Raw genomic sequence first — 72,089 nt, forward strand, 5'->3', positions numbered from 1 at the left:
CGTTATCTGGAAGCTCGTCATTTCAGCCACGTTGTACCTTTTCTAGCTTTCCAAATACTGAATAATATAACTATTTGAAAGCCTTTACTCCAATTTTGATTTCCCCCCTCCATTCCAAATTCAAAGGGTTAGGGCCTTACTGGGCAGGACTTTACTTACTCATGTCAGCATTCCTTTTATTTGGGTGAGGAGATTCAAGCAAGGCAGGCAGCTGGGATTATCGCATGAACGAACGTGTTCGGACAAGACAGTAGAACCTTTCGTGTTTCAAGCCCAGTTTGAATACAGACAGTCGAACGGACCTTTCTTACTAAGCTTCTTCCCGGGATGGAAATGCATGCCTAAACACTTAGTCATTTATATACGTAATTCTTATATTTATGAATAACAATAGTTTAGGTCCCGGGCTTACCCGGATAAGATGAACCACCTATGCTAATCCAATTACTCACCGATACAGTCATTTATATACGTAATATCTTTATAAAAGTGAGATCTTTAGAACCTTTATTTGGGGAGAGTCTCCGTTCCGTCCTCACCTTTAGGATGAGATTTTGGGGACCCGGAATCTGGCGAGTTATTTAGGTCGACTCGTCAGGCATGATTTATGATGCTCTTGGGTCATCAAACATCCTCTTCGTCACTGAGACCCATGCAAGTCTTGTCCGGCCACTCTTACTCTTGGACATTGCAGGTTACCACTAGTTTTCAGTTTGCAGACAGGAGACTAGGTGCTCAGACGGTGTCAAAGGTTCAGGTGGGGTAGCATTTCTTTTTGACTTGGGATTCCCTTCAGAGTAGGGTCACTATGGTAGCCTCAGACAAGTCCGTCAGGTTCATGTGGATTTGGGTTAGAGGTTTGGATCCTCTCCCCAAAGACATCTTCATCGCAATATGCTACTTCCCCCCAGCCTCATCTTCATTTGCTATTCATAGCAACTCCATTGGGGATCCCTACTTAGACTTGTATGCTGCCATCACTTAGTATTCATCGATTTTGGAGGTAATCCTTCTAGGCAACCTCAACGCCTACACCAGAGCTCTCCAGATCCCTTTCCATGACCGATCCGAGGATGCGTTTTGTATTTCGGAATGAAATACAAAGTCAATGGGACTCCATCGAGTGTCTAACAATGCTTTGGGGCCCATTACAGCTTATGGCGGGCACCTCTTACAGCTTGGGGAATCTCACGAGTTGTTGATCCTGAATGGCCTCTCCTGCTTCCTAGACTCCCGTTACTTCACATGCTTCCCTCATAGTGGGGGAGCTAGTGTAGTGGATTACGTAATGTCCAGCTAGGACCTACTCCCTTTTGTGTTCCATTTATCGATAACTCCCATCCCCCTACCCCGACTATAGTTGAGTTGAGTTTAGAGTTTGGCCCTACCCTAATATAATAGTAGGGGCTATAGTGGGGGTTTTTTTCTTAGGAGTTTATTAGTATTGAAGCTTAGGAACTCTCTTACTATGGCACCTTGACATGATTCCGGAATCGATTTAGTTTAAAGGGAGATAAAAGCAACTCATTCATGGAGCGTGAATGAAAAGTGAAGCGATTCATGCACGGATCTACAATAAGGTGGTTCCCTGGGAGTTACTTGGGTAGGCTTTCTCGCCGGTGTAATTGGGAATGGGTAAAGCTAGGCGGCGTATTGGGTAATCTGTGGAATGGGAATAATCTACCAGACCAGGAGTTGTTAGTGCCGGATACATTTGGATGTGCTGGGAGAGGGGATGAAATTGATGAATGAAGGGGTGGTTAGGTGAGGGAGAGCTTTCCAAATTGCATTATATCATATATATATATGCATGTCAGAAGGATTGACCTTACCAGAAATGCTATTGATTTTCGAGTTAATCAGGACTGGATTGACCAGTTACCACCTGCCTTTCAGGACCTTACCTGAACTAGATAAAGGAGAACCTGACCTTCTAGCGATTTGAGGGGAAAAAGGGTCAAGTTCGAGGTAGAGGTTCGAGGTAGAGGTTCGAGGTAGATGAGTTGTCCGATAGAAGCCGTTCACCCACTATGCATAGAAGCCACTCACAGAATCCAAAGCTGTTCACAACAAATATAATCCAGAATGCCTCCCTTTCCCTTCCTTCCGGTTGAACTAATAAACAACGGTTGGATGGTCCCCGAGCTGAACTCCTTAATCCGAGCATCATTCTCATTTCATTCTTATTATACAATCTTTCATTAGTAATTTCAGATTACCTATAGACCATGTACCACCAGTTTGCTTCAACTAGAAGAGAACCTAATAAAGATACTTACTATTTCATACCAGGTTCCACAAATTGTACACCAGACTGGTAGCATCATACGCTTTAACAGAAGAAGCAGCCATCCAGATGTATCTTAGAGCCTTAGATCCCTTGACCTCTATGTTGGTAAGAAGAGCTCCCGATATTCCTTGCCACTAGCATATAATGAGGCCTTAACAGTAGAGCAACAATTGATGCCGGTTCTGGTTTCGGACAACTACCTCCATTAGGACCATCGGGGGCCCGGATCCCCATACTAAATAAAGCTTTGATACAACCAATGCCTATGAGAAGTAAAGCACCTAATGCCTTGTACCCTAGCCACAGCAAACCTTACACTCCCACACCTTTGAATAAAATACTGCCTAATGCCCACAACCCACCTCACACCTCACTGGGGCAGCTGATGGGGGAGGCCTCTTTCCCTTCCACTTTAGTTTGGGTGGGGTGACCGGAACTCCACGACCAGAGGAGAGAGGGGGAGCTGAGTTCTGAGTCACTTAGGAAGAAATGAATGGGCGTGTCCAATGCAATTCGTCTTATATACATATATATATATATATATATAGATATAGATCCCTAATACTCCTAATATGTGTTCATCCTTCGGTGAATCGGCCCAACACAGTTCCTGCTTTTCACTGGACCAAAGGTTCAATGATCCGTAGTTGTGGTCATGGAGTTGTAGGAGTTTAGGGATGACCAGGAAGTTGCTAACTAATATGTGAGCATGACCAATTGGTGGTTCCGCACCTATAACTCGGGATAATGAAGAATATTTATCTCATCAAATGGATTAAGTTAGGTCCGGAGAAGAGGACATTTATAACTACTTTAACGGCGGTCACATGACTTACCGAAGCTACTAGGAAACCGGGCCGTCGTGGTGGAGAAAGCACTTTATTAGGAATGTTGGGAAATTGGCTGTAGTCACTGATAGAATTGGGGATGTCCTTCTCGTTAGCCGCTTCTCATTATTCCCGAAAAAACTAGTGCTCAGCATTCTAAGGAGATTCCGCATGCTCCTAAATAATGCACCAAAAAGCGACTGCAGAATAATCCTCTCCCGGTGGTCGAGCGTGCTTTCGCATCCTCAATGAATCCAGTCAGTAGTACGACTGAACTTGAACCGGCGAACTACTCGCCCAAAACTCTTCATTTGATGCTATATCCGAATATCCTTTCCCAATCCTAAGGGCTCAGCAGAACCCCCCTTAACTCTAGCCATCTTATCCTCCATCTACTCCATTGCGGGCTCATGATCTGCTCATTCTACTCATTCATGGAGTTGCGCCAACCACTAGGCTTTAGGAAATGTTGGGTTCGGGTTCGGAGTCCAAAGGAACCTGATAGTGGCCGCGTGGACATGCAAGATAGCATGGAAGTGACAGCGGGCGGCATTGCTAGATACGGAGAAGAGCACTCGTCGAAGTGCCTGGTCGTGTAGGGCAAATAGCAGCCGCCCATGAGTCTTCATCACCCGGGCGGCATACTGAATCTTCTGGAAGACAGCGATAGCTCGGGAGTACAATGATACAATGAACGGATGTTGCGGTGAGACCTACTGATTCTAAGCTAAAGTCGTGTTGCTTCTCCATTTCTACTCGTGGTCGAGACATTCATAGTGATGATGTTGAATAGCAGATTTGAAACGCTTCTTATAGTACCGCATTTCGCTATTTCTGAATGATGGCAGCATTTTCCTTCCAGGATTGATTCATTCGATTGGTGAAGTAAAGCATATTGCACCTCTATCTTGCATGACCAATGCATTTCACACTAGCACTTTCGGGATGGATATTCCGGATTCCTTCTCGGTAGAGCACTTAATATTGCATTCATGTTGGGATTTATCACTAGATCGCACCGAATCTACATTATTAGATAACTCAGATTGAGAACGAGTAATTCCAGTCAGTTGGGCCATGGAAATTACGTACTTTTTACTGGGCAAACCCAGAGAAGTAAGCAAGTTGGTAAATTGCATTTACGCAAATTAGCTGCACTGGTCCCTCCGCGTCACCCAATGAATCTAACCGCTCACCACCAGCCAATCGTAACGGGATATGTGACCAGCATTACACCTCTAGCACGGATCGATTTGGTTCTCAAAGGTGGGCCCCTAAGTGCAGAAATAGCAATCCCCCAATCGAATGACTATTGATTTGCTCTCCCGTAAATCATTCTCAACGGTAAGCTGGTCGGTAAGTTGGGCAGTCAGAGTTCAATGTCTAGAGTTGTGCTTACCATGTCTAGAGGATGCGGTGCGCAGCGTCATTATGAAACCACCTCAGGCAACGGCACACATCGATCGATAAGAGTTGGACACCTTTCTGAGCTACTCGAAACATCTCGTTCCAGCAAATATGAAGCATGATGACAGCTATCGAGTTAGTTCAAGGTTGAAATGTTTATAATCATTTTGATGTCTCCTCGGTACTGAAACAGAAGGTATCACTCCAGCTATTACATACATAAGACTGACTGCTACTCAGTAATCTTTCCCGCCAAAACCAAGTCTTATTTCGTGGTTCAATTCAATGAGTAATACTTCTATGGTACTCGGGTGAAACCACCTGTCCGCTTGGACTGTAAAACTGCTTCACATTGTATAGCTAAACTTCACCTTGTATGTTCCATCCGATCCACCGCACAAAACCAACACCTCTATTCCTTGCCCCCGGAGGGACAAGCGGCTTCGCACCTTCTAGTTTATCGTATAAAAGTAATACTATTTACCCACCCACCCCAATCCCCGCAGGTTTTACTCTATGAGCGGATTTCCCCTGTTCCCTTTGGGAAGAATGCTGCTGCAGAACACGATTCGAGAAAGGCTCTCAACTATGCTATGGTTCCTTAAATAAAGTGGCGAGGCGTGGGAAGAGTGAAACAGATAGATAAAAAAAATCTCTGGACCAATCGATCTGCTTGGTGCACCTTTACCGACTGGACCAATCGATCTGCTTGGTGCACCTTTACCGAGTTGTCTCTGGGTTTGCTCCCTCCGAATAGCGGCCCGATACTGATAATCCCTTAGGCGATTCGCTATAACTAAGATTGGCTTCGGTAGGCATAGCCATGAATTTCTAACTACTCAAAAAGTTCCGTTACCAACTGTAAGACAGGTGGATAGAGAGCAGTTATTACTTATATAATACTTTCAATATATAATACTTGAAATTAGCTATCATAGGTGGGCATCTCTATATAAAGTATCCAGTTTCATTTTACTTTATGGATTAGGGTTGAAAGGCATTAGTGGTTCTCAGGTTCGAAGCAGATGAGGGGCTAAGGTACCGCCGAACACTTCTGAAAAGGGATTCGACTCGGTATTTACCCACTCTGATTCTGATGGGTTTTTATCCACTCCGATTCTGATAGGTGCTATCGCCCACTACCGTTGATCTGATGAATAGTGAATGGATGATTAGAGTTATCCCCAAATTATTCAGATTGTGATGGCTTCTTGCCTGTCTGTAACCGGTAGATTTCTTATTATTTTACGTTTGGGAACTAATAGAAGAGGATGGATTCTTTGCCTCTATGTTTGTTGTTATCCCACGTCCCCCATTTTAGCACATAACCAACGAAGAATAGAATGCCCCCATTTGCCCAACAGATGAAGGAGAAGAAGAAGATGAAGAAGTACCCGTTCAATCATGTCCAGAATAAGAAGAGTCCTTCTTTTATACCTTCACCCCCATATATGAAACACACGGTCCTACCCGCGCAGTCCGCCAAGTTCTCACCAAATGACAGAAGAGAAGGCCTTACCACGGATGATGAGAAGAGAAAGTCCCCTTCACCACATGCCGAGAAAGAGAGGATATGTTCCCCATGTGCCATACGAGAGGAGAGAATGGCTAAATGTGTTGCTAGAGGGAGTTGTTTAGCTCGTGGGTGGACTGCTGTGATACCGCCACACCAAAAGCGAGTTATTACTGCGCATTATATACAGTTCACCCATTTTAGTTCATACGCCATACACATAGAATAGACACATTAAGATAGATATGGTCAGGTAGGTTCATTCACGCTAGTCAGGGAATGCCAGTCAGGGAGGTAGGTGATGCCAAATATATATTGATTACCCACATCTACATAGAGGGGTGGAAAAGTGGTCCAACGGACGGACAAAGCCGGGAGTCATCGCTAGAAGCTCATTGCTAGAATCTCATTGCCGCTCATAGCCTGTTCTCAATGCCGATAGCCGCTGTCGGTCGATACCAGGAGTCTTTGCCAGGTTTCAATGCCAGGTGTCGATCCAAGTGGCTGGTAGGTGCGATCCAGGTGTCGATCCAGGAGTATTAGACGATATATACAGATGTTCAGTTCATATACGTGAAAATCTATTATATACGTTCAATCATTACCCCATCTCGACAGAGTGAGTGAGGTAGGTAGGTGCACCGATGAGGAGTGAGAGACTAGAAGAGGTTGTGATTATGCATGGTGGGATATTCACGTATATAACGCAATCATGGCGAAGTGCAGTGGGAGTGAACGGCTTCAATGAATGGCGTGAATGAATGGCTTCTGTTTGTTAACGGATTCTTTGGTTGAAAACAGACAAGAAAAAAGGACCACATCACTAGCCAACAGGAGATGGCCCCCATCACTGGATACCCAAGAGAGAAGAGATAGGTCCCCTATTGAGTCACCATATCCAATAAAGGATTAGGCCTCCATCGATCCACTGAATAAGATTTCTTTTCATTCCATCTCTGTGTGTGCCGCTCGTCACGTGCCCCAGGAGCGCAGCCCAGGCCTAATTTTGCCTCGACGATTATCCCAACGCGCAACATTTCGGGATGGATAGTTTGTTTTTATCCATATTTTTTTCCGTGGGCCCGAAGCGATCAAATCTCCACCCACAGTGAGAAAAGTAACTTAGAGCAAGTGATTCTTGTCTCTCTTCCAGAATCTATGTTAGTCAGTTATGTCAGTCGGATCAGTCAGATCAATAGGTCGAAGTGAGTAAGTCGGTCATTACACCATCATGAACGTCAGAAATTGAACGTTATTACATCCATAATAGACAGGGACAATGAGACAAGTTTTGGAGGAAAAAGAATCGTATACATGTAATAGCTGTGGTATATCATAGATATGCCCAGGGGGCGGGTACAGAAATGAACCAGGTACATAGAGAGTCAGGTCTCCGAGCCTGAATCCCGAGGCACCGCTGGTGGTGGCATGTCTCCCCGGCTCTGAGTAACTCCCCTAGATGAGGTTATATTAATGTTCAGGACCCACTTATAGATAGAACCTGTCTCTCCGCGGGACTCCTACTGGTCCGGTGGAACTGCTGCATGATACCTATTCCTGTAGAACCCAGCTCCTATAGCCTGACGACTGGCCTCTCTGATCATATCCCCCATTCCAAGAAATCTCGTCTGGCAGTATTGAAGGGCTAGCTGTGAACACGACTGGTGGTTCCTTTCTGTAGCATTTCAAGTCATAAAATAGGGATCAAAAGTGAATACAAATGTTCTTAAGTACCAACCCGCCCACTAAGTATTCCTGGCTGAATCAATGGGTTGGGGCAGGCAGATATATTGAAGTTGAAACAATCCATGATCAATCTTCTAGCAAGCCGAGGTTTATTCTCCCATCACGTTTCTTGTCCCAGCCAGTAATCTAATCATAAAGTACCGAAGCAAGTAACTTAAGCAGTACTAATTTCATTATTTATTATTATAAACGTAATTATCCGGTTGGCCGTGCATAATAAACTTCTAGCTTTTAAGGCCGCCATCGAAATCTGTTCAAACCTCCGCCTCCTCTCCTTATCAGTCGAGCCCCCTAAAGGGTCCTGAAAATGCTATAATAGGAGGGTGAGGGTGAGCCTGTCGAACTCTCGACCTCTGGGAGAGGCAATGAACGCTCGACCACCGGGCCGCCATCGAAATCTGTTCAAACCTCCGCCACCCCCCCACCCAATAAGTAAATTCAAGAAATTCTTAGGATTATATTCAGGGACAAGGCTTGGGCGTTTCAAGTAGCCTTAAAACGCACGCAAATGGCCTTTCAGACTGGATTCCACGTCTGATTCATGCATCTGGAAAACTACCGCAACATAGACTGGTCCTAACTCAAATTCTGTATCTGAATCGAGTTGGTTCATTTGGATTATGACATGAATCGGCTTTGGGTGTGATAGATGGAAACGAAGTGTTCGTTGGGCCTAAGTAGTATTCTTTGTTTATGCGGGCGGTGATCTCCGTCCCAACCACCACTATGCTGGCTATCGACCCGGCACTATTATCTAGCGTTGAAACGGATCATTCCACTTAAAAAGAAAGAGAATACCTCCACCCTCGACGGAACCACAGCCCTAGATACACCCCTCGACCTAGACCCTAGACCGCACCCTTGAAACTTCAACGACTACTCGACGCTTGACCTCCTACTCCAACGACTACTCCAACGATTACTCCAACGACTATGAAAACTTCGACCCTCCCCACCTTGACCCTTACCCCCTACAGAACAGGAGTGACTCAACTTGGCTTGGTTACTCGGACTGTGCTACTCGACTTGGCTCTTGGTTACCGGGATACTCAACTGGGATACTACGCTTTGATACTAGGCTTGGATACTGGGCTTTGAACGGATAGGCTTTTCAGAAGAGCTTTTCATACACGGATAGGCGTGTCAATACATCTCTGGGCAGTGCTTTGCTTTGATAGGCATTGAAGGAAAGGCCTTTCAAGACTCTCTCTCTAGGCAGTATAAGTCTTATGATAGGCTTTTCAGAAGATATGATAGGCTAGCTTTCATTGGCGGCATTCCAATGTCTTAATAAGGTTAGCTATCATAAACAAGGGCACTAACTGAAGCTCCCTCCCCCACCCAGGTTCCAAGCGTGAACTTGTGGCCTGCTGTTGCCGTCCCTAACAGGCCTTCCTTCCTTTCCAGCCGTAGCCGCCTATATCTCTGCCCCAGGTTCCCTGCGCTACCCTACAACCAGCCGTAGCCTATCTATATCCCCCATGCCACCCACAGTAAGCTAATGAGAAAGGCTTAGTGTGAAGGTCCCGGATACATTCCCTGTTTATGGCATGAAGGTCTTTCTTAACGCGGATGGATACATGCAAATCCAAGAAGCTGAGGGCCGGACTCTGTTGAGCATAGGGAGCGGCCCCCCCTCTAATATAAGTAAACAGAGTGTAAGCTGCACTGATGAACTCTTTCCTACACACTGTCCTCTTTCCTCAAGTACACGCGAGCTAGGCCTTTCCTATTTCTACGTTGGTTGTAGAGATCAGCGGGCGGCATCAATCGAGGTCTCAATCAGGTCAATATAAGGTCTTCGGTCAGGCAGCGAGGTCTTCGGTCAGTTCACAAGTTCGATGAAGGCAGCGAGGTCTCAATCAGGTCGAAGGTGGCAAGGTCAAGTAGGTAGAGATCTCAGGCAAGCATCAAGAGATATCGATCAGCAAGCAGGTAGGTTTCGATTATGCTTTTTCTTCCGTAGATTCTCAGGATAGGGAGATATAAGTAAGCTTTAGGGGAGATTGTCATGACCTAATATCGTATACAAAGAGATATCGAATTATAGCAGTAATTATGCATTCATTCATTATATATGTAATTACACTAAGGTAAGGATTCGTTAGAAAGAAGGTCTGGTTATGTCTGCCAGCCTGTTTATCTGCTTGCTTGCCTCTGTTTGCCCACCTGACTTACTACCTCATAACGCCACCTCTTCTTCCTTGCCCTCCTCGACCTCGTAACCTCAGCCGAGTCGATGGCGGCTTTTTAGTCGAGCGTGCGTTAGCACCCTTCGGGCCTATTGTCGAGCAAGCAATCCTTCCATCCGAAGACAGACAGGAGGGGGATGCTGAAGCGCTTTGGGGTTACACCGCTTAGAAGGGAATGTTAACACGCTACCAGGAGAAGACTTATAAGGGGATGGAAACACGCGAAGGGGGATTGGAACCGCTTAGATGGGCAGGTTGAGGTGCACGCTGAATATCGGGCATGTTCACACGCTTTAGAATAAGTTCAACCCCTCCCAGGATAATACTTAGAGGGGCATGTTGAGGTGCACGCATCCAAATACTGACTTAGAAGGGGATGTTAAAGCGCTCCCATCCAGCCATCCACATGAATACAAAGCCTACCTATTTGGGTGGTCAATCCTATTTATTAACCCGGCTATGTGGGGTGGGAAATGCAGTACTAGAAGGTGGCGTCTGATAAGTAGCTGGTAATTAATATTTACTGAACTTGGCCTTCACAAACTGGGAAATTCAGTGCTATAAGGTGGCATATGGGGGTAGTGATAGGGATAGAACGTTGCCGAAGTAAAGGTGGGAATTTTCCTAATAAAAGGTATTTATTGCTCGTCCTTCATAGGGCGAGGTGGCCTGCCCACTTCAATGGCCCAATAGATTGGAAATTCAGTAAGCAAAGGTAGCATATAGGGTGGAAAATCTACTCAATTCACCTGGCCTCATGGGGAAATGGCATTTGACACGAACACGAGCTAAACCCTGTACAGAACAAGTAAGGTAGGGGGTGGTTCGTGTTCTACTCGTAAGTAATGATTCTCCGGGCGCTAGCCCGGGCCAGCAAAGTGTATAAAGCCTAGGTGTTATAAGATAATAAAGAAAGCTACTATAGTTCGGTTCATCTCTAGTTGAATAGCATATCGAGGGGGGTCTATCTTCACAGTGTATCGTGTGCTCCAGAGGGAGTGTGCATGGTCAATTCGAAGCTCTCGGTAGGGTGGTAATAGGATCAATGAGAAGCTCTCGGTAGGGTGGTAAGCAGTATAAAAGCTAAGTTCACATATTCTGGTAAGAGCTCGTGTTTCAGAAGGAGTTATAAACAGTGGCGGTTCCGTTCTTCACACGATGGAGTTATTAACATTCTCTGGCTGGCGTTGGAGTTATGACCAGGAGGCGGTAAGGCTATGGCGGTTGCGTTCTTCACTGTGGAAGCATTCGGTTCAATCAGTGGGTAAGCCGGGTTCGTTCGGCGGGGTGTGGCTCGTGTGAGAATCTCGTAAGTAATTCTTGGTATCCGGGCGATTAGCCCGGGCCAGTTCCTTCTCAAAATCCTAGGTGTTATAAGATAATAAAGAAAGCTCCTAGTGTTATGTCAAAGCTATAGGTTCATAGCATCTGGAGGGGTATATCTTCTCAGTGTTCCGTGTCATCAGAGGGCGTATCCATGTCCAATTCCAAGCTACTCCAGGTAGGGCGGTAAGTTCATCAATTGAAAGCTCGAGGCCCGGTAGGGTGAAGTAATGAACTCTCGACTAAAGGCCGCCATCGACTCACTATTCATCTGGTGAGGTGTTCTCCAGGTATAGCGGTAAGTGTCTAGCTAAGTTTCTCATTTACTTCGCTAGGATTTCGTGACTAAGGCGGTAAGGTTCAGGCGGTGGGTTAATCAGCTGGGAGAGTGCATGTTTTTCCCATTTCTCTGTCCGCTCCTACCTGTCTGTGTGGCACAACCTTTGTCCTTCGGGTTGGTTTATTCATAACTATATTCGGTTCTAATATCCGGGAAGATAAGCAAGTCTGTTTCGTTGGGTAAGGTTTCAGTCAAATGCGAGTAAGCAAAGGTTCTCTGGGCGATAGCCCGGTCAAGCAGAGTCTATCATTAATCGATGGTATATTAAGTAAGTAAAGCTAAGTGTGCGAGGTTCCTATCTAGGTAATAAGAATTCCAGGGTGTATAACTCCTAAGTGCTCCATGTTTTAAGATTCCAGGGTGTTTCCATTGCCATATCTGTCTTCTCCTTCTAGCGTGTTCAAAAGCCCTCTCTTAAGGGTGTTTCCATTGCCATTCCATAATCCAGGTAGGGTGGTAATTTATTCTAAAGCAAAGTTCAATAAAGAAATCCCTAGGTGGTAAGAGTTATCCATTCAGTTGGTAATCTATCAGGTTCTGGCGGTAAGTTCATCTATTGGGTAGAAAGCATTCGGTTCCATCTCTCAGTGCGCTCCCACGATCCATCGATCCATCGATCCATCCTCTCCTGCGTGGACCTCCCCAGTCCCTGTCAATTAAGTAATCGGATTGGAGCGGTTCCAGGTTATAAAGAGCAAGGTTATCTACAGGTAAGATTCTCAGGTCGATATCTGAAGCGAGAAGCAAGATGAAATATATTCATCTTATAAAGAAGATCTAGGCGAGATATCATCTTCGGATCTCTCTACAGGTCAGTAATTGATTCTTCCCTTGCCAATATCGGGGTCTAGGGTGCCATTATGTGTTTCCACGGTAATATAAGGTTAGTATCTTCAGGTAGGGATTCCACCCAATGCAAGCCATTCAAGCAATGCCAAGCGGGGAAAGCATAATATAATATATATATAATCATAGCGGTATAATAAGATATAAAAAAGATAGCTCTACGGTGATCCTCAACTCAATTCAATCCATCCCTCTGGCTAACTTGTCAAACACGCACCCACCCGGTACGGTAAAGTAATTCCCCGATCTTCAACGTGGACCTCAAAATATCCATCTCCGTATTCTCCAGGTAGGGTGGTAAGTCAAAAGCTAAGTGAATTCAATCAATAAGCTAGGTGTTTTCCATTCAGTAAGTGTTAAGGTTCAGGCGGGTAATAAGTTGGGTATAAAGCCAGTTGTGAAATCAGTCTGTGTCTCTGTCTGGTTGGGGTGTTCATAACTATGTTCCGGTCTAATATGCGGTAAGAAGTGTAAGTAGGGTTGGGCAGTAAAGTCTTCGTTCTCTGTGTTCTAATCTCGTAAGTAATGTTTCTGCTAAGTAAGGTTCATAGATAGTTCCAGGGTGAAGCAATGTGCGAGGATAGGACCCGGTAGGGGGCTCGACCAAAAGGAGAGGAGTGTTAACGCTAACCATTCATATGGTTAGGCCCGGTAGGGACTCGACCACTATTTACCCACCCACCCCAATCCCCGAGGCCCGGTAGGACCCGTTAGGACCCTTTAGGGGGCTCGACTGATAAGGACCCTTTAGGGGGCTCGACCATTAGGGAGAGGAGAGGAGAGGAGGCGGAGGTTTTGAAGCGTAATGACATATATAATGAATGAATGCATAATGACATATCTCGAATGACGTAATTACGTATATAATGAATGACTGGAATCACTGGTCGAAATGAACCAAGGACCCAACAGGGGGCTCGACTGATAAGGATGCGTAAGCAGGCTCGACTGTTAAGGACCTTTAGGTACTCGACCATAAGGGAGAGGAGAGGACCCTCACCATATGAATAGTGAGTGACTCCGTCCCTTTAGGGGCTCGACCATAGGACCTTTAGGTACTCGACTATTAAGGAGAGGGAGAGGAGAGGAACTTTAGTTGCTCGACCCCTGGGAGAGGAACTTTAGTTGCTCGACCCCGGGAGAGGACCGGCAACGGGGCTCGACTGATAAGGAGAGGAACTTTAGTTACTTATTTGAGAGGGGCCACCAAATAAGTAAATTGAACCGGCAACGGGGCTCGACTGATAAGGAGAGGAACTTTAGTTGCTCGACCCCCGAGAGAGGACCGGCAACGGGGCTCGACTGATAAGGAGAGGAACTTTAGTTGCTCGACCCCTGGGAGAGGAAGGCAGGGCTCGACCGTAAGGGAGAGGATCTTTTCATAACGTGAAAACGCCTGGCCCTGGCAGCAAGCATAATATCGTATACATCATATCTCGATACAATCTCCCATGCTTTCCGTTGGTAAACGAATAACCGACCACCCGAAGCCCTATATCTTATTTATCCCTATACCTTGACTACTCGTACGAGAGTCTATTTCTGGATAGATATAATATAGGAAAGGGAATAAATAGAACCAGAGAAATGATGCCCCAACCGGATAAATCCACTTATTCCACAGAATTCTTCTGGTTATGCCTGATCTTCCTCACTTTTCATATTTCCCCATGCCGTGATGGAGTACCTAGGATCAGCAGAATTCCCAAACCACGGAACCAACTGGTTCCACACCAACAAAGGGGGAAGCCCCGCAACGACCCCAACAGTTTGGAAGAGATTTCGGGAAGAGGTTTTAGCACCAGTGTATCCCATATGTACTCCAGTTTATTCGAAGTATCCCAGTGGTGTAACGCCGCCGACTTACTGGGGAGGAATAAGAAAATCACTTATATATCCTATTTCGGAGAAATAAGTGGCTCACGGAGAATGGAGAGAAACATCCCATATCTGATTCCGAAGTATTCATATAGCACTTATCCCAATCCTCTATCTGGATGGAGGATGACTTGTTGGGATAACATAATGCTAATCCATGTTTTACACGGCCAAGTGAACATCGTTTGTTAAGTCGTTAAGTTTGGAAGAGCCAGACCGTTTCTGTCTTTATTTGTTCGATCGATAAGGGCGGGCGAAGCGTAGAATGCGAGTTGGCGGTGTAAAACGATGGATTGCACTGCGTGCTTCAAGGATGCTATCTACAACGAAGGAAGTCACTTTGGTGAAAGATGCCAAAAGTGATGCTGTTGGAAAACATGATTCCAGTAGCATGCCTCAATCTGTTCTAGTTGCAAGAGAGAAAATAGGCCTGGGGATAAGCCTTCATTGAAGTACAAGCCCCGGAAAGCCACAGGACCAAATGAGGCAGACGATCATAAAGAAACTGAAAACATATACTGTGAAGGACGGTCAGACATTGTACAGTCTGCTCAGCTGAGGGCTGATTGGCTCCTCAGCGGGATATTTCATAGTGTTACCCATAATAATTCATAAGGCAAGGGTAGAGTAAAGGTGACTAGCTCCCTCTCGTGTCTACCCACGATTTGACGATTCCTGGCTTCATCAATTGGTAAGGGGAGGCAACACTCCATCGTCCTAGGATGAAGGCAGTAAGTGTAAAGTCTGGGTAAGGTGGGTTGATCCCGTCTGTAAAGAGAAGTGTCTATTCCCCACGCACTAAGCAGCGATTAATTAAGCAAGTGGTATAGGGGCAGTTCTAGGTCTTCAGGTGGGTAGGGTGTGTGGAAAAACTGAGATAAAGGGCCCTTACTTCTTAGGGGTCACTCACTATTCATATGGTGAGGGATTGATTGGCTGATCAAGTCAATACAACAGGAAAAAGTGTGTACCTAAGTCCAATCACTAAGTTTGGTGAGGTACGAAAAGGTTGGTAAGTAACACATGAGTAAAGTGAGTAGGCATATACAAGGACGAATGGTCGTGTGGTCGTGCCAGCCCAAGCAAGCCCGTAAACTCTCAAGGTGCGCAGCAAGTAAGCATCTCAAGTTCCTGCTAGCAATGTAGTCAAAATTCCTTTCCAAACAAGTAAGTATCCGTCTGCCCGTCCCGAAAAGCTCAATAGTGGTACCCAGCAGAAGAATTCCTAAAGTGTATCCTGGGCAAGGCTCGGCCAGACCAGAAGAAACTCTGTGGTACCTAGAAGATAATACGTGGTACCAAGAATACTTAATAAGGGGTTGTAGGGTAAAGGGTGAATAGAAGAGTAAGTGATGTACCCCCGATTCTTGGCTGGCTAAAGCAATAGGTTCTAAGTAAGATTGTGTAATGCCTGCCGTCTTGATAAGAGGTCAAAATAGCAGTTCCATCCAACTAAGCGATTAATGAAGCAAGTGGTGCAGGTATAGGTATTCTGGTGGGTAGGTTGTTTTTCAACACTGAAGGTAAGAGTAAGGTTGTTTCATTCATGCCGTCCCGACCCGAAGAAGTATAGTGCAGTAGCAACAAAGATGAATGAAGCAATAGGTCTAGGTCTTAAGCTGGGTAACTAGAAGGTTCAGGCATGAACTGAAATACAGGTAGAGGTCTATTCATTCCTAGCCAGTGGGTTCCAAATGGATGAATCTATCATCAAGGCTCGGCCGAACCAGAAGGTGTAATATGTGGTACCTAGAATAATAAGTAGGGGTAAAGATTCAATATCGCAGTACCCCCGCATTTATGGCTTAAGCAATAGGTTCTAAGTAAGTAGGGGGTAAAGGGTCTATAGGTGGGTCAGGTGGGTTGATAGCAGATACTAAAAGTGATAAGTAGGGCTCTTCCTAGCTAGCCAGTGGGTTCAAATGGATGAATTGTATCATCAAGGCTCGGCCGAACCAGAAGGTGTAATATGTGGTACCAATAATATCTTACGTGGTACCTAGAATAATAGGGTAAAGATTCAATGCTGCCTTTCTTTCCATGCACCCACGCACATCCATAGGATAAGGTACCCCACGACCGGTTCCACCGAAGCCATTGACGACCCTCGTCCAATCCTGCAAGAAGTAAGACGACCAGCCAGCCATGCCATAAAGCAATTGATAATGGGTGGTCAGGACTATCTTCGAATGGGATCCTGCAATAGTTCATGGGTCGCGCTCGTAATCCTAAACTTCGTTATGTGGCATTTGAAGGTGCGAAGCCGCTTGTCCCTCCGGGGGCAAGGTGCGAAGCCGCCAGAGAAGAAATAGGAGGGGCAAGGACCCGGAGGGGCTTGCGCTTCCTAGTGCAAGGACCCGACAGGGGGCTCGACTGATAAGGAGAGGAACTTTAGTTACTTTCCCTCCGAGGGGAAGGAACGAGCGAGACCATCGCCTTTTAGTTACTTATTTGAGAGGGGCCACCCAATAAGTCAAATGAACGGAGAAAAAAAAAAGAAATCTAACTCCTTAGACTCTTTAGGAGCCTTAGACTCTTTAGGAAGGGAATAATGACTCTATACCGCGGAATAGATAGGATATTTTGAGGTTTCATAACAGGATTTATTAGTATGTATAGTCCTTGCCCCTCCTATTTCTTCTCTGGCGGCTTCGCACCTTGAAGATTTCAGAGTTGGGATTTCTTTCTATGTAGAGCAGGTATTAAGATTAGGATTATGATATTTGTTGAAGTTATAATAATAAGAACAGGAAGTAGAAAGAGAGGACCGGCAGGGTGCGTAAGCACGCTCGACTGTTAAGGAGAGGGGCTCGACCACCGGGAGAGGATTATAATATATATTATTATGTAAAGCTATTAAGAAGGTCTTTCTATTTGTATAGGATTGAACATGAATCTATTTATAGAGTTGAAGTAACAAGAAAATAGATGAAGACTTTAAGATGGTCTTATCTTTCAGAAGATAAGTAGAGGACCGGCAGGGGCTCGACCACCGGGAGAGGATTACAACTCATCTTTATCTTCATATTGGGATTTCTTCTTTAGGTTCAAGAGATGAAGAAGCTGTCTTCTTTAAGTATGATAAGTTGAAGAGAGAAAGAAATAGGTATGATGTTTGTATTAAGAGTGGTAAAAATAAGAATAGTTGGTTGTTGAAAGTCATCATTAGGAGTCTAGGAATCTAGTAGAACTCAACAGCAAGGATGATAACCCTATAACAGCAGCAAGGATGATAACCCTATTTAGTAAGTGACACCTATAAATACTCTTTCACCTAGGAACCAATAAATCACACTAACACCCCAAAACCAGACTCTTAATACTCTTTGACCTAGACAATAGGATTAGATAAGGGACTAATAAGACTCACCCCTTGTGATTCATAACTCATTGCTCATGCTGGGAAGGGCGGGTATTTGCGTTGGTTTTAAGGTTCCTTTGTCCGCCTTCATGATAGAGGTCCTTATGTTGGGTGTTTATCGATGTTTTGTATTACTATGGACTGGGGTCTTCTGTGAGAGGAACTGCTATAGGGCTCTATCTTCCTCCGTGAATCCCTCTGGTTAAGGCCTTGAGATCCTCTTTCCTTTGCTTGCCTTGACTGACCATGAGCTTGGTGAGTAAGCTAGGTGAGGTTGGTCTGGGTATCCAAGGTAGTAAGCATGGGTAGGAAGGAAGTTCCATGGTATCAGATTGAGTTGAATTCCTCGGCAATAAGTCCATTTGATAGAGGGACCATAGCATAGCTCGGAGATGATGTCTTTATCAAGGTTAGGTTGAGTGAAATAAGGCAGGTCTAGTAGGCGTAGTAGGCTAAGTAGGTCTGTGTATCCAATGCCTATCTATATGGATCCTTGATTCCTCTGGATTTGGTGATTCATAGCTCATGCTCCGAACGTGTTTCAAGGATGCGACAGCAGGCTCGACCAAAAGCCCCCCCACCCAATAAGTAAATTGAACATTTCCGTTCGTTCTAAGGTAACATCATCCCTCCTCACGATACGCCTATTTGGGTAGTTTATCGATGGTTTTGTCTTCCTATTGAGATAACTCCTCTCTGTCTGTTGCTTTGCTCTTAGTAGTAGTCCTCTCCTTATCAGTCGAGCATGCTTTCGCATCCTCAGAGCTCCCCTGCAGTAAGAAAGAATATATCTTCTGGGCTGCCTCTTCGCTGAGCTGTTTTGTTAGAGAGTGATGGGCTTGCCCTCTTTGCTGAGGTTGGATTGCTCTTAGCTGCTCGGATAGCTGCTCGGATTCCTCTTAGCTAGCCCTCTCTGAGTCTTAGCCCTGACTTGGTTTCACAAATCATATCTCTTTCTGCTCTGAGTCCAATATCTCTTTCTCTGCTCTGAGTCCTCAGTAAACTAACCTGACTCTGAGCCTAAGAATTCTCAAAGCCATATGTCTCTTGGTTCTCAAAAGAATATAGAAGTTGTTGAACTATGAGCCTCTCTTACTACCTCTCTTACTACCTCTCTTACTATGAGTTTATCAAGGCTTTCCCTTAATGCTGGAGTATAACCTACTAATGCTGGAGTATAAGCTACTAATGCTGGAGTATCACCTAAAAAATAGAACCTACGCTACGATGGGGGTCGGGGGACCCCATGCCTCGTGGTGAATAAGAAGAATATCTCTTTGTGTTTGTTGTTCTGAGCTCTGACCTAAGTTTGGTGACTATGAGCCCAATGTGAGCTCTGACCTGAGTTACTTGAGCCCTGATTTAGTTACTTGAGTTGATCTTCTTGGTCTCATAAGAAAAGAATATATCTGAGTGTGAGTGTTAGTGTTCGCCCTGAGTTTACCGACTCCTCAGCCTGACTTTGAGTTTGATTTTATTGCTTCTTGTTTCATGAGTTTGAGTTTCTTCCATTCAGTCCTCCTGCTCGACATTCGCAGGCTAGATACATCATTACCGCAACTGATTATCTCACTAGGTGGGCATAAGCTGCTCCTGTTAAGGATTGCTCTGCAGATACTGCAGCACGGTTCATTTTTTTAAATATTATCACCCGGTTTGGTTGTCCTAGAAGTTGAACCAGTGATTAGGGAACTCACTTCATCAATCAAACTATTGCTACACTGACCCGATCATTTTTGATCCAACATCATAAGAGCAGTCCTTATCATCCGCAGGCCAATGGTACTGTAGAAGCCTTCAACAATATTTTGGAGAGAGACCTTGCCCCCCGGTGGGACAAGCGGCTTCGCACCTTACTCAAGTTTGTTCTGCCAATCGGGATGATTGGGATGAGAGGGTTCATGCGACACTTTTGGCTTAAGTTCGAACGTGAAGAATCTTTATTCTTTCGCGTCACCCACGTCATAGAAAAGAAAACAGTTTGGCATATTGGTCGAAGTGTGAAATGGAAACCTTATCAAAGTTATAGTTTCTTAGAAAGGGAAGGGTGAGGAAGAATGGCTCACTTGACAACGGCCCCCCACTTAAAGGACTTAGGAAGGCAGAATAAAGGTGGGTAGTGCCTTCTATTTTTAGCCCTGTCTTGTTCCCTTCTCGCTAACCCGCTTGCTTTCGTTCTATCACTGCCTTGCTTCCGTGGCTTGCTTGCCTTATGAATTGCCATTCTGTTGTCCCAGTAATCCATTCTGTTAGTAAGGTTATCCCTTAGTTAGGTTATCCCCACCAAGGCGAAGGACCTTACCTTCTAGCTATTTGAGGGAAATAAATAGAGGATGCCCCCGGCAGGGTGAGGTACGAACGCTCGACTGTTAAGGACGCCATCGCTTTTTTAGTTACTTATTTGAGAGGGGCCACCCAATAAGTCAAATGAATTTCTTGCTTGCTTGACATTAGGAAAGCAAGGACCAGTAGGATGCGTAAGCATGCTCGACTGGCCACCATCGGCTCGACTGATAAGGAGAGGAATTCCGCTATTGCAACTCGAAGAATCAGTGATCGAATATGATCAATCGATTCATGCATCTAGAAAACTACTGAATCATATATAATATGAAAGCATATCGCTACTGGAATGTGAGCAAGTTCTTCATGCATAACGACCTATATAGTAGGTTTTCGGGTGGTATTGAGTTATGTCATAATTCCAGATATTATATATGTCATTTCTGAACCAGAGAGATGCTCCTGAGATAAGGAGAGATATTCATGACTGGAAGAAAGAAATGAGAAACCATAATGACATATGCCCATATATGCTCAGTGATCGAATATTCCCAATTTCTTTGTGCATAATGACATATATAATATATGCTCGGAATATCCCTCATTCAGAAACCGATAACGTAATGACATATATAATGATCTTGATTTCGATAACTAGAGGCAGCCTTGAGCAATATATAATCCCCCAAAAAGAAAGAAAAGCATAATGACATATATAATATATCTCATTCATGACTGGAATAAATGAATTTGAGGGGAAGAAATAGAAACTTACGCTCTGCTATTCTCTTTGAGGGGAAGAAATATGAGGGTGAGTAAGCGAACTCTCGACCAGGGGGAGAGGGATAACCAACCCTCCCTATTACGGAGTGTTCAACTGGAAAGTCTTTTGGGGTCAACCCAGCCCCCCCTCCCGATAAGTCACTTCAAGCATTTCCCCTCCCGTTTCAGAACCTTCCCATCCATTACGGTTCATAGGGTATTACGAAGGCGGATATCTCCGTGGCCTACGGAGTCATGCTGGTGGATGAAGTGGTACGCCCTACCATCCGGCCTGCCTTATGGCTTGCTTGCGTGAACTAATGCCGGTAGCCTTTATTCTACAATGGGTGGGTGAGTTAGCTTGTTACGGCACTAACTTGGACAGGTGGATAGATCCAGCCAGGAAAGTCCTGAAAAAGCCAGGTGACCCATTTTACCAAGGTGGTCTCGCCTTTCGCCGGCCTTACCTTATGAAGTAATATCTATTTCTTTCCTTTTGGTAACTAGAGATATATAGAATCAAGAATGAGAATGACAATTCCTCACCATATGAATAGTGAGTGACTCTGTCCCAGCTGGTAATTCATTCAAGGTGCGAAGCTGTTTGTCCCTCCGGGGGGCAAGGAAAATAGATAGATCGGTGGTAACTAGAGATATAATAAAGAGTGTCTAAAGACCCTCACCATATGAATAGTGAGTGACCCCTATGAAGAAGTAAGGGCGATGGCGGCCCCCCTCTCAAATAAGTAACTAAAGGCAGTCGAGTGTGCTAACGCACCCTCACCATATGAATAGTGAGTGACTCCGTCCCAAAAGAAAAGGGTAAGGTCCGGAGGGCTTGCGCTTCTGAGGGAAAGGGAAAAGGCCCAAGCATTGAAGGCATATGGGCTTCATGAAAGTGCTGGGTCTAGGCATAAGGTAAGGGCGTCACCCGTCCCATCCAATCCGGTGCTTATAAGGGAAGGGGTTAATAGCCCGACTCACTAAGTGCATTCATGGTCTAGGGCTAAGGACTTCATCCCTAATAAGAGGTTGGGTGAAGGCTAAAAGGAAAGTCTATCAAAGTCTATAAATAGGTGGATAGCATGCTCGGTAAGTAAAGGGATTATATATATATGCCGTACTCTATTGATCTTCCTGGTCTTCCTGGTATAAAGAATGGGAAAGGCATCACTCTATCCTATCGTCGGTAGGCAGTAATAAATGAAAGAGTAAGGGGTTTACCCGCTTGTCAGCATCGGGCAAGGAATGAAGTAGCTTGTCCGCATCCCACACCAACCAAATAAGTAATATACGTAAACACGCTCAACCAAAAGGCCGCCATCGAAGGTGATCCGGTTCTGAAAGGGAAAGTAGCCCTCTACGGCTATTCATTTCTCAAGTGTTCTAGGGTGAGCTTGCCGAACTCTCGACTAAAGGCTTTATTTCAAAACACAAATCGTATTATAATGTATTTATTGCTTTTTAGCTTTTCAATCTATTCGTTCATTGTTTCATGCGTTCTTCTATTGGTGGGGCGAAAAGTAACCCTTCCACCAACAGCGAGCACGTGAGGCTTTTAATCTATCTATTCGTGCAGTGTTTCATTCGTTCAAATTGGGTATTTAAGTTACCCTTCCAAGAGCGAGCAGGTGAGGCTTTGAAAATCTATCTCTCTCGTTTCATTCGTTCAAATGGTGGGGGGCGTTCAGTGACCCTTACTTCAAAGAGCAGGTAGCGGCTTTCATGGACCGACTTCAGGGTTTAGGGAATGTTGCACCTTATATATTATACCAACTACGCTTGCTCCACCCTTTTCTTCCTCTCATGCTCGACCAATACTGGCATGCCCTTACTCTGTAGAGCTTTGTGCCACCCTGGTGGTTCCTCCTGCCCACTAGTTACATTCTTTTGTTCTAATGTTGGACCCCCCCAGCCCAACTTAACAACCATGATGGGTTCTGCTAATCAATGGCCCCCTTGTAGGGGAACGCTGGCCCACAAGGGGCGAACATGTCACATAATCTATCTAGGGTAGCTCAATAGTAATCTAGGGTAGCCCATCTTACAGCCAAAAGATGCGATTTTCTTTCTCCCAAACAGTGACTGAGAAGGGTTTCCATCCACTTTGTCAAGCTCAAGCATAGATTAGGGGTTGACCAGGACCAACTCTTCGAGCTCAGGTAAGACCCAGTCAGGCCCTACATCTCCTTGGCCCTCAATTCAAAATGAGAGGGTTGATCAGGAAGCGTGAAAATCACCTATATGAATGAGCGAATTAGCGATGGTGTAATTACGTATATAATAAAGCGTCATGAAATGAAAGAATTACCCAATTTTCCAGGGTACGGGATCAGGCAAGTAAGTACAGTGGTAACTCTCGAAGCAAGATTGGATCGAAAAAGAAAAGAACATGAAATAGCATCCACTTGTCCATTTGTCTACTTTTCTTCAGGGTCGAGGGATTTCATTCGATCTATCTGAGGCACCTGGACCAGGCGGATTATCCATATGAGCTGAGGCACCAATGCGTTAATGCTTCTACCACCCCACCGGTTTATACCATTGGTTCGACCTATCTGAGGCACCTCTAAAGGTCAACCTAGATTGCTACCATGTGGGGAGCCCAAGTTGTATATACATATTCCAAGTTGAAGAGGCAGGCCCAGCAGCATAGTACCTCACAGCAGTTTATATAGTCTGTACCAGTTGTGAAAATAGGCTTTCCAAAGAGCATAGTTTCAATAGTCCCTTCCCAGGAGCATTTTCAATAGTCCCAGAAGCAAGCATAGTTTGAATATATCCTCCCAGGAGCATTGTGAGATTAGATCCTCCCAGAAGCATAGTCCCAGTATTAGTTAACCCTATCGGGTAAGGTTATGATCCACCAGTGCGTGAGTGTCTGGGGATGCTTTTACACCACAGCAGCTATAGCTAGAGGAATGGAACCACTACAAAAAGTAAGGAATAAGTGAAAAAGCTAAGGAATAATAAGTAAGGAAGAAGGGCAATATGGTTTGAGTGAGGGATTGAGGGAAAAGGATGGATGAATGGGATTGCTGGTTGGTTCAACCGGAGAAACTTATGCTTATACTGGTGCTTTAAATATATATGCTCTAGATGCTTAGCAAGGTGGTGCTTATGGGTAAGATCTGTAGGAACTCCGGTTCCGCAGGGGTAAGTGCCTTTCCCAATAGGGTCCTTTCCCGAGAGGGTTCTGATCTCTCGGGTATGTATTAGAATGACTGGCTGGCAATGCCCTTATGGCTATGAGACTGGCTATGAGACTGGGCACATACAACTGGGCATGGGGGATCAACAACTGGTGGGCATGTACTATGGGGCATGTACAAATGGCACGCACGACTCAACTGGGCACGTACTAGAGGTTCAAGCAATAAGACTGTCAATAACAAGCTGAACTGCCAAGCTGAAACTGCCAAGAGCTTCTCATTCCTGCACCGACCATAGGTTCCTGCCCTGAGTAGAGCCTCCATCCAATGAGTCATCTTTCTAGGACTGATAATAGTTCAATCACTGACTGGATATGAGACTGCTGCGCCTATGGGCTATGGCTGGCACTGAAACCTGGGATCACCTCTTGGATCGACTCTTGGCATTGACTCTTGGCATCGACTGATCGAGTATCAGCATTTGATTCCTGGCATCGACTCCTGTATGACTACTGGGCACGAACTACTAGAAACATACTAGAGCCTCAAGCAATGAGACTGGAACAAGCTGCACTGACAACTTATAACTGCACCGACCAGAGCTTCATGGATTGACCAGAGCTTTATGCACTGACTGTATCCAGCCCAGCCCAGCTATGACTGGCATCGACTACGAGATCGAGTACCAGGATCGAGTTACCGGCATCAACAGCTGGATGAGTACCGAAATCGACTCTTGTTTTGAATGCATTGAAACCTGGCATTTACACTAGACATGGAGTACCGGCATCTAGTATATCGAGTACCAGGATCGAGTACCGGATCGAGTGCATCGACACCTAGATGAATAGTGGCTATCGGCGGTAATGATTACCTACTGGCTATGATACTTCCAATGATTGGGGCTATCGACAATGACCACCTCCTTATCGACGACCACTGGCTTACTACGACAACAGGCAATGCCCTCTTGGCGATGATCTCCTATCGGCATCCATCCATTCAATGCCCCTCCCTGAATACTCTTGGCATATGATCCTCAAATTGTGAATCATCATATATAATGCTTGGTCATTCATTCCTTGCACTAGGAAGCGCAAGCCCCTCCGGGACCTTCAACCCATTCGATCGATGTAGGAATGTGTATTCTGTATCCGTAAGTGAAGTGGAGGGCCAAGGTAGAGGGTAGAGGGCAGAGGGATATGGTTAAACCACCTCCTTACAATGAGACTGGTTATTGACCTCCTGGAAATGATTGTCTCTCGGCTGACCGTCTAGTAATGACACCTCCTGGGAATGATACTGGCTATTGGCGACCACCTCCTTTCAAAACAGGTGGAATGGTAAGTAAGATCGTGCACGGGTTCCAAAACCTACAAGAAGACATCGGTTCCCAAACAGAAAATAAGACATCCTTCTGCGTCTTCCAAGCTCCCAGGGAAGCTATGGGCCAGGGAGGGGCAAGACAAGGAATTGAGGCCTTCATACCGATACCGAGATATCCGGATAGGCAACTAAAATTCCCTCCCAAGTGTTTTTACTGATCCGGCCGAATCTATATCCTCCCACATGAACACCCACCCTTTATGGCATCAGCCTGCTAGAATAAGCTATCCTCCCACCCTGGGACTATTGCTTCCCACCCACCCCTGCGGCGTAACATTAATGCCCCGGGGGGCAGCCCTACCCGCTATAATTCCTTATTCTAGCAGGTTGATTAATATGAATGAAATTAGAACTAAGGTTTTTAGATTCACTAGCAGCTCTATGGGTTTGTTCCCGCATCATATCTAGGGGGTTAGGCCAAGAACTCACTCTTTTTGGAATGAGTACCTCACCATATGAATAGTGAGTCCCTCCGGGCCTCTATCTACCTATCCAAGTGGTCTATGATGGCAAGGGGCGGCTACTGAACACTTAAACCATCCGCTTGATATGATAAGTGAGCGGCTAAGTCGAGCAAGTAATGCCCATTATATACGTATTAGCAGCAACATTCAAGTATCGTCGTGGGTATAAACGAATAGAATAGGAATTGAAAGGGTTTCGAACCTCACTCGCATCCCAGTCCACCGCCCGAGTGTTAATAAGAGAAATTCTATACTTGGTTTTCAATGCTTGAATTTGGGAGAACGAGGGGACAAGATGACTTAATGCATTTTCGCCGCATAGGGAGATAGAAGGGACAAAGTGCATTTTCGCCGACAACCTTTGACCATATGCTTTTAGCCTTAAGCCTTCCACCTCCAACCTTCCACCCCCACCCAGCCCACCATGCCCACCTTAGTAGGTATTCTTCAGACCTAATAGGCTAGGTAGCCCACCATGCACACCATGCCCACCATGCCAACACCCCAGGCAAGGGTTGAGCAATCCCCTAATAGCTACCCTAAGGCTAAGGGGTAATCACCCAAATCAGTACACGTTCGTGGACGGTTCTACACCCTTTGGATCAACTATACCATAATTATCCACCATAGAGGCTCAGCGATAGCCAAAGGCTATTTTAGGCCATATTGAAATCCCATAAAACCCCATATAACCTGGTTCATCATAACGAGGCTCTTAGGATGCTCTTAGGAGGCTCTTACTAACACCCTAAGGCTGTTCCCTTAGTACGATCTTATGACGCTAAGGAGGGTTTATTAGGAGTTCCACCCATCACCCCACCTCAGCCCCCAGGTTAGCCCAACGAGGGTCAAGGTTACAGGTTAAAGGCTAAAGGCTAAAGTTGAAAGGCCCTTGCACTAGGAAGTGCAAGCCCCTCCGGGTCCTTGCCCCTCCTATTTCTTCTCTGGCGGCTTCGCACCTTGGTGAAAGAATTGGCTGAAAGAACTTAGCTTTCGGGTGATCCCACGGGTTGGCGGGGGTGAAGGCTTACCCTACCCCATCCTAAGGCTTATGGTGGGCTGTTTGATGTGCCCCTTCTGTTGACAACTTTTATCCAATCGATCAACCAATCACTCTTCCCTCACTCGGTGGGCTTGGTTTACGTCTAAAGGCTTTTGTTTTACTTGGTGAGGCTGAAGATGGACTTGGATTGTCTGGTGAAGTATAAGTTTGAAGGTGAAAGGTGGCTAAGGCATAAGTGTTACACAGTAATTTGTCACCATCCCTGTTACTCCTCTTGTCGTACCTTGGAGGACACATCCCGGGAGTTATAAGAAGTGACAAAGGCTAAAAACACTTGCATTATGTTCCCCTGAGTATGTACTCCATGTTCCCTAAAGACACCTTCTGCAGATCATCCCTAAAAAGTGCTATTTTTCCATTGGCGCAAGTCCACAGTATTCTACCAGTGCCAATGGTGGAGATCCTCAAAAGAGGGCGTGACCATTGGCGCTCTGTCTTAGAGCAACAGTCGCACCAACCAAATTTAGTCGTGCTTTTTGCCTTAATGCACGTCCGACTGTTGTTTCCTTCATTACATGGAGCTTTTCTGAGGATAAAAAAATCAGTCTTTTGTCGAGCTTTATCCATCTTTATGGCTTTTGCTAAATCCACGAAAGGTGTCCCGGTTCATCGCATCCTCCTCCCTTCTTCATCTATATAAGCTTGTCATTATGCATTGGACAAGCTAGAGTGTTGGTGTTAGTGTTATGCTGGTGATTTGGTGATTGAGTGATAATAGTGATGATTATTGGTTCTGGAGTGTTGGATGTTGAGTTCTTGGGGAAATACTAGTCAGTGCTAGAGAGGTTATGCTACCAGAGAGGAGATGCATGTCAAGACACATATAGTTACTCGCCCAGCTAGGAGAGGGGTCGACGTCAGAACAATGGTTGTAACTTTTCCTGTTTATTAATTGATGAGCGACTGCTATTATAGTTCCAATCTCATTATCTATCATGGTGATATGTTGATTTATTTCCTTTCTGACTGAAATATAGTTGTGCCTTGGTAGTTGTTATGTTGGTATCTGTCTCTTCCTTTGCATGTGCAGGTATTCGTTATGATCTATTAGAGCAAGGGAGCAAGGATATCAACTCTGCTTCAATCATAGCGTTGGACTCCAGGTTAGTCTTCTTGATTCACCTTTGATGCATAACTAGGAACTTGCGTAGAAGCGTGGTTTGTTTGTGGCTAGTTCTGTGATAGGCTAGTGGGATCGCCTCTGTCCGCAGAGGGGATTTACCTTACCAACAAATTGGTGACTCCGCTGGGGAATAACTCTTTGATTTCTGTCTTGCATGTTAATTTTCTTCTGCATGCTTGAGTGCATGAGCTTCCTGAGTCAGTTTTGAGTTGATTCTTTACTGTTTGACCCATCTGAGCACTGTCAACCCGACCTGAGGTCGTATCTTTTATCTTTTTAGTTGCAAGCTTAATTGGCGCGGTTATTTCTCTGACAGTCGCGCCAGTTGGCGCACGTTGCTCAAAAGCAACTCGCGCCAATTCTGTGGTAGCGCAAGTTGTAGTCTGACAGTCGCGCCAGCTCTGTAAATTTTGCTTGTGTGTGGGTGGAAAGCTCATTCAGTCTCTTTATATATCTCTTTCGGCCTCTGGAACTGTGTTGAACCTCTGCTTGACTGGTCTTAGCCTGTATCCCTCAGTTGTTTGCTTATTTCTAGTGACTTTGCAAGTCTAGCCTTCTGTGTGAAGTTTTGGTCTCTTGATTATCCAGTCAGCTTGTTGATCGTTCTGCACTTATCCAGTGATTTGTTAAAGCTTGATCTTCTATACTCTGAATACTTCACTTCTAGCTTCTTTGGATTTCACTAGTCTTTGTGTTTTTCCTTGCTTGCATGGTTCATTTTGCGTTTTAGAATTGGTTCTATTTCATTGACTGAACTTGGATTGTGCATATCTCTTAGAATTTGTTTACATGCATCATGCCATCTTAAAGGAAACAAAAACAAAAAAATCTCTTGCATCATAGTACTTAGCATTTATTATTATTTGTTGCTATTAAAAAGAAAAAGAAAAAATTTCGTTTCTTGTTATTAGCTGCATTAGGATCTTTGTTGTTTGTTGAAGTGATCGTTTCGTTTGTGAAAAAGATCTCAACCCTCCTGTAGATAGAATTCATCGAATCAAATGATTTAATTTCAGCATATAGTTTGCATGTAAGAAGTTTTCGAGATATCACATACGATAGGACCAAAAAAACTGAAACATAATCAAAGATAAACTTTAAAATGAACCAAATGAACATAACAATGCATTGGAACATAACGCAAACACTCTAGAGGTCTAGGTTAGAGACGTGTTCCAGCGTCGTTAAACCTGGTAGTTTATCGTTGAGTGGTTGGGTGATTCCTCCACGGTGAAACGGTAGCTGCCAATACGGACTGTGCTCCCACGTACCGTCGAGTATATATTGGGAGACCCCTATAGGAATAAAGCCTTTATTCATAGGAAGCCGTGTCAGCTGCCCTACGATTCGCAATGCAGTGAACACAGCATTCACGAAGATCGACCACCCGTACCCTAAAAAGTATTCTGTGGTTTTGCGAAAAGTTTGGCACACCCTCTACCTAGAATTCCAGAGCAGTCACTTTTGATCCTTTTCGGACTCCCTAAACGAAAAGGTGCCTGTGAGCGTCTTGTCACTTCGTGCTCATTAAATATTCGAAGGAGACTAGAGTCATCTTTTACCCTTTTCTTGACTCTTAAAAAATGAAAAGGTTAAGTTCAGTGTCTTAAAAATTATTGGCCACGATAACATTACCCAATTAGATTTTGTTTGCGTTAGCTTGAGTAGGGTTATTTCTCGTTCAATGGTAGCCTTCCCGGTGCCCACCAGCCAAGGTGTTCCTCCTGATGGGAACCCTCGCCCATTTCCTTCTGTCGGAAATGTTGGCATTCAGTATATCGTAACATTGTCTTTGCCTGGGTTGACCATTGGTTTACCCGTATGGTTGTTTTCAAACTCGGTGGTCTCAAGTGTGATGACTCCTATCCCACCACCACCTCCTCCACCCGGACAACACCATGTTGATTCTAAGGTGGACCCCTTCCCTTCTTCGCCTATTGCTGCGTCCTCATCTTCTACTTCTCTTGGTGAAACCTTGGATTTCACTAACCAGGTGACTAAGAAGAAGAAGAAGAAGACCAACAAGAAGAAGTCTTCTAAGGGGAAGGTCGTATCTACCATGAAGCTATCAGAAATGGAACCACCTTCTGCTCCTCCGCGGAAGCTTCGGTCTCCTTGTCGATTATGCAAAGGGGACCATTTTCTTTCTGATTGTCCTGGCATTCCCAGGATCCTAGATATATGGTCCCGTGACCCGACTCGCCCCTTGCTGTCACAAATCGATGATACCTTACTAGTTGGTAACAGAAAAGGGAAGGTTCGTTTCCCTTGTCGACTTTGTGAAGGTAATCATCTCCTTCGCCTTTGTCCACTTATGGATGAAGCTTCCCGTCTTTTGGCAACTCTGTCGGATCCCTTACCCCAACTACCCGCTGTATATCAGCGTCTTTTTACACCTGCAGAGCGTCTCTCCGCTAACCAAGTGATCAAACATGATTCCTCTTTGGTCCAGCTTTCTCTTCCTGAACCTACCTATGCTCATCCTGCTCCAGACCAGTCCCTGGTCGGAACAAGTGATTTATGTTCATCATCTACGCACCACTTGATCATCAAAGATGAACCCCCTGAGTCCAAACCAACCGAAAGTCCACAGTTCCAGCTTACAAGTAACCCGGTCTTTCAAAAGGTCCAGCTTACAAGTGACCTGGTTTTTCCTACAGAAGTTCCATCTTTAGCTGCTCTTACATCTGAATCTAAACCAGACGAAAGTCAAAAGGTCCGGCTTACAAGTGACCCGGTTTTGCTTTCAGAACTTCCACCCCTAGATGATCCTACATCTGAATCCAAACCAGACAACAGTCAAACGGTCCGGATTACAAGTGACCCGGTTTCGCCTTTAGAAATTACCTCCTCAGATGATGTTATCACTGCCAAGAATGACGAACCCACCGTCCAAATTCTATTCATTGACATAGACGTTAATGATCAAGTGAGCATCCCTCTCATTTCTTCACAACAGGAAGAAAGTCCATTAGAGGCATATCCGGCTGTCTATCCAGTCCCACCTCCGAGCAACCTAGTTATTTCCTTTAATTGGGATCAACTAGTCAATCCTCGGTTACCAGCCTCCATACCATTTCGAATTATAGTTCAAGTCTATCGTATGGTTATGGCTGGTACAATTATTGATGAAGGATCTCCTGTGAGTATCCTTTCTTCAACAGCCTGGGAAGCACTTGGTTCCCCACTGCTTCTGCCTAAGATGCGAAGCCTTATAGGTTTCCATCGAGAAGTCACTCGACCTTTAGGAATTCTTCCCAATGTACCTATCACGTTAGAAGGGAAGACTATCCAAATGGGTCTCATGGTAGTCCAAGGTCCGTTAGATTACAATTTACTCCTTGGACGAGACTATATTTATCGCATACGTGCTATTGTGTCCTCACTCTTCAGAGTGATGTGTTTTCCGCATGAAGGAAGAACGATCAAAGTCGTAGACCAACTTTCATTCCCCGGTTCGCACTTCACATATAGCCATCTGCCATTCCTAAATGGTCTTATTTCCACAGGAAATGCCCCAGCACCCACCCCGTCATTCTGATGACGGCAGCTCACCTGGGCGCGTGACTGAAGCCCGAGGGCATCCTCCAATCGAGTCTTTCCAAGTAAACCTTCATTCCATCCACTCCGTGAATGCCATGAAGCTTGGGGGACATGTACCTCGATTGGTATAATCATGCTGGGGGCATGCAACAAAATTTTTTTTTAACAAGCAAAGTTCTTCATGATTCAAGCTTGTGTAAAAATGAACCCATTTACATCCCGTGATTGCCTTTTATCCGCTAAAATTCTGCTAGATGAGCCTTGGTTGTTTCATTCCATCGCCACCATCTTTTTGGCCGATCATATGCTTTCACTTGGTTGTTTCTCCTTTCCTGAGGAACCGCAGCGATGAGTGGTCTTATTAGCCAGCCTCTTAACCTTTACGTGTTTCAAGATAGTTCCACCATTACCAGAACCAGTTGATATCCCTTATACCACTCGTTCCTTCAGGATGAGTCGCCTTTACGTTCTTTTCTGACTCGTAAAATATGAAAAGATTGCCGAGTATTTTTCCTTTTTGACTCGTTAAAGAAAATGAAAATGAAGGTCCGCTTTTAGCTCTTTTCTGACCATTTAAAGAGGAAAAGATTGCCGAGTCCCTCCTCTTGACTCGTTAAATGGTGATAAGGGGCGGTCGTTTTAAGTTCTTTTTGTCGACCGTTAAAACATAAAAAGATTACCGGGTTTTTGTCGTTTCAAACTCGTTAGTGGTTACGAAACGACGTGGTTTTGACCGCTTTTTTACTTTTTCAGGTCAAAGTCACTAATCATGAAAAGTACTCCTTGATTGTAATGATCGGGCGGTTCTTTCGGGTATTATTTTATACTTTTTCGGGCCCGAGAGACACAACTTTACGAAAAAGGACATCCCTGGAGTTTCCTTTTCTGCTGTCTTTTCAAACTCTCTAAACATGAAAAGACGTCGAGTTCTTCCTTTGTCAGACTCGTTAAAACTTAATGACATCGGATTTTGTCACAACACAAGCATCTGCTATCCCCATCAAGCTTGTTAAAAGTAACTGGGGTACTCGCCAGAAATGGTGGGGAGAAAATAAAATTTTTTGTACCATAATTATTACCGTAACGGCAGTATGTCGCTCTTGAACATGGCACTTTTTTCTTTCGTGTCCAGGGTGGGGATATCTCATCTCATGTTTTTCACTTGCTCCCATGGACTTGGGTACCTTATTTGACCTCTCATCCATTCATTACCTCATCATCATGACCTTTGATACCTTGATGCCAAATACTGCCAATTCTGTTAATGTGCCGCCGATATGTTCAAGAGAAGTTGACCTCTGCAAATAAACAACCTCCCTCTGATAGTTCATACAATCTTGATTCACGACATTATCTCTCTGTCTCGTGTCGATGATGTGGGAAACATTATGGCCCACCTTCGATCAAGGTCACTCCCTGTCGACTTCAGCTCATTATCCAGGAAGTTGACCTAGAGACTCCCTTCTGGTGCCTTGGAGCCTGCATGCCTCAATGGCAGGTTCTTCGTGTTCGACATGAGGTTTTCATCATTGGCCTCCGATCGAATGATTCTACGGGTGTTCGACTTCAGCTCATTGATTCACACGCCGTAGATTGTACCTATAGTACCTTGAGGGCCATTGTCATTATTGGTGGTACCTCTCACATCTGTTAACAGTTTCCACCATTGACTGGTAATCAGATGATGTTCATGCATGTTCGACTTCAGCCCATATATTCACATGCTTGGACTTGTACTCTTGTTCGGGTCGAGATAGGAGCGCAAGACCCTAGATTGTGTCTGTTGTAATCCAGGCGTGATTCTTGGTACTTGACTCATTCACTGGATGGCTGCGACCATACCTGAGTTAGTTCATTGATCCTAACCAGATGGCTGCGTCCATACTATGGATCTAGATTATTCATGTACTCTCTTATGGATGGCTGCGACCATACCACGTACATTTTGTAATTGAACTATCAGTCATGTCTCTTAATACGGCTCCTCGGCGGCAGTAACTATATGTGCTCTTATATGTGCTCTTATGTGTGTTCTTGTAAAGCATTTCACCCCTCTCCACCTCTCGGACTTTATGCTTTAGGGGGCATATGTTACACAGTAATTTGTCACCATCCCTGTTACTCCTCTTGTCGTACCTTGGAGGACACATCTCGGGAGTTATAAGAAGTGACAAAGGCTAAAAACACTTTCATTATGTTCCCATGAGTATGTACTCCATGTTCCCTAAAGACACCTTCTGCAGATCATCCCTAAAAAGTGCTATTTTTCCATTGGCGCAAGTCCACAGTATTCTACCCGCGCCAATGGTGGAGATCCTCAAAAGAGGGCGCGACCATTGGCGCTCTGTCTTAGAGCAACAGTCGCGCCAACCAAATTTAGTCGTGCTTTTTGCCTTAATGCACGTCCTACTGTTGTTTCCTTCATTACATGGAGCTTTTCTGAGGATAAAAAAATCAGTCTTTTGTCGAGCTTTATCCATCTTTATGGCTTTTTCTAAATCCACGAAAGGTGTCCCGGTTCATCGCATCCTCCTCCCTTCTTCATCTATATAAGCTTGTCATTATGCATTGGACAAGCTAGAGTGTTGGCGTTAGTGTTATGCTGGTGATTTGGTGATTGAGTGATAATAGTGATGATTATTGGTCATGGAGTGTTGGATGTTGAGTTCTTGGAGAAATACTAGTGAGTGCTAGAGAGGTTATGTTGCCGGAGAGGAGATGCATGTCAAGACACATATAGTTACTCGCCTAGCCAGGAGAGGGGTCGACGTCAGAACAATGGTTGTAACTTTTCCTGTTTATTAATTGATGAGCGATTGCTATTATAGTTCCAATCTCATTATCTATCATGGTGATATGTTGATTTATTTCCTTTCTGACTGAAATATAGTTGTGCCTTGGTAGTTGTTATGTTGGTATCTATCTCTTCCTTTGCATGTGCAGGTATTCGTTATGATCTGTTGGAGCAAGGGAGCAAGGATATCAACTCTGCTTCAATCATAGCGTTGGACTCCAGGTTAGTCTTCTTGATTCACCTTTGATGCATAACTAGGAACTTGCGTAGCAGCGTGGTTTGTTTGTGGCTAGTTCTGTGATAGGCTAGTGGGATCGCCTCTGTTCGCAGAGGGGATTTACCTTACCAACAATAAGTATAAAGACAAAAGGATTCATCCTTCCTTTCTTTCCCTTCCACATGTCTGTCTGCCCCCTTCCCATCTGTCGGGGTTCTATCTGTTGGCCTTCTGTCCGTGGGACCGGAATGACTGCCCCACCGCTCTCAAAAGACTGGCTATAAATCGAATCACTCCAAGCAGTTTGGGCCATCTCGCTCCTGAAAGTCCTTCCTCATCTCTTGGTTTAATACTCCCGGTGGGCAGAACATAATCTAGCTCCTCAACATTCATCATCAATTGGACTCAGCTCCTCAACGAGTACATCATAAGTAATGCATCATCCAGCAATTCAAGAACATTTACCTGATTTTGTTGCGATAGAGGTAGAGCTGGAGATCGAGGTAGAGATGGAGGGTCGAGGTTCAAGGTCTAGGGTCGGTTTCGAGGGCCATGATCGGGTCTAGGTCTAGTTGTTGTAAGTTATTCGTGGGCAAGGTGTAAATCAGCATTGTTCGGTTAGAAATTGTCTCTCTATAAGCAGGTAGGTGTGACACAAAGTGTTAATCATCATTCTGTCCACCCTGCCCCGTCCGGGGTTGCACTTAGTTGTAGTTTTTCTCTATCTGTTGCCTTCCTTGCCTCACGTTATAGCCACACACATTCTCCCATCACGCCCCCTCTATGGAAAAACATATGTTGTCCATAAATTGATCAATCAAATGTCGGATAACCTCAACCACCCTAAAGATGGAGTAGTATCTCCCTCCTTGTTTCTCCCGAAGACCTCTTTCCTCATTTGGAAACATGGCTCAATCAATATCTCGTAAGGTAAAAACACCCTCTCCTCATCTGTTGGCAACTTGGATCTCTCCTCTGGTGAGAACGATGGGGAACTTATATCCCGGGTATGGATTGAATAGGTCCTTCTCTTCTCCTTCCTCTCGACTAGTTATGTGGACCTTCTCCTCTCGGCCAGTGATGGGATACTTTTATCTAATCACTTATGAAGGTTACTTATCTATTAACGTATGAAGGGAGAAATGGGAAAGCAAACCGTGGCAAGGTCTTCCTTCATATCCAGGGATAGCACGATAAAGCAATAGACCTACCTTTGGCAAGCAGCAAGTTCGATATCAGCAGGCAGTGTGCCTCACAGTGTCGACCCATACCGTACCGTATCGTGAGGGGTATGTCCTCTTCTCTTTCGGGTATGTCTATGATCTATGGCTATGACTATTATATGTAAAGCCCTGTATCAAATCCTGGAAATGGATATGAATATAAGAAAGCAGCGATCTTTCGGGCGCCTAGCCATCTTATCTTAACTTGATCCTGGAGTTGAACCTTGTTTGTCGGGTTCAATACCAACTCGATTTCACTAATAGGCTTTCAATACGAGGTAGTCAGAACACTTGTTACCTTGAATACTCTCAAATCGAGACGAATGTCCATCTCCCTAATTGAACCAAAGAGAGCCCCTACCCATCATTATCAATTGTTGCATGGCATGCCTTGTTGTACTTATTCTCTTTAGGGCATGGCTTTTTTCTACCTTGCTTGAGGGACGAAGTGGTAATCTTCCTTGCACTAGGAAGCGCAAGCCCCTCCGAGACCTTCTTGATTGGACGAGGGAGGGGACGAAGTCCATTTGAGGATGCGAAAGCAGGCCAGACTAAAAGGGTCGGGGAGAATAAGGTGCTTCATTCAAGGTCAGGAGAAGGGATAACCCTAATTTGAAGGCAGTCATTTGAACCGTTTCAACCAATGGCGTAGGGGAGAGCTGGCGTATTGGGTTGCCCTTGCTGGGATAATCCGGGCTGGTCCAACAAAGAAACCAACAGGCAGGCGGGCTGGATGGATGGGGAGCTTGATGGCTGGTTAGCTTCTTGAGGTGCTAGTGGAAGGAGATAGAACTTTTCGCTCCATATAGTTAGTAATAAAAGATAAGTTAGTGGCTATAGTTGAAGAGTTAACAAGGGTTAGTGACTACTTGTATCTCTCTTCTAAGAGAAACATAGAGCTGCATGCACAGTTGCTTCGGATGAGGTATTTGGCCTTAGCATCGTCACCTATCTATATTATTCCAATAGTCTGGGACAAGAGGTTAATCAGCCTAAGTTAGTGAGCACACATACCTACCTCGCCTCGGGGTCTTCGCCCGCTAGGATTTCCTTCCGCAGCTGGTAGTATATGATCGACGATTGATCACTGCCCAACAAACTTATGTTAGCACCCATGCCTCGGGGACCCGCTAGGATTTCCTTCCGAACAGGCACGTGCCCACTAACCAACGGCACCGGGGATTCGAACCCTGGACTGATCTTCCCTTCAAAGGCGCAGAGTAAGACCCTACTTCCCGCTTGCCTCTAATTCTGTATTGAAATAGAGAAAACCTATTATATAGGTGATAACCACGAATCATCAAAAAACCTCTTCGCGTACGTATATGTTAACGCATGTGTGGGCGTGTACTTTAGTCCACTAATGCATTTTTAGTATTTTGATGAAATCTACAATAGTGTTTAGTGAGAGAGGTAAGTGAAAGCGGCTTAGGGAGGTAAGAGAGTGTAGAGGGAGTGAGGCAGGTGAAATTACCCGCTACTCTATATAAGGCCAAGTTCATAGAGAGGAACTTTCCACCCCATAGGCCAGGTTCATAGAGAGGAATTTTCCACCCCTTGCTGTTGCCTGGTCATTTTGCGCTTGCCCTGGGTTATAGCCTTGCATTACATGCGCCTTACTAGCCTGACCTCAGCATTCGATCCAAGACCAGTAATAGAGCTTCCAGTAGTTTAATATAAAGTTTCAAGTACAGATTCACCTTTTTATCCGACTGCCTCTGTCTTAGCTATGGGGTAATCTTAAACAGGTCCTACTGCTTGCTCCTCTGCCTTTTCAATTGATAGTGGGTCAACCACTACCTTCGCTATTGGCTTTCAATCTGGGTATAGATATTGATAATCACTAGCAATAGAAGCAAGGGTGTATTATGGAGCACTTTGCCCAACATCATTTTCGTACGCATCCGAACAGTGCAAGAACAGGCGTATTGGTTACTATTTCTTTCTCCCCGGTACACCTCCGTAGGGTAAACCCCGTAGGTACATTTATTTCTGAAAGCTATAGAGTCATGCTCAAAGAGTAGGCCTATAGATCATCGATAGCTAAATCATTGATAGGCCCATGCATCAACCTATTACTCCCGGTACATAAAGCTTCTAAGAAGGAGATAATAGTCCTTGCTATTTAGGCCTATAGTGACTCCATTTCCCCTGGGTACATAAAGCTTTAAAGAAAGAAGGAGTATCTTCCCTATACTATAAAAATGCACGCCTTAGCCTTAACTCAAGAGACTTATGACCCGATGAAAAGCTAGGAAGTGTCTGATTGCTACTCCAAACCTCCATTGAGCATATACTCCCTAAACCTCCAGTAGAGCGCTTTCTCCTTCATCTAGGGAGTACGAGTGCTAGTATTCACCCTGAACCGAGGAGATACTACCTACATAAAGGAACACTTTATTCAGAACTTGGTCCTCTTATATCCCATAGAATGGACAACGAGTGAGTTTCCAATCCTGCGCCTTAGCAAGACGGTTCCATCACGAAGATCTGAAAGATGCCTGGTCGGAGTCTGTTTCATTGCAAGTTTGTAGTTATGCCTCTGTATTGGGTCTACGGTAATCCTCACCGGATCCTCGGCGTTAGCTTGATGGACGTGAAAGTGATTATATACGTATTTTAAACTTAAAGAATTGTCTGATTCTATCTCTTATATAAGGTTGTTGTTTCGATTGAGTCTATTATATACGTATTAACGACTGAACTTACTGATTCTTTGATGACTTTATTAGTTAGTCGATCTGTCTTAAAATGACAAAGGTGTGTTCAGTTCGAACCGTTCGGACCAAGCAGTTCCTCTTTCATGCCAAGCCCTCCATATATATTTCTGACCAGTTGACTAAGTTTAAGTGCACCCAAGGCGGAGTAACCACTAAAATAACTAACATATAAGGTATCGAAGCCGGAGTCAAAGGCGGTTGCTTAGATCTCTCTATATATGAAATTAGGGCGGGCAGATTGTATCGGATACAGATAGAGGATAGGAGGTATGAGAGGCCTTTTCTACCGCCATCTATCCGTCCAATTCCATTTCGAGAATCAGCAGTGGGTTCATCAACGCCAATGGAAGCATAGGAAGTTTAAAATAAAAGTTCCAAGGTTGGTTGAGTTTACCTAGTTCCAATTGATCTAGTCTAATAACCTTTTCCAGGGATAGAACCTTTATCACTGATACCTGCCTGAGACGAGCCACGGAGGAACCGATTCTTTTACACCTGACTTTAGTCTAGCCATTTGAGCTTTCCAGGAATCTGGTAGACCACCTAGGTACAGTTTTAGACCATTTACACTGGGTCATTCCTGTAGAGAGATTTTAGTGAACCTCTAGTATTTCCAGGAACTTACACAGTCTGCCTTTTTTAGCCATTCCCAGTATGTTGTCAGAGGTAGTTAGAGCTGTGCCGATCACACTTTTCACAGCCAGGAGATACTTACTTAAAGAAAGAAGCCTAGCCTTTGGATATGGAAGTAGAGCCAGTCAGAGCCAGACCTTTTCTTATTAAGTCAGAACCTTTATGAACGAGCCTTACAGTCGACTTTGTGGAGCTTCCATCTTATCTTGAAAGCTAGTTAGAACACCTAGAGATAGGATTAACTATTCGACGGGAGGGAAGGGAAGTGCCTTAGCTTCACCTCAGTTAGGACCTATGAGCCAGGGACAGAACCTTTGTAATTGATACCTGCCTATAGCACAGATACTTTAGCACTTATACCTGCCTGAGACCAGGGAGGAACTGATTCTACCACGGAGGAACTTATTATGTCACACCTCGATATTAGCTCCTGCTAGGTAGATGTGCTTTACTTTAATAATTAGGTATACCACCTAAAATGAACTGGATGGAGACCTTTGCCACTGGGTCATTCCTGTACTGATAGTTTTTTTTAGATAGAGGGCATTACTTTTACTATGAGATTATTGCTTAGCCAGGACCTGTTGTCAGAGACTTTAAGAGCTGTCCCGATCACACTGATCATTCCAGGATTTAGTGAATTATTTATTTCAATAATGATTTGATTTCTTTATTTAGGCCTAGCCTTATTTGCATTTTAGAGCCAGTCAGAGCCATACTTTCAGTCAGAGCCAGTCGTAGCAGGAGACTGAAAGTAATCGGACAACACTTTATGAGCTGCCATCTTAGAATTAATAGAGTTACTACACCTAGAGCCTCTTAGATTACCTAGTTACAGCCGTAAAGGAGGAACTTTACCTTCACCTCAGTTATGACTTATGAAACAGGACAGAACCTCTATAAGTTCTACCTGGCCAGGCACAGAACCTTTATCAGTTAGAACTGCCTTATACTGGAACAGATACTTTAGCATTTATACCTGCCTTATACGGGCACTGATACCTTTAGCACTTAGATCTGCCCCCTGATGATACGAGCCATGAAGGAACTGATTCTTTATACACCTCGATAGTTGCTACTGCCAGATGTGCTTTCCTGGAATGAGGCCACCTAGAACGATGTGGAGTTGCCACTGACTGGGGAATTTATTTACTTATAGTTTAGGGACGCTAGAGGGCTTTATCTTATTACTAGGATTTTCTTGCTTACCCTGTTCCTGTTCTCAGAGACTGGAAAAGATAGACCGAGCCAAGCTGATAATTCACTGGATTTATTGAATGATTTCTTTATTGAGGCCTAGCCTTATTAGCATTTTAGAGCCAGTTAGAGCCAGTAGTCATTGCCTGTCATAGCTTTTCATTTTAGCTAAAGTTTGTCCAATAAGCTCGCTATGGATGGGAGGTGCATTTATTTAGATATAGTCCAGTGGTGCATTGACCTCCGGTCAGTCATGGAAGCTAGAGTTTGTGTCTGTGCAGCGAGTCATTGCCACTTTTATGTTACAGCTAGAAGTTACAGCTAGAAGGGAGCCGAGAGCCAGGATGTTTCATTTACTGGAGTGGTGTTTTCATTGGTAGCCGCTACGCCGAGAACCATTCCTAGCCGGGGGTTACAGACAGTAATAATTTTCAGTTGTCCATTACAGCCTGGAGGGACACGATCCTGTTTATTTGACAGGAGCTTCCATCAGATAAGGATATGTAAAAGGGATATGTGAAAGGATGGATCGATGGATCGATTGCCCACATCAATAGCCCACAGGCAATATGTTACCCATTTACCATATTATATAATGCATCGATAGAAGTATGTGTACTAGAGTTTGCTTACTTGCTAGTGTAGTGGTCAGTGGGGCCAGGAACACCTAGATGTCTCTTTGACTACGATTTACTGAATGGGCAAGCGATTACGAGAACGAATCAACCTTATTACTGGATTACTGCTGCCCTTTATATACGATGATCTTGGTGCCTTAGCTTAAGACCACAGACACTTAATTACATTCTTATATGCTCAGCGAGGTTAATTCAGGGAGGCAAGCTAGCCACGGGACTTTACCTCCTCATAGCGGACAAACCCTTATAGAACGCCTGGGATTGCCAGACCTAGAACACTTAGGAATTACTTAGCTTACACACTTTATGTGTAGTAAGAGACAGTTAGAGCTATTCCCATCCAAGCTGATCAGAGCCAGGAGAGATAGATAGATATAGAGGTATAGCCTTAAGGTAGAGCCTGTCAGAGCCAGTGGTCATTGCCTGTCATAGAGACAACTGGTATGAGCCAGAAGATACTTTTATTATAACTATCACACTGGATGGACAAACCTTTATGCCTTTGATTACCTGAACTAGAACACTTAGGTATTACTTAGCTTACACACTTACCTTATATGGGGGGATACACTTACCTTTAACTACGCCAACTCTTAGCTATTTATATATGTAATTACGCATACTTATTTAGTTACTACGTCTTTTTTTCTTTTCCACCCACCCAATAAGGAAATTAGGATGCGCAAGCAGGCGAGACCAAAGGGCCCCATATTACTTAGGGGTCACTCACTATTCATATGGTGAGGGATTTATCGCTCACCTTCCCTAAAAAGGTGAGGCCCGGAGGGGCTCGACTGCTAAGGAGAGGGATTTGGAAGCTCATCCATCCGATGGGTGAGGGCCACCATCGATTGAGTGAGCGATTGAGTGAGGGAACAATGGATGGATGGGAAGGAGACAGACAGGGAGAGGAAAGGAGAGGTACGAGGTACGTAGTTTTTCATCACCCTAACTTTACGTGATTTCAATACCTTTGTTTAAAGTCATAAGGCAAGAATAATTACATATATAATTATATAGATATCTCTTTGTATACGATATTCTTCTATTAGGGTACGATCGATTATTCGAGTGGAGATCCCATATGATGCTATAGCTATAGTTCCAGGAGTTCAACCAGTGGTGCGGGGTGAAAGTCTATCAAGGCTCAATGGGTTTGGCTGCTGCCAGAACTCCTTCCTTCCGGTCGAGCATTCTTAAGTTCCACCCTTTACAGGGGGTATATAAATATGGCCGGTTCGACTCCCCATCCGAGTGAAATTCGGACAATCTTCATCGCGATCGAGTTCCAAAATAGTTTCTTTGTTGTCGGTCCCCTGCCCAACACGCACCAATTGTTTCTCCGGAACGAATTTGTTCATGCATCCGGACCTTCCTTTCCGATTAGTCTACTGTTACCAGGGGGTGTGGGTAGGCAAGCAAGCAAGCGAGTAATGCCAGATCTCATTGTACCCGTAAAGCAGAAGGTCGAAGAAACAAGAAGAGGGTTGGCATCTCCCTCGTCTGTCACTGACACAGCAGATGCGGCGGTAGGGGATTTATTCATTCACCACTCTAAGTACAGAAATGCCAAAATAGGTGTTTTCAGGTGGCCTGCCCGCTTCAAAGCAAGCAGACAGAAAAAACGGCAGGTGCGTCTCTCTGCTTTCAGCATCGTATATTCTCCGCAGAAATAGAATAGAATAATGAGCAAGCAGACCTCTCAGCAGGAGGAAACTATCTGATCTGAAGCAGGGGTACCTATCCGCAGGCCTCTCTTCTGTCCATTTTCTTTCTTATGATACTAGGGATATGGATAGATATGGGAAATGAATATCTATCTTTTATAAAGAAACGAATTATTGTCACCATCGTCTTCCTGACTGAGTCTTATAGACCCCTTACATTCTAGGATGTAACCTTCATTGGGAACCTAGGAAGCGATCCTGGGGCTTGGAGGGAGCACACTCGAAGTGAGTGAAATGTTGGCATGTCCAGAAAATTCTGAACTAGGTCGAAAAAACTTGTTCGGTAGTCACAAAACTCCTCAATGGAAAAGCAGCATCAAGCGAAGATTGTTGCATCGGCTCGACCACTTCCACTTCATCAACCAATGGTTGAATGGTCTGTTGGAAAACTGTAGGTCGTTTTTAGGAGCCAAAGACCCTTCACCCGATAAAATAGTAAATAGGAACCCAGAGCCTATGCGAAGGAACCAACTCTCAACCGGTCGGATCCTGAGGGCACGCATCCAATGCATGCACGTATAAGTGGGTCGAAAAATGAGGCCATCTCGCAGCTGCATGAAATGCTCCTAGTATAAGGCCATCTTAGGGTGGTCGAGGCCCTCCAGATAGGAATTTCCCTATTGATGCCTATATCAAGGTCAAGATCAAAGTCGAGCAAGGTCTGAACCCTGACCTTTACGAACGAACCCGGAACCACGACTTAAGCCGGCTTATTATACTTATACGAATTCTTGGAGGTCACTTTGCTTACTGAATTTACCACCTTATTCCCACCTTAAGGGTGAGGCAGGGCAGGTTGCGCTTAGCCGGTTAGGGATAAACCGCACGCACTGGGGTAGTAAGGAAGTGGATTTCATTTTCACTTCATTAACCTGGCCTCAATAACTCTGATAGTTAGGGGGATCTGAAGTCCGATAGTGAAGTGGGAAATAACTGCGAGATGGACGTCAATCCCCTTTCAGATAGGAAAGTGGGCATGAACTGTGAGAGGTAGGTAGGAAGGGCTGGTCTGTCTCCTCTCTGCACGTTTGTGAAAGACGAGCCAAGTAATAGCATAATTACATATATAATATTGCATTAAGGAAGAAGGGTGCATATATTCCCGAACTCGAACGACTTCGTTATGGTGGGTTGCGATAGCTTTCTTTTTGGCCTGGGAATATCAGGTAATGGGAAGTCGATTAGGAAGGAAAGGCAATGTCAGGAGCGGAAAGCAACTAGGGGGGGAGGAAGGGGATCAGAGCCCTGTTCCAGAATGGCTCTCTGGTGGCAAGCCTTTAAGCCAGCATGCCTTTAAGCCAGCATGCCAGCTTTCAAGCTTGAAGGACCAGGAAACAGAGAGAGAGCATGCTAGAAGAGTGAGAGTGCATGAGGCAGGTTGAGAAGGTCCCGGAGTGGCTTGCGCTTCCTAGTGTAAGGAAAGTGCGATAAATGGAAGCGCATTTCAAGAAAGTAAACGGGAATTCGTGCGGAGGCAGGGTCAACATGTAGAAACAACGTAGTTTGGATGTGAAGGATCGCATTTAGTAGCACGATATGAAAAAACACAGAAGGAAGATGAAGAGGCACAATACAGAGAAAGTTGAAGCAAACAACTAGATTAGGATCTAAGGCGTTAGAGAGGTAGTTGGAGAGATAATCAAGCAGTAGGAGAGTTGTAAGATGAACAACCAAGGGTGCGTTAGCAAACTCGACTAAAAGGAGAGGCGCGGTAGGCCCGGTAGGGGCTCACTATTCATATGGTGAGGGTGAGCCTGCCGAACTCTCGACTATAAGGCCGCCATCGACTCGACCGAGGTAACGAGGGAGAGGCCCGGTAGGGGCTCACTATTCATATGGTGAGGGTGCTTTCCTGTAATCAGGGAAGGAGTGAACTGAGATTACCACCTAGTTTTACTTTTTGACCTTTGCGGGGATGCCTTGGCCCTTGCCTGATGCGGACAAGCGACTACGTTCCTTTCGTCAATTTGAAAACTATGTATGAAGTGACCGTAGAAGGCTGGAAAAATGGCTTTCAAGCTATTCTTTATTCCGACCTGACCTGTGGCACAACAGTGTGTTCCTATTCAATCAGTGGTTACGTTCATGATGCTGCCACACTGCATATGCACATGCACCTGTCTATTCCCATATGCATGCGGGCAGTCGCGCTTATAGAAGGATGGAAACCAGAAGCAGGGCAGAAGAGCTAGCCAAGCCAGGTCGAAGAGCAACAGACCAATAAGGTGGAATATAAGGCAGGTTGCATGGCAGGTATCTGAGCGGGCCCACCACGAGATCAGATGATCTGATAGGTCTCATATCGCTCTAGTCTCGATCTACCTCAGTATCAGGCAGTCACCCAAGCAGGCTAGGCCAAGCTCAGGATGTTCCAAGGATGAAGGAAGAATAAGTGGGGTATAGCTAAGTCTGCCCAAGGATCATAAGGATCCGCTCAGGTGCAGTATCCGCTAGGGTCGGTCAGGTGGAGTCTGTAAAGGGAAAAGCAGAAGGAAGGCTGGCTGTCTCTATGGATGTCTAGATGTCGGGATGGAATCTTTCAAATACGGAATCTATCTGTCTCTGTGGATGGCTGACCGTGTTTACCCAGAATTTGTCAATGATCATACAGACCCAGTTGGAGATCAATATATGGATCCTACAGAAACCGTTGAAGTTGGCCAAGGGCCCCTAGCATTTGAGTAAGGAGATGAAAGAAAAGGAGTCAGGGTAACATCTCTTCTTATCCCAGCATCCTGACCAGCAAGAGCAGATCCAAATCCATATGCAGGGACGAAGGAGCAAGCACCAAAGGCAAAGGTAGCGACATCTGCCACCCAGCAGGTTGAGATTTAAACCCCACACTCAGTAACCTAGTATATCCTGCATAGGCATATAGCGCCCTGGATCGGTCAATTGTATGGGCAAGTCCACTCCCGTTCTTTAGGTCCGCCAGGAGGTCTGATGTGCAGGTCATGTGTCATCCTTGGCCTACGGTTCCTCGGTGAGCTCTGTCCCACGCCTACTTAGGAGCCAAGCCTACGCCTGTATGGTACGCTCTGGCCCCTACCCGGGGAATGAGTATATAGTTGCTCTGGTCTAAGCCGTAGGATGAAACGATTAGGGGTATGGCGGAGGTTTTTCAAGATTCCCCTACTATTATAGCATTTTCAGGATGCGTAAGCAGGCTCGACTGTTAAGGAGAGGACCTTTAGGTGCTCGACCATAGGACCTTTAGGTACTCGACTGTTAAGGATGCGTAAGCAGGCTCGACTGTTAAGGACCCTTTAGGGGGCTCGACTGATAAGGACCTTTAGGTACTCGACCCCAAGGGAGAGGATGCATAAGCAGGCTCGACTGTTAAGGAGAGGACCCTTTAGGGTGCTTGACCATAAGGGAGAGGAGAGGAGAGGACCTTTAGGTACTCGACCATAGGGAGAGGAGAGGGAGAGGATGCGCAAGCAGGCTCGACCACTATTTATCCACCCACCCCAATCCCCAGAGGTGGAGGTTTTGAAGCGTAATGACATATATAATGAATGAATGCATAATGACATATCTCGAATGACGTAATTACGTATATAATGAATGACTGGAATCACTGGTTGAAATGAACCAAGGACCCGACAGGGGGCTCGACTGATAAGGACCCTTTAGGGGGCTCGACCATAGGACCTTTAGGTACTCGACCATAAGGGAGAGGGAGAGGAGAGGAACTTTAGTTGCTCGACCACCGGGAGAGGTCCCGGAGGGGCTTGCGCTTCCTAGTGCAAGGAGACACGAACTAGTCTTTCTTCTCCCCGTACGGATGGTTGAGCTTTAAAGCGTAATGACATATATAATATATGCTTTTCATCTCCCTCACTCACATCTCTTTTGTGAAAATAGAGCGAGAAATTGATGAGGAAAGGAGCTGGCCTTCCTTATAGCGATGGTGAGAACAATACATTTACTTATTTATGTTGTCACTTACCGCACACTCCTTCATTGGTATCTGCCCCATTCATCATCTGACCTTTCCGCCACACATTTTGACCTTCTGCGGGCAGCCCTGTAATGCATATCGTTCAGTATCCATTTCACCAAATGCCTCCAGCCAGTCATATGAGTAAGCTTAGCCATTCCTTTCAGTCAGCGGAGTCATATAAATCTTAGGCATTCCGTACAGCCAACAGCAGCCGGGTTGGTCTAGCCTCAAAGCAAGCGAGACTCCCAATCCTAGTTCAGCCAGCCATTCCCAGCAATCCCTCCCAGCTAGCCTGTTCACCAGCCAGCCATACAAAGCCATCCAGCCAGACCAAAGCAAGCCAAAAAGAAAGCCAGCAAGAGAGCCAGCTAGTCCCTCCAGCCATTACCGGACAAAGCCAGTCTGAACCACTGCCATAGAAGAGTTGACCAGAAAGAAATAATAGAAAAAGAGCTCCAGTATAAAGATCTCCATTAGTCCGTAAACCGAATGTATACCACCACTGACAAACACCAGAATAAGCGAGATTTACTAGTCCTAGAGCACCCCCTATGTTCTTTCGTGGAGCGCAGAATTTGCCTTAATCGGCTAGAGTATGATTGGGGGTTTTATACTGTAGTATGTAACTCTTCAATTGGTTATTGGCTCTACCTCCAGCCTCTTCATATTCCGTATCCTGCTGCTTCTTTGCTTGCTTTTCTCGATCAAGCATTCCTGTGCTTAGCAAAGAGGTAGTAGCATTTGGGGTGACAAGAATTCCATTTTCCGGATAAGCCGGCACAGCTCTTGCTTGCTGTCTGTATGTGGTACGGTCTGGTTAACTGCTCGGCCACCTCTTTAGCTCATCTCTTGTCAATGCTAGCACTTTTTCAGAAATGATGCCATTCCCGACTCGCGAAGTGAAGCTCAATCTCTATTCATTAGTTCAGCGCTAAGATGTAGAACTGGATCGTATATGGGTCAAGAGATCTTCAATCTTGAATTCTCTTTTTGCAATCCTTATTAGTGAAAAATGACTCTATAGACTATGTAGGGCTATGGGGACTCAATAAAAGACATTATTTGAGACTTAGGAAATGAAACTTCCATTCAACTATAGTCGAGAGGAAATAAGTGTCAGCAGGCACTAAAGGGGAAGCTTAGAGACAGAATTCAAATATAAGAATAGAGGAGTACGTGCGGAGTGAAGTAAATATAACTGACGCAATATAGACCAAGCCTGATTCCCATTCATTCTTTGTAAGGATGCTCTTCGGCTTAAGGCGCATCGCTTTCGCTTCTATAATAGAGGTGCTGTAATGGGCACGCTTGGCTAACGAATAAAAACCTTGGTCCGCTTTCGTTCTTTCCATTCAATATCCCATTCCCGCCGCATTTGTTCTATTCAGCCAATCCCTTGCTGCTTGCTTCATCCCGCCCTGCCTGATCATCGGTTGTACCCTATCTTGAATCTGGAATCGAATTTGTGTCGGCATCTGTCCCACTGGCTGTTGAAGGTGCTGGCTGATGAAAGACATCCCCAGAATGCCCCCCTTTCGTGCCTATCTCACTTGTTTACAGCTCTTATTTTTAGCGCTGCTTTCACATGATGCAATATCTAGGCCTCCTAGACCTGCTCTCTCGCCCAAGCCTCATAGCATTCATATTCCAAGCACTAAGTATTACCTGTCTGCTCAGATGCGTCAATCCGCCTTCTGTCTCCCACTACCAAAAGACGTGGAGACCCGTTTCTCTCGTCAGCTCCTTACCTAAGGCTACCTTCACGTCACTTCCTTGAACTCGCTTAAGGAAATCCCAAGCTCAGCTCCAAGACTCGCAAAGAAAAACTACACAACAACAAGGAAATGGGGCCTACAGAGCCCCATTTAGGGGGCTCGACTGATAAGGAGAGGAGAGGGAGAGGGAGAGGAGAGGAATTTCTTGCTTGCTTGACGTTAGGAAAGCAAGGACCCGGAGGGGCTTGCACTTCCTAGTGCAAGGACCCGGAGGGGCTTGCGCTTCCTAGTGCAAGGACCCAGAGGGGCTTGCGCTTCCTAGTGCAAGGACTCGACAGGGGGCTCGACTGATAAGGAGAGGAATTTATTACTTGTCCCGCATCGGACAAGGACCGGTAGGGGCTTGCTTGACATTAGGAGAGCAAGGACCTAGAGGGGGCTCGACTGATAAGGACACATTAGGGGGCTCGACCATAGGAACTTTAGGTACTCGACCATAAGGATGCGTAAGCAGGCTCGACTGTTAAGGACCCTTTAGGGGGCTCGACCATAGGGAGAGGAGAGGACCTTTAGGTGCTCGACTGTTAAGGACCCTTTAGGGGGCTCGACTAATAAGGAGAGGAGAGGGAGAGGGAGAGGAGTGGAATTTCTTGCTTGCTTGACGTTAGGAAAGCAAGTAACTTTAGTTGCTCGACCACCGGGAGAGGACCCTTTAGGGGGCTCGACTGATAAGGAGAGGAAGCGCCGCACTTTTAGTTCAGTTCGGTAGAACGTAGGTCTCCAAAACCTGATGTCGTGGGTTCAAATCCTACAGAGTGCGAGTAGTTCATCTATCTATACTAAGACAATCTAATGGTGAGGGATTTATAGCTCGACCATAAGGTCCGGAGGCGCTCGACTAAAAGGCCGCCATCGCTCGACTGATAAGGATGCGTAAGCAGGCTCAACTATTAAGGACCATTTAGGGGGCTCGACTGATAAGGACCTTTAGGTACTCGACCCCAAGGGAGAGGATGCGTAAGCAGGCTCGACTGTTAAGGACCTTTAGGTACTCGACCATAAGGGAGAGGAGAGGACCTTTAGGTGCTCTGCCATAAGGACCTTTAGGTGCTCGACCATAGGACCTTTAGGTACTCGACCATAAGGGAGAGGGAGAGGATGTGTAAGCAGGCTCGACTGTTAAGGACCCTTTAGGGGGCTCGACCATAGGGAGAGGAGAGGACCTTTAGGTGCTCGACTGTTAAGGACCCTTTAGGGGGCTCGACTAATAAGGAGAGGATAGGGAGAGGAGAGGAGAGGACCTTTAGGGTGTGTAAGCACGCTTGACTAATAAGGAGAGGTGCTCGACCATTAGGGAGAGGAGAGGAGAGGGTTAGTTAGCCTATGTTGTGGATGCGGATTGAACTGAATACGTGCGTGCTACGCCTTGGGTGAGGTGGCCTAGGTAGGCGTACTGTGAAAGCGTGTATGCGTGGATGCGGGGTGTGGATGGGAGACTGAGAGAAGGGGAGAATGCGGACTTAATGGGTGGTAATGATGGGGAATGTAATTTAGCCTCGATGGGGAACTTAGCCCTCGCTCGACTCGATGGATCCGTGATATGTGTATTGATGTGGCCGTGAGCTGGGAATGGATGGGTACGAGCTATTGGCGGGTTGGAACTCGCTCTCCCGTAAGATTCATCAGTGGGAACGCCTTTATAATAAGAATCATCAGTTTAGAGAATCCAATCAATCAATCAACTGGCCTCTTCAGAATAATCCTCAGTTGATAGAATCAAGTTGAATCAATCTCCCGTAAGATGTTTCATTTTTTCAGGTTACATTATATAAGTTATTATACCACAATTGGCTCAGCAACTTCTGATGTTGCACCATCATTCATTCAATCATTAGCAGTGGGCTCCTATCATTGCTTCCCATACTGACACTATGGGAGACTCTCCTTTGTCTGTCACACGATCCTATCTTCGACAGGTGAATCGTAAGCATCATGCATCAGTTCCAAAACCTATGATAAGACATCCCCAAAAAAGACAAGAATACATCCAATAAGAAGGCATCCTCCATTGGTTCCAAAACCTACAAGAGAGTACATCGAATCCTGACATGGAGTACCGACATGGAGTACCAGCAGCATGAATTGAAACCTGGCATTGACGAGTACCAACATCGAGTGGCTCAACTAGCAGCATTGAGTAGCAGCATTTACACCTGGCCCGAATCAAGTGCCAGCAGCGAGTACCAAGAATGTATGGACACAAACCTGTGCACAAACCTTATCAGTGGCTATCAACAATGATTGTTTCTCGGCTTATCGGCTAGCAATGACCTCCCGGCAATTCTCAGTTTTGTGAGGTGTAGAAGTTCAAGGGTGAGGGGTTCGAGGATATAGAGGGTTTCTAGTTTAGGGCTATGGGGTTCCTTCCTCCGTCGAGTTTTAGGTGTAGGTCGAGGGTGTAGGTTGAGGGTGTAGGGTCAAGGTTGAGGGCAGAGGTATATGGTTCCGTGACCACCTCCTCTTTTCAATGAGACTGGCTATGACTGTTTGGCAACGACAATTGGGCTATGGGCTATTGGCAAAGAAACATGGGAGTAGGCTATATACTTGTATATTGGCAATGGGCTACAAAAAAAACAACCACCTCCTTCCTGGCCCTGAGATGTGTCTTCGGTAGTCGAGCCAGGTGGCGATGCCTTATTGGATGTTTTGGAACCGATAGATTATTGATTCTTGGAGGATGTCCTTTTTTAGGTTTTGGAGCCAATGAACCATGCTTACTTAAAACCGCTTTTTATAAGTTTATAAGCTGGTGTATAATAACATATCTAATGCAACCTGGGAAACTGAACCTTCTGTCAAGAAAGGCGTTCCCCAGATCCACAGTCCGCTTTCCGTCTGCTTTATGTTAAATCCGCATTCTCCCATTATCACATTACCCAGGCCCGCATTCAAAAATCCCCCCGCCATTCCCAATACGCCCTTCTCGTTTTCTCCCAGTCCCGGATTACCCAGCATTCTCAAGTCCGCATTATCCCATATTCCCACATCCCGCCATTCTACCCACGCATTACCATTAACGCATACACGCATCCCCCCGCCATTCAGTTCGTATTCAGTCCCATTACCCAGCCCATTACGCTTCCAGTCAATCAGGGAGCCCAGGACGCTTTCAGGACCCAATAACGCATTACCTCGCCCAATACTATCAGCATTCTTCAATCCGTATTAACCAGTATCCAGTCCGCTTTACTTCAATCCGCTTTCCCACTTTCAATTCACCCATGCTTTTCTTTCTTTTATTGTTGTTCTTGTTGTTCACCCATTCCCGCTTTCCGTTCGCCATAGTCAGTCCGCCTAGTACAACCCAGGATGGCCCAGTACGCATTCTCTCATTACTGCATTCTACCATTACCGCATTCCCCCCAAACAATTATCCCGCATTGACAAGAAGTACCAGGTAGACAAACAGGATAGCAGCATGCCAAACCTAGAACCTACACCTCGATCTATAACTCCACCTATCGGACTACAAACAAGATGGGAAATTACCACGAGCCAGGAATACTACAGGTCTACGCTCACCCCTGGCTCTTAGTCTACCGGGGGGTTCACTCGCCTTCGTTTCCCTAATATTCCTTTTACCTTTCTCGTACGTAAGACAGAAATGAAGGGAAATACAGGCATCGATCAACTGACAGAATCTATGATGGAACTCATCCCAACCCATACCACCAGCAATTTATTGAGGAGTTTCAACTTATGCTTTTTATAGACGTCTCCCATCCCGAGTGTTTGAGCTGGGTCACCGATTAGGAGGAGTAATTGATGAGATTGATTGGAATAGGTTACGGTGGGTGCTGCCTTTGCTTATTGTGATTGTGTGTTTTCACGTATATAATGTAATCAGGACCCGACAGGGGGCTCTACTGATAAGGAGAGGAACTTTTGTGAGTGATTAGGAGGTGCACCAATGAAATGATGAAACAACAATACCCGCATGACGTGTTACCTTGCCTTAGGACCCTTACCCCTTCCTCGTGATTGAACCTTCAATAATGAACCTCTCGAATAATCCTATCAAGACTACTCCCGCTTTCTGTTATTTGATGGTCGCTTTATGCCAGAAACCATCTCGAGTTTGTTAGTGAGGGAGGTTGTCACCAATGAAACTGAACACTTAGAATGAACGGCATGATTTGTTTCCCATTAGCGAACCAGACCGGAAGAACCCAAGTCGTTTGAGAGGAGTTAGGTGGGTAGCCACACCAAGTCCATCAACCAACGATACTGATTTTGGTTCTTACACTTATGCCGGCCGTTGAGGCCAATGGGAGAGCACCGAAGAAGCCAATTCGCATTAGGTGAGGGGTCACCGATGAAACGAACCCACCTTATCCTCCGATCGAACCTTTACCTACGATGAAAGATAGATGATCGAAGCTGAGCGAAACAGAGCGGGGGTTGGGGGGGAAGAAAAAGCACAGTAGTCTCTATAGTATGGTGAGGAAAAAAGAAGCACGGTCTTTCGAGGATGGTTTGGGAACAAGCACAGTACTTATAGTATGATGGGGGAAGAAACACAGTCGTTTGAGTGAAGTCACCCATACTGATTTGATTATTACACTTATGCCAGCTGGCCGTACAGGAGCGGACAATGAAATTGGGACCAAATAAGCCAAGTCGTTTGAGTTAGGTAACCGATTCCATGAACCACCCTTGACTTCCGAACTCACCCTTGACTTCCTACCCTTGAACTACCCTTGACTTCCGATTGAACCTTCCCTTCTTCAACCTCTTGAATGATCCTATCAATCCTACCAGTCCCCTTGACTTCCCCTTGACAGCCGCTTTATGTTAGCCATTGGAGGATGTTCACTTTCTGATGTCCGTATGATGTACGCTTTATGTATGCTTTATGTCCGCATTCAGTCCGTATTCTGTGAGCTTAGCTTTCTGTTTGTCCCTTTCTGTTCATTCTTTTCGCATTCAGTTCGCCTTTCTCTAGATATGCATTTGCCCGACCATGACCCATTCAGTCAGTTAGCTTTCTGTTCGCATTATGTCCGCATTCCTTTACCCTTTCAACTTCTACCCTTTCACTCGCCCTGCTTGATGTTAGATTTGGGTGGTTGTTCTATTATGATGCTACTCCATTGCCAGTATTTGAGGCCAAGTAGTTTATACCCTGCATGCGAGGTTTATACTGAATGATACCCCTCCTTTATAGATACGTCTCCATACGCCCCCCCATTTTGATGATCGCTACTGCTTGCCTGGATTGGGAATGATCGCTACCGCTTGCCTGGATTGGGAATGATCGCTACCGCTTGCCCCCATTATGAGGAAGGAGGAACGCTACGATGGGTTGCATGATGAGGACACGTAGCGGATGAGGACACGGCACATCCACCCGGAAAGAACGACCCCACCGACAAGGAAGGAAGGATTTGAAAAGAGCTCGCTATAAGACGAGTAAGTATCCTTCTCTCCCAGTAATGGAATGGTAAGGTATCACCGTCATAAAGGTGAGGTGCTAGCTCTACCCCGAAGAACTCCTATTAGGCAAAAGAGCGAGACCAATCACCGTCAAACGCATTTGTGGGGCACGCTACACTGGCCCCCCCTACTATCACTCTGTGGAACGGGCAAGTATCCAGCCCTCTTCAACATGAAATTTTCACTCTCTAAGAAGGATCTATTGGTTGGTTGGTGGAGGTGGTGGTTGGTTGATGGAGTTGGTCGTCTTCGCTTTAGCCCTAGCTACGACGACTCTCCATCATGGAACAAACTCCTTCTCCCATAGCCCTTGATCCCTAAACCACCGCATTGTAAGTCACTTGTGTTTGGAAGATCAGTAAGGCAGAGCCCATTCAGTCATGTGTGTGTGAAAGATCCATCCAACTCGATGAACCGACCAGCCCAACCTATAAGAAAGGATGGACCAGACATCAAAGTGATGCAACATATATAATGTTATCTTGCATGATCACTCCCCAAGTACAAACACGGCTCGAAGCCAATACATAAAAGTGGTGTGGTGCACTATATATAAGGTTATATTGAAGGATCTAACAGACAAATTGGGTGAACGAGCAAGTCGGTAAGGTGCTAGTGGAGATAAGGAAAGATCTATCTAGGTAAGGCGCTACCTAACTAACCTTTAGAGAATGAATGGCTCACTTACCCTTTCTTTGACCATTGCACAGGCTTTGAAACCATTTGCTTAAAACAAAAATCTTAGTGGTTGGAGTAGGTGGTTTAAATCAAGAGAATGTTCTGTAGGGTGAGAGGCTCTAGGTTGGAGGTGGAGGTGTGGGTTCGAGGAGTAGTAGGGTGAGGGAGTATCCGGATAGGTTGGTAAATAGAAAGATGGGTTGGTAGGAGTAGGTCGTACTTGAAGTAAAGGGAAAGGGGAAAAGAAAAGTAGCAGGTATTTGGCATTGAAAGCTGATGAGAATGATGAGGCATTCTAGCTCTCCCTATTACTTGCCTTCACACAATTCTAGTGAAGGTAAGGAACATAGTCGCTTGCTCGACAAAAGGAGAGCAAGGGTGAGCAAGCGAACTCTCGACCAACGCCATCAACGTAGTCGCTTGTCCACATCGAACAAGGTTTCACTTGCGTAAATGTGAGTGGGCGGGTAGCGGTCAACACCTGGAAAGATCCGGCAGCTCTGCTCATCTACAGCTCCAAGTCCATTACCAGATCCACCAGCAGGGGTAGCTATCCTTAAAACCTCATGGGGACAAGCGGCAGTAGCAATTATTCCAACCTCAAGCAAGCAGTGTTGATCCTTCCAACAAACCTAAAGGGGGCAAGCGGTAATGTGGATTGAAGTAAATGCGAGACTTCGGGGCGTATTGGAGAGGGTAACCCGGCCAGCAGCAAATCAAAAACCTCTATCTATTCTTTCTATCTATTGGTCCACCTTTGCGTACAGAACCCTCTGTCGAAAAAACCTGACCAGCGTTGTGAATGGCTCAACCAAGCTCCCTGACCTGAGAGTTTCAATATCCCTTCCTGAGTACCCTCCCTTCCCTTCCCTTCCCTTTCCTTCCCATGGCGTATGATCCTGTTGAATCATCGTATGTAAGCATATCACATAATAATCCTAAATTTGATTTAGGTAGGTCCTAAGGTTCTTCCTTAGGGTTAAGTGAGTTGGAGGTCGAGGGCTATGTATCCGTCGAGGGTATAGTTCGAGGTGGAGCTTCGAGGTTCGAGAGACGAGTTCTCTTCTCTGTATAGGTTCGAGGTATAGAGAGGTTCGAGTTCTCAGTTCCGTGACCACCTCCTGTGAATGAGACTGGCTATGAAAACTGGCTATCGGCAATGAAAACAGGCTCTGACTAGGGGCTATGAGTGGCACTGACCTTAAGGCTAGTGTCCATGAAACTGACTCTAGGGACTAAGACTATGTAACTTACTTATTAAGGCTTGAGCTCTCTCTATGGCCGTATGGAGCTTACATGTACTAAGGCTATGGAACTAAGGCTAGTACTTATTGCATGGACCTTAAGGCTGCTATAAGACTGTCACTGAGTAGAGCTTGTAGCACTGAACTTCTAGCTATGAGAGGCTATATGACCTTAAGGCTGCTATGAAACTGGCTCTGACTAGTGTCTATGATCGGCAAGGACTATGGGCAAGGCCTACTGGCAATGAGCACCTTCTGGCAATGACTGGCTCTGACTGTTGGTTGGCTATGGGTGTATGATTCTCAATAGGTGCATCGTATATAACGCTTCATCATTATTCCTTCCATACATTCGAGATAGGAGCGTGTGTTCCGTAGCGGTAAGTGAGGTTTATGGCCTTCTTTCTTGGGTCTATAAGGACTATTATGAGCAATGAGTTACAGACCCCGTTGATCAGGACATGGATATAAATATGCTCTTTCATCCCGATGATAACATAAATATGGCCACTGGCCTCTCGGATATCTTGTCCAGCCTTTTCCCCCTACCATCTTTCCTGCCCACAAACAACTACAGCTATTTACGGTTCCTCGCTCCTTCTACTTACCACACACCCCCCTCTTTCCATTGTTCCCAAGCTAGCCCATCTACAGAAGGATTATAGGCCATCCAAGGGAGGACATTAGACACTTTGAATCCCTAGGGAAACAAATAGAACCAGTTTACCAACAGAAGGCCTAACTTACCTTCCTTGACACCAGCACCAGTTTCTCCAGTTTTTGCACTATATCCCATATTAGTTGAAGCCCTCCTCCCACAGGCAAGCCCAGCCAGATCCATATGAACAGAAGCACATCCTTTAGAGCTAGTGGACACATGGGGAACAGTTACCACAAACCCCCTAACCACCTTCTATTTCTTTTTTATTATACCCCAAGGTGCGAAGCCGCTTGTCCCTCCGGGGGGCAAGGGGTAGTCTCCTTCCTTCGCTTACCTTCCTTACAGTCTGTATTATTTCATCTTTATTACTGTTTTGAGATCCCCGGAATGGGGTTTGATTACCTACCCTACAACCTTCAGTCCCAGGTACGCGAGTTTAGCCTAGACTTGTTTTGACCTATAGAACTTTCGCTTCTCAGTCGTGCTTTTCTCTATCACTCTTACTTAACTACCTTCTATGGGACTCTTCTTACCCAAATATTAGCGAACACCCGCTAGCTCTTTTATATATTTATGCTCTTAAACACCCAATCCTACGGGTCTTTCTTAAGTGTATGCCTTTAGAACTGCCTTTCTAGCCCTTCAACTCATGCTTTACCTTACCAACCTTAAGCTAGAACTCTTTGCATTCTTCTTTTTAGGTCTTATTCTGTAGAGGTTCGGTCATAGGTAAAGTCTGGATGAGAGGGCTGAGGCATAGGTATCGAAGTCTAGTCCCAAGGCTTAGTATGAGGTTCCAAAGGCTAGTCCCACCAAAGGCGGAGTACCAAGGCATCATTTCCAAGGCAGATGAGTCTTGAGGTTAGGTCTCGAGGTCATTGTATGGTGCAGTTCCGGTCAGTAAGCTGATACCGGTAAGTGAAACCACATCATGCAAGGGAGTCTGAGTTGTAAGGGTAATGGGTGCACCCACCTGACTCAAACGACTGGCTTCTTCCACTCTGGTTCGCTAAGCAGCTTCCATCTATGTAATTCGTCCACAACTCCATCGGTAACACTTAAAGCATGGATGTATCCTGAAAAGCCCCCTGGGATTGATCCAGGAGAGAGGGGTTGGTTGGTGGGGCCCCCGTCCCTGAGGTTTGGTATTTTTTATCTGTTTACACAATAGCAATACCAATAGCACCACACTCACTAGTCGCATACACCGAATCCAGACTTTTAGACCACACTCGGGGAACTTATTCCTAGTTTTATTGGGGAGAGACCGAAACATGACCTGCCGGACTTCGATCTGCTTCCTCCGAACTGTAACGAAGTGAATTGGGAAGGCCTTTACGATACTTCCCAATTCGAGTGGTGACTTAATGAACCCCGATGCGGTAAACCGTTTCACCCCTTGCTATTCATTATCAATTGCTTGAGGGCATGGAAGGTGGTCTTACTTCTTGCTGGATCGGATGAGACGAGGGGGTGAGGTACGAACCCGCTCGCCTCCCTGAAGGGAGGGCGAGGGTCAACTTACATAAGGGACCGGGTGGGGGAAAGCCAATTTTGACAGGTAGGGGCGCTTCCAATTACACTTTTTGGAGGGAGTGGAAAACATACCCTTAGTTAGTTATTGGGGTAGGGATATGGCCAGGCAGGCAGGCAGCTCGGATTATCGCATTAAGCTGGACGGTTAGGGCACTTCTTGCTTGATCGGATGGACGAGGATCAACTTCAATTGAGTGGGGTAACGGGGGAAAGCCATTTGGATGAGGTCCGATCGTTTCGAATAAAACATTGGGAGTGGGGACTATACCCCTATTTCTTTTTAGATATTTTCTCTCTCCATATTTCTCAAAGCGTATCTGGGGGTTGGTTCATCCCGGCCCGAAAAGAGGCACGATAGTGCTGCTACGACAAAGCCTCATTCCTTCCTGGCTGAAGCACTAGGTGAAAAGATGAAGTAGGAGAAGATCTCTAGGTGAGTAAGGTGGGTACTACGTGAGGTGATGGTGCGCTGTATGTGATACTGGATGTAGGCTGGGTGAATCTCGTCTCGAGAAGAGGATAGTGCAGTAGCAACTAAGCTATTCATGAAGCAAGTGGTCTAGGGAAAAGGTCTAGTGATTCAGGTGGGTAGGTAGTTAAGAAACACATAAGTTAAGGAGCTACGCGGGTAAGAAGGTTGGTTTTATGCCATCCATACTGTACTGATATTCCTGGTGGAATGAATGGGAAAGGCATCGTGTATCACTCCATCGTCCTAGGGTGAAGGCAAGTAATAGAAGGGTAAGACGATCATCCATCCCATCCATCTGTTGCTTCTAAGGTAAGGGATCATAGCATTCCCAACCGACTTACTACGTGCATTAATGGTATCGGGCTAAAGGTCTAGTTGCTGTATTCTACTGATATTCCTTCCTGGCTTCATTCACTGCCACTGGGTTGGGCAGCACTCCATCAACTAGGGGGAGTAATCAATAAGGGTAAGGTTGGTGGATCCAGTCTGGTAAGTCTCTAGCAGTCCCCACTTGATTAAGCAATTCATTCAGCAACAAGTGTATAGGGCAAGTGCAGGTATAGGTGGTATTCAGGTGGGTAAGGTGGGTATCCGGATAGCAGGCACATGAATTATAGGGCTTCTAAAAGTCAATACGACTGGTCTAACTAAGCTCAGTGCATACCCAAGCGCGTAAGATATTATAAGTAAGGCAGTATGGAATCCAAGGGTAGTTCCCCACGCACGAGAATTCTACGACAGGTAATCAAAATGCTTTTTTCAAAGGTCGGAGGATTCTCCCTCTACAGAATAATCAGATACCTCAACCTCTATCGCTACAGAACCATGGGAAGGAATGACAATGCGCGTTACATACGTTAATTCACTTTTGGAGGATCCGCATAGCCGCCCATAAAAAGCACCAGTCATAGCCGATAGCCGATCATAGCCAGCCGGGTCATCGCCAGAAGGTCATTGTCCGGTCATACAAGGAAGTCATAGTCAGACAGTCATTGCCGATAGCCAATCATTGTGCCAACCGGTCATTCCAGAGGGTCCATTGTAAGGTCATAAACAGGCAGAGCTAGAAGATCATTGCTAGAAGCTCTACTCAGAACAAACTCTTTGCTACAAGCTCTAGTCAGTGCCAGTCGATCATAGCTTATAGGAGATCAGTCATTGCTGGGCTGGGTGGGATCAGGGGCTGGGCTGCATCGTTGGGCTGCTCGGTTGGGTGGGCTTGGATAAGAAAGAGGCTTGGCTACCCAGCTGCTTGGCTTGGATAAGTAAGAGGCTCGGATACTTACTGTGGTGCAATATTCAACTGCTGGGCTATTCAACTGGGCTAATCGAATGGGAATGGGATGGCTGCTTCGCTATTCGAATGGATCGACTGGGTGGGAGAAGAGGCTAGGATACCGGGCGAAAGGGCTGGGAGAAAGAAGGGGCTAGAGGGGCCTAGGAAAAGAGCTAATATGACTAGCAGTAAAGAGATTCATTGACATTCAGGGATGCGAAGCAGGCTCGACCAAAGGCCCGGTAGGGACTCACTATTCATATGGTGAGGGAGAGGATGTGGCTCGACCAACGCCCCCCCCACCAAATAAGTCAATTAAGGTCCGGAGGGCTTGCGCTTCTGAGGGCAAGGGTGAGTAAGCGAACTCTCGACTAACGCCTTTTAGTCACTTATTTGAGAGGGGCACCCAATAAGTCAAATGAACCCGCTTGCTTGACGTTAGGAGGGCAAGGTCCCGGAGGGGCTTGCGCTTCCTAGTGCAAGGACCCGACAGGGGGCTCGACTGATAAGGATGCGTAAGCAGGCTCGACTGTTAAGGACCGGCAACGGGGCTCGACTGATAAGGATGCTTCAGCAGGCTCGACTGTTAAGGACCCTTTAGGGGGCTCGACTGATAAGGACCCTTTAGGGTGCTCGACCATAAGGGAGAGGAGAGGAGAGGACCGGCAACGGGGCTCGACTGATAAGGAGAGGAGAGGAGAGGACCTTTAGGGTGCATAAGCACGCTCGACTAATAAGGACCTTTAGGTACTCGACCCCAAGGGAGAGGATGCGTAAGCAGGCTCGACTGTTAAGGAGAGGACCTTTAGGTACTTGACCCCAAGGGAGAGGATGCGTAAGCAGGCTCGACTGTTAAGGAGAGGACCCTTTAGGGTGCTCGACCATAAGGGAGAGGAGAGGAGAGGGAGAGGAGAGGAACTGGAGAAGAATATCGTATACAAAGATATATATCATTATATATGTCATTATGCATTTCATATCATATCAGATAGCTGCGGAGGTTTGAACAGATTTCGATGGCGGCCTTATAGTCGAGAGTTCGGCAGGCTCACCCTACTAATTTGGCCATTTTGGGAGGCAGAGGTTTCCATAAATTCTGATTCGACAAGACCTCAAGAAAGAAAGACAAGTTTCAATCAAGAAAGAAAAGACAAGACAAGACAAGAATAGGCGAGGACCGGCAGGGTGCGTAGCACGCTCGACTAATAAGGCCGCCATCGGCTCGACCATAAGGATGCGTAAGCAGGCTCGACTGTTAAGGCCGCCATCACCTTTAGGTGCTCGACCATAAGGACCTTTAGGTGCTCGACTGTTAAGGAGAGGGAGAGGGAGAGGAAGAAGAGAAGTGGGATGGTTGGTTGGTTTTCACTAGTGAATTGACCAGTAGCTCACCCACCAAAGACGCCAGCCAGCAATCTCTTATGTATGGTCAGTACTATTAAGCTAGCCTTAAAGCGTAATGACATATGCCCATATATGCATTGATAAGAAAGCGTAATGACATATATATGGCGCCGTAACGGGATGGATCGATCAGTAATGCCATGCCGTAACGGGATATACTGAGCCGTAACGGGATCCGTAATGAAATCTGCCTTACTTTAGTAGGGGCGAATAAGAATAGTAGGGCATTAAGGAAACCTTAGCTATGGACTCAAAGGTTGTATGAGAACGGGATGGTTGAGAAATAGATCATTTGGCGGCCGCACCCATGAGAGTGCGTTGAAACAACCTTAATCTAACAGAGTCTTCCGTGATGCTATTAGAGGAACACCAAGGGTGGAAAGATATGATATGAGTGGAAGGATCTTATCCAGCACGACCCTCAAATTTAGGGATATCCGAGGGTAGCTTAGTTGGCATATTGGGCCAAGTGGTATCATGCCAGATGGGATCGTTGATGAGTTTGGTCAAATCTGGGAGATGAAACCCCGCCATGTAAGGCAAAACGGGTTGGTTAGCATTAGTTCCTTCCATGGTAGAGACCGGTATGGAACTCGGGTTAGAGGAAGATGAACTAGTTGAAAGGGAACTAGTTCCAGGAACAGCTGAACCTGAAGACCTCGAAGGGGATGATGACTCTAAATCCGAGGAAGATTCACTTCCCGAATCCGTGGATGAAGTGCCCAAAGGTGGGCTGGGCGGAGGAACCCAAACTCGTCGAGCAGGGGATATAATACGTCCAGGAATAAGAAAAGGATGAAGGCCTCCGAGTCTACGAGAGAGTCTCCTTGGGGGAGCTATGATTCCTAGATGCAAGTATAACTCCTAAGATGCAATAAGTCTATCAAAGGCTAAAGTATCAAAGCAATGAATTAAGCAAATAAAGTGATCACACAACCAACACTACGTGCTCAGGTGGTGCAACAAGTGGTTTCAAGTGTGTTTTAATAAAGAGAAAAGTAGCCTAATCCAAGCTCCGTCCTATAAAAACCAAAATACTCTAGCCTAAGATATCAACTAATAGCGCTCAAACAAGTCCTAAGCTATGGCAAAGGGCCTTCCAATCAACTAACAATAGGGGGGATTAGGTCCCCTGCATAGATGAGTGAAGGTATGAATGAGATAGTTATAACTAGGAGACAATGGGTTATGAAGTCCCAAAGGCCCATAGAAATATGTCTCAGGTGCCCTCCCTCCTGTGAGAGCCACCTGGGTAAAGATACCCAGTAGAATGGCCGCTAAGCTACCTCCTCACAGATACGTGCAACAGGTTACCTTGCCTTCAAGCTGAAATCAAACGGTCGGGGGATCTTCAGTAGTGAAAGAGCTAGGAGTATCAATAACACTTCCGGTCCCAACCTTGGCATTATCCACTCCGAAGAGCGCGCCTGTTGCTAAATGAGTTCTGACCGTATCCGTTAGAAAGGATTTGAAGTCTCCTAAAAGTCAACCACTATGTCTCAAATGTAAGATGATTGTGGCGAGTTCTTTGGATACCTATCCCCACAATCCTAACTTCACTACAATATTCTTTTTGGCCTCAAGGGAGGCTTATGTGTGTTAAGTTATATGGTCTATTTTAGGGCTGAGCCTGGGGTCATGAACCAAGCAAAGAATTTAGGGTGTAAAGTGTATGCACAAGTGATGTGTTCAACTTCAAAATGAAAAGCTGAAAAAGGTCCGGAGGTCTTGTCCTTCCTAGGGCAAGGAAAGTACTTGCAATAAAAGAGATCTAAAATGAAAAGAAAAGCTAACTACCAAGAAAAATACTAAAGTCAAGGAAGGGGAAAGGCTCTATAGCGGTAAGGAAGGATGGAAGGAGAGCGGTAAGGGGAAAGGAAGGGGGAAGAGTAAAGTCTCCTTACGCAAGCTAATACTAAGTCAATTAAGAAGATTCGAACTTTGATGAAGATGGTGGGTAAGTGAAATTATTTTGTAGATGAATTCTCAATAAACTGTGTTTAGACAAATGCATACTTTGAAGCAGAAGGACTAGAGTGTCCAAGAGTGCATTGAAGAATTCTACAAGATTTCCCATTAGGGCAGGGCAAGAGGAACCAAAAGACCAGAGGATATCGAGGTATGTTGATGGCTTTCAATTAGTCTTAATAACATGCATTGGGTAGAAGAGGCATACCAGTTAGCTTTGGTTGGCCAGCGAATAACTTATACGTTAGATGGGACCCAGTCGAGAGAGCATTTACTGAAAGATACGAGGATATCGAGAGATCGATATAGCCCCATGAGGAATTCCTTTCATAGGATAGCGGGCCTTCAAACGACCAATCAGAACCTATCTCGGCGGAGGGGTAACGGAAAGGAAGCAGAAGCACCGGCACAGGGCGAATTGAGGGGAAGAAATATGAGTAAGTCAAGTAAGTAAGGTAAGATAAGATCGATTCAGTTTGATTCAATACAATATTTTTTTATGGGTCAGGGGTAAGTGGTAATTGTCTATGATGGGTGAAGGGGTTGTTTTAGTGGTATGGCTTGATGAGTTATGGAGGCGCGCTATCAATATGGATGTACTTAATTGATTGCTTGCCGTGCTATCTATCTGGCCGGTTATCAATGAAAATAAGGTATGAAGTTGGATTGAGATTGGGGTAAAAGCTAGTCTTGCCCAGTTCGCTCATCGTGGATGAGGGACACAATTGATATATTCCCACATTCTTGCCACAGATCTATCTGCAACCCGATAATAACTATTCTAGAATGGGTCCAGGGTTCTCTATCTTTTGGTCTTTTGCGGAGGAGAAGGGATAGCAATGGTATGTGGGTGGACAAATTTCTCATCATCCTCACCCGTGCTAACAATTATACAGGATCTATGAATCAGTCTTTGAACATGCTCCGAGGGGAGGTTCAGCTCCTTCTCCTGAATCCACTTCTGCATTTCAAAATGTGTTTTTCACGACGCCTCTATACATTTCCCTGCGCCTTTCTCAATCCCGACCTGAGCATCTGCATGTGATCCGACCAAACTAGACTTAGAGGGCTTCGGGAGCTCCAGCATATTCTTGGAGAGAGCTGGGAGATAGTTCATCAACATAAAAGAGAGTTCTTTCGGTAGGGCGGGCCTTCTTACGTTCCATTTGTTCCGGAGAGGCGGAACACTAGCCTTTCCTTTTCATTCTGTTGCGCCTCGCTGGGGCATTTCGCAACCATCATAATAGGGTCTACTATGGAGCCATTTCACAAAGGGAATTGGGCGGCTTCTCGTTATTACTATTATGATTATTACGCGACCTATTTCTTCTCCAACTATGGAAGGGGTGCCTAATTTCCCCCATTCGCAGCCTTCTCTCGTAAGATGGCCAACAGCCAGACCTCGCTCGAATACTACAAGTAGAATTGATGGACACGGGCAAGAAGTCTCTAGGTGAAGATTGGTCGTTCTTTCTTGAAAGTCCAAAATCGACGGCTCTTTATGCGGTTCCCTCCCTTCTCGAAAGAGCCCTCCATACCTTGGACACAATATTGGATATACTTCGATGCGGAAGCAACTTCAGGCATCAATCCTTGCACTGTCGACGAACCAGTATTTGAGAAGAGACGGGGCCCCGATTCATGAAGTTTGCTGATCTCGCGGAACAGGCCCTAGGATATGGGTGTTCAGGGGCCGTTGGATCGCCAACGAACTTGTTGAACCAGCTGGACTTCGAAACCAAGACCTTTTCTCCGCTTTCATTTCCGTTAATACGTAACTTCGATCGAGCTTTGAATTATCTACGTAATAACAACTCGATTCCAACCTCTTTCTGCGCTGCCGAGAGCAACCATCGAAATGAAAGTGCAGTACCGAACGACTGAATGAACCGCAAGCAAGGCAATGCCGGGCGATAGAGAATTGGTTGGCTTATAAAAACAACATCGCTAGTCCTATGCCTTCAATTCGATCCCTAGGATATGGGTGTTCAGGCTAACCGAAAGCATTGTTCAGACCGCTTTATATATAGAATCGGGTGAGTGTTCATATAGTTCCGACAGACCAATTCATTCCTCTCACTTTGCAATGAATCTATCTATGGTGAACCGATATACATGAAGAGATCGAACCTCATCCAGAGCACTCTGCCCACATCGACAACAGGATTCTCCACCGAACACTCAATTGCCCCCTTCTGAGTGGAAGAGGGACTCTGGCCTCCGACGACTGCTTCGAGATCCAGCGAGACACTCGACCCACCTCTCTATCCTTAAGGCTGAACCAGATAGCAGCATTGACTCGACCCGCATCCACCGATCAAATCGCTTTTGCTCCTACCACCCGAAAGCAGGCACTTGACTATGAACAGATTCTAGATGATGCATTATTCGCGCAATCCAGTATCCAATTAATGATATCTTACGCAGCCAACTTGGTACCTTGCGCATTTTCCTAGCAGCTAAGGTGGTATGTACATTTCTCTTATATTACGATGCATCAAGAAGCTAGGAGGTTGGTTCTTTCACGTACACATCTATGGGTTATTGTAACGTTGCTCCTAGCGGCTCGCTCCGGGTCGAGAGGAACCAGTTCTTGATCACGATGCAGTACCAGCGAAAGTATATCCAGCCACCCGCCACTACTACTACCGTAGCCAGAAAGCCACCAACCTTACCTACCACCTGCTAGCCTTATCCGGTGATCCAATGCACAGGCAGGATCCATAGATGTACACCCATCGGAATCAGATTGACCAGCAAAGGCAGAGTCATAGGCAGAGGCTAAAGTGGTGGAGGGAAAATAAATACCAACAGCAAAAGCTACGGCACCTACAGTAACAAGGTAAGCATCACCGGCAAAGACAGATGCTGTAGATCCAGTTACGGGTGTAGATTTAGCAGTTTTTTCTGATCGAGAAGCAAAGGCATGGGTTCTGTTAGCGCTTGAAATTTCACCTCAGGCTGAGAAAGGTAAACCTCAAGGCAACATCAAACCATTTAGCCTCGTAGCTAGCCCTACGGGGCAGGAGAAGGCTCTCTCCGGTCTATCTCGTAAAATCTTCAATGGATGAGATGAACAATAAGGTTAGACTGATATTAGGCTAGTAAACTGATCAAAGAGTTTGATTTGGGGTTTTTTGGTGGCAAATTGAGGAGAGGGCATTTTTGGGTGCGGGGATGGGACACAGTTTTTGCAGGGGGTTCCTTGGGGCGAGGTAGGAGACAGCGTTGATGCCTTTAACTAAGGTGGATGGTCAGGAATGAAAGATAAAGAAACTAAAGAGAGCAAAAAATAACTTTGAATTCTCTTTAGACAGAAGAAAACATTGAAATTAAACAAACTTAAAAGCAGAGCATGGCAAGCATGAATTCATACTTTAACACTTCATTTGTTTAATGTGCAGAAGTAAAAGAAAGGAAATGAATCACATAACAAGCTTACAAGAACATTTGAGAAACACACCATCAACACATGAGTCCACAAGAATCCCAAAGAGGACTGCAAAACCCTGGTCTTCCTTAGCCAAAAATTGCAGAGATACAGTGAAATAATACAATGATAGCTTCTCCCTCAAGAGTCCAACCATGAAAATGAGCAAGAAAGTACATAATATAGATGATCTAACCTCTTTCCCTGCCTCCATGGGTCGAGCTCACTATCCTAGGAGCTGTTTCAACCACTTCTAAACTAAGCACTACAATCTAGGCAGTCAAAACAACTTGCCTCTATAAGCTAGGAAACCAATCCATTCATTAAATATTTACCCTTTACATGAATGAATCTTCTAGAAGTGTTAAACAAGAGTAAAAGTGTCTTAGAGTTACAAAAATTACATCAAATATAATCATCTTCAACCCCAAAAAGTCAAACTGAGTCAAATCTGCGTTTTCTGGGCTGTACAGTGCAATCTGGCAAAAAACTGCCTGACAGGTCGCGCCCCCTGCCTGACGGGTCGCGCCCCTTTGGAGCAATGTTGAGGCACTTTCAGGTGTCCAAATTGAGCAAAAGTGGGCTTGTTGGAAAGGTCTATGAGTCTACTTTCCAACCCAACTGGAATTTTTGAATTTGGAGTTCATTTGCCCTATCAAAAACCAATTCTCCCAAGACAGCTTTCTGCAGTTCAAAAAAGTGGCAGAAAGTCAAAATTTGCATGTATTTTGACCTTCTGGAGGCCCAAAACTCCATAAAAACTAAAGTCCATCCATGGGCATATGTAACTTTGCATAAAAAATCAGGAAATGCTGAGTTTTTGTGAAAAGGAGTTGCCATGACAAAGGGTCTCACCGGGGGTGAGACCCGTTAAAGAGCCAAAACCTGTAAATTACCAAAAAATGCCAAAATTACCCAAAATTCTCAAAATTTTTTGGGATTTGAGCTGTGGCTAGGCTATTGAGTGCCATGATCTTTAAGTGAAGCCTCAGCCAAGATACGGAGTGGATTGGTCTTCTTCTTCCCTTTTAGGGCCTCAGACAACCGCCTTTGAAACATCTTCATTTTGGCCTTGCACACATGCATTCTTGCCCAGTAATGGTTTTTCATGTTCCTCAGCAACTTTTTATCTTGGTTGGCCTTAGCCAACAGCCTCTCCAAGTGTGCGTTCTCCTGGATGAGCATGGACTCTCGGTCAGCGGGCAATGGATCACCGGGTCTTCTACGGTTTAAGGTTCGGTCACTACGAATCCTCCATAGCTCATCAAGTGCTTTCTCCTCCTCCAACTGTTTGTTGCGCTGCTCCAGGTAAGTGATGGTCCATTGTGCACCCTCTAGTCTCCTCTGTACCTCAACCTCTGACACTGATGCTTGGTCATCACTCTGCTCATATGTTTCGGTTTCTGACATGTTTGAGGAGCAGAGTGGACAAAATGGACTGTTGTTTCTGCTTGTAAAAGTGCTGAACTCTATGCTGTTTCAAGGGGACAATGACATGAGGGAAATGTTAGGGGAGGGACCTCTTGCACAAGGAATTGGGAATATATGAATAATAGGGAATTTAGGGAATACATTGCAAACAAATATTTGCATATATACAGGTATACATGTACATAACAAGGATATAGGGAATCATTTACAAAATCACTGCATATAGGAATACATGTATAAACAGTGAACATAAGGGAATACATGTGTGTAACAAGGGGACATTTGGAAACTTATTTACAAAACCTTTCACATATTCGCCAAGAAATTTTTATGTTTATAGCATGCATATGGTGAAGCAAGAGTAGGGTTTGAGTTTTTGATACTTTGGGAGGGGGAAAGGGTTTGCAATTATTTACAACATAGCATGGGGAAAATAGATATGAATGCAAATATGAGTAAAAAGGGAAGGAGGGAAAAAATTTACCAAGGGGAATACCTTGAAACAACACAAACCCTAGCACATTTACACATTAACAATGCAGCCATATAGTGTCTTGTCACTTGCATGATTTGAGGTTAAAACACAAGCATGAGGGCTTACATTCATAACCAACCACCAAAATGATGTGTAGAGAGCCTACCTTGAACAAATTTAACAACTTGTGGTTCCTTGGCAGCTCACTGGCAAAGTTCTGTGGAGAAATCCCCAACGGGTCGCGCCAGTGTAATTTTTGCACTGGCAGAGGGTGCCTGACGGGTCGCGCGCCTCTGACGGGTCGCGCGCCTTTCAGGAGGCTTTTGGAGGCCTTCCCAGTGTCAGAATCAGGTGCAGGATAGCTCGTTGGAAATTTCTTTGAGTCTACTTTCCAACCCAACTGAATTTTTCAATTTGGAGTTGATTTGGCCTGTCAAAAATCAAATCTCCCAAGACTGGTCAAAAAGTGCCAAATGAGGCTGCCTGAAGGAAGAGTGTTGTTGCAGTCAACTTTTGAATGCCTTCCTCAACCCAAAATTGAGCTCATGATAGCTCATTGGAAATATATTTGTGTCTAGTTATCATTTTACCCATCAAAAAAATCATTTGGCCAACCAATCTAGGAGAAAACTTGATTTTCCCAAGGTCACTTCAGAGGTGTCTTTGATTCTCCTGAGGCAACGATATTCTTGACATTTCTCTCAAACCATGACACCTGTGTAAAAAGTGAAGGAGGTTTTTCTTCCTTGGAATGTTTTGAGCAAAAACCTCTCTCAGTTTTGCAAAATTCATCTCTGATTGCTCTGAAACATTGTTTGAGTGAAACTTATCCCGATGTGTGGAACAAGGGATTTTGTCGAAATGGAGCGAAATGAAGGGGATAGGGGGCTTCTAAATTCTTGGGGAAATTTTTGGGAGTGGGGAGGGATGTTAGGAAGTAGGGGAAAGTGGAATCTCAGAGATTGAGTGAGGGGAAGGGGTCCAAAAGGGAAAAACACAGGCCCAACCTAGAAAATTGCCAGGTTGTAGCTAGAAACTAGGGTTTGTGCAAAAATGAGGAATTTGGGGGATCTAAGGGATGGGAAGCATTTGATAGGGTATTTTAAGGATAGGGGAAGGTGTATGAACATCTGGATACAAGTTTTGCCGATGACTTGACCGTCCAAGAGAAATTGGCTTTCAAAACCCTAGGAGAGGGAAATGACCTTGCCAAGGCACAACTGAAGCATGAACAAGGTGTAAAAAGACTCATTAGACACTGAGATGATAATGAAAACCCTATGAATGATGATAGACTCAGCTGAATGATGACATGGACCGCCATTTGGACAACTTTGAGAAGAGTGAAAGCAAACCCTAGACCTAATGCCTAGTGACCAAATTTTGCTTGAAGACTCACTGAAATGACAAAATTTGACCTTGACACTTCAAAATCACTTTGTAAGAGCATGTTTGATCACAGGAGGAAGGTTGGAAATACTGACACTAACAGGTTCCAGTGCCAAGTGTAGATTCAGTTGCAGGGCTCAGGCTCAATGAACCATATGAAATAAGTCACGGGCAACCACGGGCATCAACCAATGAAACAAAAGCAGATCCATACCCAGTTAACTCAGTTGACCCCATGCCTGTTTTTTATTAATCCATTGGAGAGTCAAGTCAAACAGTAGCCCCATCACTAGAGGCATAAGTAAGGACGACAGCAGTAGGAAAGGCAGTTGACCTGGCAGAGGCAAGAGATTCAAAACTCGTATGATAGCCAGCATCTCGCCCGGATCCAAAAGCATCCCCTCCAGTATCAGTCGAAAATCCAAGCGCGGAGACATACCTATTCCTATTGGGATTACCTATAACCTATATGGGCATAAATGGGACCATGCCAGTTTACCTTCCCCTTCCTACGATCGAGGGGGCCATGTCGACTCAGGCAAAGCGAGTAGTTTCACCAGCATCTCGTACAGATATGGATCCAGCACCAGTGAATGATCCAGTTGCTCACCCAGCACTTGTAGCGGGCGCTAAGCCATCAAAGCCAGAAGTGGAGGCAGAGGTGAATGCAGCAGTTCGAGCATAAGTAGTGCCCAAAGCCAGGAGTCAAGGCGGTTTCCATTGATCCAGTCAAAGAAGCAGTTCCAATTCCAGTCGAAGAACCCCTTGACCTAGAACCACCAGCATGAGCGAAGGCAGGGGCCTATGTACAAATAAATAATTCACAAAGAAATTCTTGAAAAAGTTCCATCTCCATTGAACCTCTATACTCTAGCTACAAGCTGAAATTGTTACATCACCGCTAGCATCTGACAAGTGAAGTTTATGAGCAAGCACCAAGTGAAGTTTACCCAGCATCCGGACCAGTAGCACCAAAGAGAAAAGCAAAAAAGGTTGCAGGAGAGGCAAAGACACCATAGGCAGAGTCCCCAACGTCCTTTACGGTTCGATAGCCAGGGTGATATGCCCTTGCGCTATTACTTCGTTGATCGGACGGTGACGTATATAATATAGTTCGGTGATGTTACCAATCAATAGTTTGGTTGATGTTACCAAAGCAAATAGTCCCGTCAAAGTCACCCAAACCTTACCTCTTTACTGATTCAATGAACTGACCGAACCAAGCAATCGAACGAACCATGCTGTGTGAACCAGAACCCCCAAGCAATCGAACGAACCAAGCTGTGTGAACCATGAAGTGGTCTAACCCACCATCAATAGCTCTGGGAATGAATGAATGAATAACCAGGACTGCTTCTATCGTCTCGTACCACCGATCAATAGTGTCCAATCAACAGGGTCTAACCCGATCTATGGCACACGAACAAGCGGAGCAAGATCAAGGTGTAGCTATCTCAAGGAAAAGACATAGATCAAGGTGAAAGGCTTTTACCCACATCCATAGAATAAGAACTTCCAGGTGATATCCCTTCCAGGAATAAGAATCAATTCCTTCAAGGTGATATCCTCCCCCCCTCAATGAATAAGATAAGGAGAGGCGAATAGCTATCCAAGGAATAATAACTTGATTCAAGGTAATCTATTCCTCCCCATGAAATGAATAATAACTGAAAGGTCAATAAGATATAGATATCCACTGAAATGATTCACCGTGCCAAGCATGAAATACATAAAAGCAATAGAAATAGATCTTCCATCGCTCACCACCTCACCCCATTAACGCTAGTTCACGAACAAGCAATCTCACCATCACTTTCACTGTTCTGAGCCAGGATCAAACTCTTTTCTTTAGTCAGTAATGCCAGAGACAGAGATGAAGTATACCAAATACTCATTTCTGATATAATGACATTAAGGAGAACCCAGAGAAAAGATTCGTCAGCGAAGTAATCACTATTATACTATGCTAACTCAGGTATGAGTGAAGCCAGCGATCAGCGAGCAATTGCCGATTTTTGAGGGGCGCCTTAACCGAAAGTATGACTCAAAATAGCCCAATCACTTAGTATTTAGGCATTACTTACTCAAAATATGGGGGATTCTCTCTTATAGAAGATTCCACCTTGACATACGATACCCCACAGGCCCTTTTTGCGCATTCTTTTCTTCGACAATGCTGCTATGGGCATATGTCATTACTTACGCTTTAGGCTCTCATAATCGATCCATACCTAATATCGTATACAAAGAGATATCTCATTATATATGTCATTATGCTTTTTCACTTTTCTTCCAGTCATGAATTATATATGTCATT

Source organism: Pinus tabuliformis, chromosome 7, assembly GCF_031772625.1.
Source record: "Pinus tabuliformis cultivar Carrire ecotype Pingquan chromosome 7, CPIR1, whole genome shotgun sequence".
Classification (NCBI taxonomy): Eukaryota; Viridiplantae; Streptophyta; class Pinopsida; order Pinales; family Pinaceae; genus Pinus; species Pinus tabuliformis.